Below are 72,089 nucleotides of genomic sequence, written 5' to 3' on the forward strand. Positions count from 1 at the left end.
TGTTATATCTACAGGGACATATGTTTGTTGTGTATATATCTATTATTGTATCATGTGTGTATAGATATATATATATGCACATATATACATATGTCCATATATGTCTGTACATTCCTCATTTCATAATTAGCTTTGGTTTAAGTCTGTGGATATATGTGTATACACAGATATATATATATATATCCATATCATACCTTTCAACTGTACAGATTTATGCTGACTGTACAGCTGTTTGCCTCTTATCTTTGGTCCATTTTTCATAACCTTGTGCCTATCTGGCAATTTGGTGGCATATCATTAAAGACTGACATTGGACAATAATGACAATCATTTCAGGTTACGACTTCATACCCTTCAGAGAATCCATGCTAGTAACACGCCTGTTATTCTATCCACTTTCTATGTTTGTTAGGGCAATATCTGGGGATTGTCCCTATTTGTACCAGTTGTTTTCATGGCTTTGTCCAGTTTCGTACTTTACGGGGTTAACAGGTATGAGCCATGTATATATAACGTGGAGAAAACAGCATTCATTTGTTATGCTGTGAGCGGATTACACATGCACAGGTGCACTTGCATATCCTTATTGTGGGTTATGTATGTTTAATAGATATTTATGCTTACGTGGCCTTTCATAATTCTGACTGTAACAGTTACATATCTGTATTCCGGTTTACGGACTGATGCGAAACACACGTTCACCTTTACATATTTAAATGTGTGTACAGCACGAACGCATTCATTACACTTTAAAGTTATATGTGCAGTGGTCGTAGGTCAACCAGGACTGCATTCACAATGGCCGGATGACGGAACCACTATTCTATTGGTGTTCTGCCTCATTGATATGCATACCCATAGGACTTAGCTACATCAACATACGCCTCACCGCTTCACTTACAACACAGGCATCCATTCTCCTGCTGGGAAAAATGCGGTACTACATATTACACATTCCCTATTGCCTACTGCTGTGGACCCCAGCTGCATTGTTAATCACTCCAAGGATATGCAGAACACCAAGGCATATAGTCCTGGCACATACCGGTCTTTAATTGTCGGGGTGTTCATGTAGTGATCTGGGTTTAGGCTTGTCTGCCTGGTGAACGGAACTTCCCTGGCCGAGTTCAAATGTCAGACGAAGCATATGGATGGGGAGTTTCTCCCTATTATGAATTTTTACCTGTGTTTATAGATACAGATGTTTGGGCACCTGTCAGCAGCTTATTCTGTTGGCAATACATATTATGGGTGGGGTTGTTACAGTCCATACTCCATGTTGAGGGGTGTTCTCATTCACATTTGACTATTACCTGTATTCAGTCATACGGGTATTATCGGTTTGGACATGAAGTGACTACAGGTATGCAGTTGTACATTGCACAAATGTGAAGGGTTGTTACTGTAAATATGTACGGACCATACCTCTCAACCTCTTAGAGCAACAAATCTGCACAAAACCTATCTAATGGGGGGACAAATAGGGACACATTTTAACTATTGCTCTTACAAGTGTAGAACGTTGTTAGAATACTAGGTTTTGCATTAGCATGACTTTTCTGAAGGATGAGTAGTCTTAAACTCAAAATATTTCTCATTATTTAGTGATGTCAATCCTCAGCTATTTACCAGACAGGTGCAGATTGTCGGAGGCACACAACAACAATATGAGGCAAAACTCTGGTCATTCTGCGAATATCTGGACAGTTGAGTGGTATGGTATGGACCTCTGTAATACGCTGTTGTGTTCTGGCACAGCAGTAGCTCATCATTAAAGACTGAAGTTGGAACGTGCTGACAGACAGTTGGGTTTCAGACTTCATACTCCGGACATTAATGCCAATGTGAAAACTGTTATTCTATCATATGTCTATGTTTCTAAGAGCTATCTTTACAAACTGTCCCTGCTTTTGGACCTTTGTCACACTTGTATTCACGTCTCTGTCCAGATATCTTGCTCACACAGGTTGACAGGTATGGTCGGTCATGCCTGCACACAGTAAGTGTCCCTCACACTTGATCAGGGTTATCCTGTTTACATCAGTGTCTTCCTCACCCTTATGCCATTTCTCACTATGCGAATGTGTGCAATATATTCTCCCGCCTATTTGTGTCGGGACACGTGCGTCATGGGAAGGTGTTTTATCCTGGGTAGTAGGTTATACATGACCACTTAAGGCTGGACAGTGTCATGGACCTCTACTGCACATTCTGACTTCTGTCCAGATATCTACAGGATTGGACATCATGTCGTCATACCCATTCTACTATTTACACAGGTTAGTTATCCCATGAGGGATATCCCAAAAATTGGTCATGATCAAAACAAGGCAGATACCGAAGATTTTTGTGGCTTTATGAAAATGTGCAGGGGTTTTTACATGCAGGGGATACATGGTTTGCAATCCTGACACTGCCTAGGGTGACAATACCTACTACATATGCATAGGGGTCACTATGTGTAGCTGTGTCTGCAACAAACCAGTACACCAAGTACGGCTGGATTTGGTGGATGTTCTGGTATGGGGGTGGGTTGTGTGATGTGGAGGGTATGCTGGGTAGGCCATTATGCATCCAGGTGTGTTGCATTTGTTATGGCCAGTTCCATCAGGACCAATCTGTGGGTATATGATGGTGACATATCTATACATTTGTATCGCACATTTCCATATTCATATGTTTGTGGGATTGTGTTCTACACTATGGCCTGTCTGCTTGTCTTGCAGCTGTTTCTACATGTGTTTCTACAATTCTTGCCTATATCTAAGCTTATTCTTGTAGCATTTCGGTGGCTTATTCTGTTTCTTATGACATTTATGTAATATACGTACAGAGAGTAACTGTTTAATGCAACTATTACATAACGTCTAAGGTATAATTATGTCCTATAATCTCTGGACATTTGCCATTTTTACAAGTTTGTGTCAGGACACATCTGCCCACAGAGGGACTGTCACTCAAAAAATGGGACAGGTGGTAATCTTAGTCGACGGTACGGATCATACTGTTCCTTTCGGCCTACATGTGTCCTTATTGTTGTAGCTGTTTATATGCTCCTTCTGTTTCGTTTACATGCGTATTCTATTTCCTATCACATTTGGTATGTGAAATATGGATATACCTTTTGTATATGACTATTACATGCCTTGTGGGCTATGATTCGGACATACGGTCACTACATATATCTACATTTCTCCTCATGTATTTGGTTATGGACACATCAGCCCAGCTATGTACCCTCCCTCACATTATGGGTCAGCTGGTGACCCTCTCCATTGAGCTAGACATACCTACTGGTGGCGCGCTAACATATGATACATTTCACTTCCACATGGTATAGCTATCAAAACTACGTTGGACTATGGGCACACAGTTTTCATGTAATTTGTTCAAGGGTAGGGACCCGTTATTCCTTACCATGCATTTCTGTTTGCTTCTTCATTTTCTGTTCACAGGGACTATCTTGCATGCTTTGCATACGTTTCAGTATCCACGGACACTGATAGGTGCGATTACTTTTGCAGGCGGAATATAATATTCAGCAGTTTAGGTTGCTCATCGACAGCCGACATTGACACTCCTCCGTGCGCAACTTCGATACGCCCCATGCACTTGCGCATTTCCTATGCATGTGGCTGTGGCGGCTGCGCACCTTCATTAATATGCATATGGCGTGACTACTCCATCTATACGCCGCACGGCCGGTGCAAGCCTTACGCCGGCCTTACACCGAGCTTCATGAATCCCGGGTCATATCTTTACTTAATCTTTCTTATCCTGTCACTGCGGCATCTATAGGCAGGATGAGCAGGATAGATCTTAGATGTAAGATGGATGATGGAGAAAGAAGAACACTGCATTATCTTGTGGCATGGTCGTACCTCACAACCTCTTACATCAAGAAATCTGGACAAAACCATAAATAATGAGGGGACAAATGCCCAAAAATAGGGACACTTTTTAAATATTGCTCTTACAAACTTAGAAAGTTAACAAAATAACAGGTTTTGGATTAGCATGAGTTTTGTCAAGGGTATGAAGTCTGAAACTCAAATGTCTTGTCATTATTTTCTGACTTTAATGCTTACTGATTTGCCAGAAAACTACAATTTTATGAGAAATGGACCACAAATGCGAGGCAAATATCTGGACATTCTACAAAAATCTGTACAGTTGAGAGGTATGGGCATGATGACAGAGAAGGAGGGAACATCAGTTACTGACAGACAGGAAGAAAAAGGTGCTTTCTATGAATTACAGCCTGTATGAGTGGAAGCCATAGACTCTGGTCACTGTTAGGGGTGACATGACTACTAGCCATTCTACTCACTGCTTGTTCTAAGGAGATGTATGCATGGACAGTCCGTGTGTTTTGAGTGGGAAACAATAATACGCATCTCTGTGAGATTATGGGGAGCTAGGTTCACATCTCAAGGGGCTGGGGCCACTAATCACTGCTAGGGCTGATAAGACTGATGACCACATTTCTGTGGAGGTCAGAGTATAAGGGTCCATGTGTTGGGTGTAGTTGCTTTGAGAGTAATGTTGGCACATCATTGTTTGTGCTGTCTCCTCAAAGCATTCAGGATTATGATGTACACAATTTTACCTCCTCATACTCTTATAAATAATTTATAAATCTTTAGTATAATGGCAAAGGCATTATATAGCAGCTATGGCAAGGAGTGTCAGTAAAGCACAGGCCTTGCTGAGACCCTTACAATAGGTATAAGGTAGTGGAAAAATATCTCAGATTCTACAGTGAAGGACAAGGAAATAGACTTTAAGGAATGAGTAAGAGATGGATGTAGCCCTCCCTTGGAAACTGCCTTTGTAGACTGGCTTCTTATCACATTTTCAGTGAACTTTTGTTACTTTTTTTTTTCAACTGATGTCTGTTATGCCCACCTTTTATTAATACTACTACCAGGGTGTTTCTCAATCGTAAGTGATGAATTACTCAAGTACCATTTTTGAAAGGTCACATTATTTACATTTTATCTTTCACATAAGCTAATGCTGCCTCATAGATAATCATATTATGAAAGGTAGTCAAGGACCTGTATAGGGAATGTTGGGGTCTTCTTATTTTTTTCTTTATAGAAGTGTCCTGTTAGCAAGACAAGTCTTGATAAAATTTACCATATCCTTTCTGAGCTGTTTCTCTCTCTTTTATGTAACTACAATCCTGTTTTCATCAATGATTTTCTCTTTCTAAAAATCCACTCTTTCTCTTTCTCACTCTTTCCAAACTCATGCATACTTTTTCCTCTGCTTCTTCTTAGAATTAGTTCAATCCTAGTCTTGCATAGATTCAGACATTATCTGTTTTAGTGCATCTTCTGATAACCTGTCCACATACTGTATCTGCACACTGTCTCAGGTTGTTTATACATTTCTATGCACTCCAGTGCTACTGTTCACTTTCTAGCTGTCCTTAATGTCACCTATGTGCCTAATATACAATTATTGTTCCATATTTTTGAGATATTTAGTCAGCGCTACAACTCAGACTCTTAATTAAGTTGACTCCATGATGTAAAATGTTAACTTCTGGACTATGACACACATGATCTAAGTTAGATCAACAGTTTGGGCACTGGACATACCCACTGCCAATGCCAGCTTAGCAGTTCTAAGGAAGGGAGGTAGACTGACTTCCAATGTGTCTGACACCAAGTAAAAGTGGATAACTCAACATGCAGCATTGTAGACCATGAGAATCACACATGTCAGGCTGTAGTGTGTGGACATTGAGAGGATAGGGTAAAACTTCCTGGATGAAAGATCATTTTTCAGACAGCACATGATTGAACTCGCTAAATATGTGTCCCAAGTGGGTATGTCCTTAGCCTTTAGTAGCATTCTACCTTCACCCAGAATGATGCCTCAATAGAAACAGAAAATGAATGACTTTAATACTTGGCTTAGTTCCTGGTGTAATTCCAGGGAGATCCAGTACCTGAAAGCCTGGGAAGATATGATTGACAGACCATGATGGTTTGCCAGAGATGGCCTGCATTTGTCTCACTTGGGCTTCAGGCTTCTGGTAAAGGCTCTTGCTGCCCCCATAGTGACTTTTTTAGGAAAAGTGATGAAGTTAAAACTACCAACATAAAAATTTAAACAAAATGCAAATTAAAGGTCACGCTGCTAAACACTAGGAGTCCAGACATGAAGCTGCACTCATTGCAAGCATTCTTAACCCTGGAAAATGCTGACATCTGCGCAGTGACATAATCCTGGTTCTAAGCTGCAGACAGCACCCCAGACTTACCTGGTTACTCATCCTATCATACATTCAGACACCAAACTGCGGGCAGTAAAGCCAAATGAGGTGGAGTTTCAATACAGTTAAAGACACACACACCTCCAGGCTGGTCAAACAGTATGACACACAGGCGACACTACAGGTGCAGATAACCATTGACAAGACCCATATACAAATCATAGCTAGCTACTGGCCCCCAAATCTGACTCAAGATGCCCAATACGCCTATCTGGACCTCTTCGAATCTATCAAGATACAACCCTTTACCCTGATCTTGGGTGACTTTAATTATCTAAACATAGACTGGAAGAACTACTCATGCCAGACCACAAATGCTCAGGGATATCTCAATTTTGTTAATACAAATGCTTTGGAACAGCTGTTCGATACTCCCACAAAAGGTGATAATATCTTGGACTTGGTATCGACCGAGTAACCACTGCTGCTTCCCTACAGTATCATCCTCCCTGGTAAGATCCAACCATAAAGTGGTCACTTTCAAAGTCAACTTCTCCTCTGAGCCCCCTCTAGCTAGGGTCAAACAAAAAAAACTTATCCAAAGCTGATTACAGTCTCCTTAGGGATGAGATAAACAGCTTCACAGCCCCCTCCCCCTCTCTAGGAACTAGCACTAGTATCCAAAACTATACCAAAGGACTATACAAGCATTTATATAGCTGCATGAAATCAGGAATACCCAACAGGACTAAATCATCCTCTGCAAGGAAGAGCAAACCTGTCTGGTGGACATCCACAATAAATAAACTCTATAACAAAAGGAAAAAAATTGCTGTCCATGACCAAGAGGAAGCAGGTGCCCAGTTGGAAGCAATCTCTCCTTAGCCTGAACATGCAAATAAGAGCACTAGTGAAATCCTCCAAAGCAAACGTTGTGTCCAAATTGACCACATCTGCTAGAGACAATCATAAGGCCTTCTTCACATATGTTGGGTGGGTGGCCTAATCGTTAAGGTGTTTACCTTACAAACACATGGTGTAGGGCTTGAATCTCACAAGGGATAATTGGCTAGGCTTAAAATGGCTTGCAAGGGCAGTTAGCTTAGTACTAACCTAGGAGTCTAAATAAAATCAGATGAGTCTAAAATCAGATCAGATGTTCGCAATCTCAAAGGAAGCACCCAGATCTGTTGAGAACTGGTGGTCATGGACAACACATATACAAATGCCATAGATAAACCAAACTTGTTGGTTGACAGATTCAGTGAAAACTTTACCCCTCTGTCATCCCATCAGTAAATCATGACATTCTCAGTACCTGCCTCCTTCCCCTTATATCTAAGGAACAGGTCATCACTGCTCTCTCAAAGACAAAAAATACAATCTCCATGGGACCCCATAACATCTGTACATGAACTCAGGCAGGAACTTGCAGTACCATTAGGTCCCCTATTCAACCAAAGCATGAGTGCCAGCTTCATCCTAGCTGAGTGGAGGACAGCCACTCTCATCCCTTTACACAAAGGTGGAGCATCCACTGATCCAGGAAATTATAGACCCATCAGCCTAACTAGCCTGATCTGCAGGGCAGTGGAACAGATTATCATGAACCTCATTAATAAGGACATTGGCAACCTCCAAACACTCTATCCCACACAGTTTTGCTTCATAAAGGGGAGGTCATGTCTGTTAAATCTGGTTGACTTCTTTGAGACTATCACCAAAGCTATGGATGAGGGGAAGATGGCACACACTGCCTACTTTGACCTGGCCAAAGCCTTCCACACTATTCCCCATTTGGGCATAACAGATACAATCTCTCAACTAGGCATCAATCCATATGTTACCAGATGGGTAGTTAACTGGCTCATTGATAGAACCCACCTAGTCAAAATAGAGGAAACCACCACAAGCAGTAGACCCATAATGAGCAGTGTACCCCAGGGTTCGGACTTGGGGCCTCTGTTATTTGGGATACCAGTGGCCTATGGCTGACATTGTTTGCACATAACTGCAAGTTGGGTGTTGTCATCAATTCCCCTAGTGATCTGGACATCCTCCAAGAAGGTCTCACCCAAACAAATGACTGGTGCCAGAAACATGGCCTCAAGCTGAATACCAAAAAATGCATCATCATCCCCTTTGGGGAGAGTGACATCTCCACATATTATCACGTTAATAACAATGTCTGAAGCATGCAATCAATTGTGAGGGATTTGGGCACCCAGGTTGATAGCAACCTGACTTTTGACCACCATGTTGCTCCCATTATAAGGAAAGCTTTCTACATGGCCCACCTCATAAGTAAGGGTATCTCATCCAGGGACAAGGAGATCATAACACCCTGTATTCTTCCCTTATAAGGCTCATTATTGAGTACAACGTCCTTTTCGGCATGTACCTTGCAAAGCACATGCAGCAGCTGGAGAGACCACAGAGGTTCCTCACCAGGAGAATCCAGAGCCTCAAAAATCTACCATACACAGATAGGCTAAAAGCCCTATCCCTCTACTCAGTTTCATACAGAGTCCTCAGAGGTGACCTCTGTCTGGCATACAAGATTATCTCAGACCCCACCTTGATGGGACTGCTGCATATCTGCAAGTCAAGCTCCACTCGAGTAACCTGCATGCACAGCCTCAACCTGGTCTGTGACATCAATAGGACTTGTTGGCAGAGCAGATTTGTGTCTCAGAGACTCCCCATCTGTGGAATAGAATCCCTCTCCATGTCAAGAAGAGTACCTCTTTACCCATTTTTAAGTGCAACCTGGCTAACAGGATGGGAGACAGAAAATACATCCCTGGGATTTCACCTGTGTCCCTGCTGGACATAGCCTAATAACCTCCTTTGATCCTATGAACATGTTACTAATCACATAGGCTCATAGAATCATAGGATCATAGGAGGTTACTAGGCTAATGGCTCCAGGGCCCTTATAAGCCTAGCCAAGTTCAACACATGCTCCCAAGGGTGTCTGGTTCAAACAGACACAGAATCAGCACCTATTACCCCTGTGCAAGAGAGGCACAAGTGGAACCACTGGGGTGAATTTCTGGTTACCCACCCAATCATCCAATTACTCTTAAATAGGGCCAATGAGGGGCTTTGTTTAACATGAACAGGAAGCTTGTTCCAAAGGTGGGGCAACCTTTGTGAGACATATGTGTTTCTCCAGAAAGTTCTGTTAATGTCACATACCAGGTTAAGGTCCTTTGAGTGAGTGACCCATGTGCCATTTTACTTGTGAAAGTGCAGCATTTCCATTAAAGCTGGGTTAGAGATTGCTCTATATGCAAGGCATAGGTCACCTCTGAGAAATCTGTATGACACAGAATAAAGTGACAATGATTTCATTCTGTCGACAAAAGACAGATCTTGAAGACCCTGAATTTTCTTTGTAAGGAACATTTGTGGTCTCTCTAATTGCTGCAGGTGTTTGGAAAGAAATATACCAAAGGGAGCATTGTACTCTTATTGATCTGATGAGGGAAGAGTACAGGGGGGTTATAACCTCTCTTCTTCTGGATGCAATGCCCTTACTTATAAAATGAGCAATATAAAATGCCCTTCTTACAACTGTGGAGACATGGTGATCGAAGTTAAGGTTGCTGTCGACCTGTGTGCCAGATTTCTCCCCACTGACTGTGTGCTTAGAGTACTGCTATTGATGTGGTAGTTTGCAAGAACATCACCCTTGCTGAAGGGGATGATAATGCATTTTTTCACATTAAGTTTAAGACCATGACTTTATTACCAGTTATTAGTCTGTGTAAGACCTTCTTGCAGGATGTTGACATCGCTAGGGGTTTCACTGATCATTCCAAGTTTGCAGTCATCAGCAAAATTTGTCAGCCGCAGCCCTTTAGTTTTACCCTGTACTTCAGAGAAGTAGACTCTGAACAGTAGGGGTTCCAAAACTGATCCTTGTGGAACACCACAGGTTATAGGTCTGCAGGAGGAGGTGGAGTCCCTTATTTTGACCATATGAGTTCTATCAATGACCCAGTTTGCAACCCACCTGAAAATATATGGGTCGATACCCAGCTGGGTGAGTTTATTAATGGTGCTTGAGTGAGGGATTATGTCAAAGGCCTTCACTAAGTGTAGGTAGGCAGTATGCATAGATATGTCCTCATCTTGGGCTTTCTTGACTGTCTCGAAGAAGTCCACCAAGTTTAACAGGCATGATCTCCCCTTTCCAAAACCAAATTGGGTGGGGTTGAGCATTTGGAGATTTATTATATCTATGTTAATAAGGTCCATGATGATTCGTTCCATGGCCTTGCAGATAAGGCTGGTTGGGCTAATAGAGCTATAGTTCCTGGGGTCTGTGGATGCACACTTTTGTGCAAAGGGATGATAGTAGCTGTTTACCATTCCGCTGTGATGAAGCTAGTGCTTAGGCTGTGATTGAAAAGTGTTCCAAATGGTGATGCTAATTCCTGTTTTAACCCATAGAAGCTGTGTTTTTGGCCTTGGAGAGGGCATTTAAGACCTGCTCCTTGGAGATACTAGGTGGGGAATAGGTGTTAGGGATGCTTTGGGGTATATGTGGTGGGGACAGGGGAGTGAAGTTTTCACTAACCTGTCAGCTAGCAGGTTTGCTATATCCACAGGTTCTGTATATATAGTACCATTAACTACAAGTTCAGCACAAATCTGGGCCTTACCTTTGAGGTTAAGGATGTAACTAAAGAATGTCTTGTGGTTATCATTAGTTAGAGAAGCTAATTTGGATTCATAGTTAGCTTCTGAGGACTTCACTAGGAGTCTTATTTGCTTGTTTAAGTTGAGGAAGGAGTGTTTCCAGTTTGAAACTGTTCCTTCTACTCTTAGACAGCAATTTCTTTCTCCTATTGTATAGCCTATCAATGGCAGCTGTCCACCAGGTAGGTTTGTTTTTCCTTGAAGATCTTGCTTTGGTTTTATGAGGTACAGCAGAGTCAAAACAATTGTACAGATGCTCGTATAAAGCATTGGTGTATAACTCAGCATAGGTGTCTGTTCCATCAGTAGGGGAAGGGGCTCTGAAGCTATTTATGCTGTCATGTAAGAGGTTGTAATTGGCTTTGGAGAAGTTTTTTAGTGTAGTTGTTGCTAAGGGGGTGGTCTTGTGTTATAGTTATTTTAGCGAGACTGATTTGTGGTCAGATATTATCGGGGATGGTCACACACTGGGGATGGTGCAGTGGTCCCCCATATTGGTGAGCATCAGATCCAGGATGTTTGAACCCCTTGTGGGTGTGTCAATCAGCTGGTCCAGGGCATTGGAGTTAATGAAGTCCAGGAACCATTGTGCAGGTGAGTTAAAACATATATAATGTACCCAGGCAATAGATGGGTAATTAAAATCACCCAAAACTGGGGTGTTTGGTTGTATCTTGATTGACTCAAGTAGATCCAAGTAGGCTGAGTGGCTGTCCTGATTCATGGAGTGGGTCCTATAGTTGACAATGACATGAAGAGGGGTCTTACCTACAGTCAACTGCACCTGAAGTAATTCATGGGAATCATACTGTTTAACCAATCAAGTGTTTTTTTATCTTTAAAGAATATTGATACACCACCTCCTTTGTTCTCACCCCTTCAGTTTGTGGTCTGAATGTGTGGAAGGAAATGTAATCTGGTATAGCTGGAGTGCTCTCTGCAGCCTTAAACTAGGTCTCAATGACTGCACAAATGTTAAGATTTTCCAAGGTGAGGACTGCTTCCAGTGAGTGCAGTTTCTGGTTTAGACTCCTAGCATTTAGCAGAATAAATCTGAGGTTGTTTTAGAGGGTTTTTTACATTGGTAATTTTGTTCTTGTAAAATTGCATAAAAAGGCACTATGGGGGTGGCAAGAGTCTTAGCCAGTAGCTGAAATCCCAGGGGTGACAGATGAAGCTGGCAAAGCATAGAGGTCTGTTGACCATGTCATCCCAGGCTGACAGATACTGGATCCCCCTTTGAATGACACAAGAAATTAAGCCAATTATTGAAATCAATTATTTTTTCTTTGTATTCAGGTATCATCCTAGGCAAAGGTAAAATGCTGCTTAAAGCTAGGGACATATGTGTGTGAGACACATAATCAGAGAGCTCAGTCATGTCTCTATTCATATAGTCCAGTAAGGTATGGTTAAAGTCATTCACACCAACATGGACTATGACAGAGTCATAACAGTGCCTGTTGTTGAGAGACTTGAGTATGTGTGTGATGTGGTGGATCCTGGCACCTGACAGACAGCTGACCGTTACTTTCTCCTTATCCAACTTGGTGGCAGAGATAACTGTGTGTCTCACAACTGAGTCACCTGTGACTAAGATGCTTGTTTTTGTGTTATGTCTTGGGAGTTTGACTGGTTTGACATTGTGTACTATGTTCTTCATGGTTGTGTTGGTGTTTAGGAGGTCTCTGATATTTAGGTAAATATTAGGTGCAATTAGGTCGATTGGTGGTGGAAGGTGGTGATCTCCATGGGATGATATAGGGTACAGGTGGCCAGTGTAAGAGAAACAGGTCAATAACTCTCCAAAAGGGGGATGCTAATGAACTGTGGGCAACAAAAGCAAGAAGCACCAGATACTTTGCTCTCTAAATTTCTGTTAAGCTCTTTTTCAAAAGTGTATCGCTGGTCTTTTTGTAGTTGAGGCTTTACTGTTTACCTACATAGTATGGACCAGCCATCTGCTAAAAGAACATGCAGCATGCAGTCTACTGAAGTACAAATCAAATGGGTTTCAAGGAGATGCAGAGCTTAACTCTCATGTGACTGACAGTTTTCTTCAACAACATTTACTTTATCACATGAAGTAAAAAAATGGAATATTAAAATCATAAGTAAGTAGGAAAATTACTTATCCTAGACAAGACCTACAAAATTCAGAAATCATAGTCACCTCCCCGTAATATAAGCCAATTTAACTAAGTTTTAATAAAAAAACTGACAAACCTTATTCCTGAAATGAATGCTATAAGATGGACATTCCTTGCCTTTCTGTAACTTGACTAATGCTTTATATAAATTCCAAATATTCTTGCAACATAATAGTTCCTGCTTCTGACAGAATGTGTTACATAAAAACACGTAAAAGTGTGGTTATTGTAACACATAACTTGCTGACTACCAACCTACATACAAAAGAGCCCTAACACATTAAGGGATATAAGGCAATTTCAAGGACAACAATTTACCAGATCATTATATTTTTGCTAAATACAGTATATTCTTGAAGAGTATATCTCCTCTTAACTGGACAGTGTTAAATTTGGTTTCAAACAAATATGAAAGGACCAGTTATTGTACAGGGTGACATTAACACTGTATCATTACCAAGCTGATCTAATGATGGTGATCTTAGTCACAGCTTAACCAGTGCACCTGTGTACCCAAAGGACTGACAGTTAATCTGTGGTATGCAAACATTCAGATGGAGTGGATACAGGTTTAGTAAATCTCATTGAAACTTGAACAACAGAACAGTTACATCTATATTTGTTGCTCACACTCTTCAAGGCCTTTGGTTCAGCTGATCATTACCTGCTCATGATCTCCTCAGATCCTCTTAAGTCAGTAATAACGTATAATTCTGGTTATGATATCACATACTGAAGCACAATTATTACATTTAATTGAAGCCAGGTCTATAAGCTCCTCAGTTTCTCAATACTCATATCTCCCAATACTTATTACATAGACCTTTTTTTTCACTATATTTAGTAACACCATGTGGAGGTATTGTCTAATTGTTAAGGTAAGGTAATACACAAATGATTTCACACTTGTCTGCATTGTCTGCATAGCCCAGGATATCTCAGCCACTGACAATGCACTATATCTATATCTGTATCTATCTATCTATCCCTTTCTATATATCTATATAGATGTATATATATGAGGAACTGAATAAGGATGACTCCCCCTTTGGTCAACATCTGTTTAGCTGACAAAATTAAGTAGATTAGACAAGGTTCCTATTACGTGATCGAAGACACATTCTTTCGAATGTGTCTTGCTCGAACATAAAAGAACGAAAAGGCAAAATATCGAAGCTGCTTTTAAGGGAATTCTTTCCCTGGGAAAGAATTTGCTTGGCCCCTTCCATTACTTTGCCATTTTCGGCACTGTAGTGTGATCTTGGAGTTGGTATATTTAAGTATGGGGGTGTGGGGGGACACATCCCCCCACATCGGGGGGGGGTGGGGGGCAACCCCCCCACTTTATGTAATGCTTTAAAGTTTTTTTTATTTTTTTATTTTTTGGGAATCGCTGTTCTGAGGTTTCAAAATTGTAAGCTTTCACTTACATGGGGTCGATTAATTATCATTCGCTGTTCTAATCATTTGATGATGTAATATAGACCCGATTATACAGATGATAGACAGGTGTGCAAGATCGCACAGTTCTCAGGGTAGGGAAATATGTCCTTTCTCTGAGATTGTGTGATCCCAGAGTTAGTATATATAATTAGCAGGGGTGATGGGGGTGCAGTGAGGCTTGTTCCCCTGCAAAAAATGATGTTTTACTCTTTTTTTAAAACTTTATTTGACATGTACCAAGATTTTTGCTCAGTGCATGTGTAGTACCAAGTCGATGTTTACAAAGTCAAATGTCTGTGGTCAGTCTTATAAACGAAGACGTTTGGGTCAGTCACCCATAAATATATATATATGAAAAATAAAAATCCTCTAACAAAGGAAGGAAAAAGAACTAGAAAAACAAATTTCTGATTTGACCATTTGTTCTTTATCGAACATCATCAGAAATCTTTCAGTATTCAAATATGAGTGAGTGAAAATTCAAAAGTAAACAACCTAAAATACAGGAGAGAGAAAGCCTCACCCACAATGTGGATGTCATGAACTATCTATTCCATTTGAGTAAACATTTTATGTTTTAATTACCATTCAGTCCAGGGGGTGTGTTTTAGGTTGTTTTACTTTTGCACATACACGTACACGTTAGCTATGCTATTCAAGCCTAGTAGGACAACCACTCTCAAATGCTTTACATTTAATATCTTAGATGCTGCTGAAAACTAGTACAAAACTTGTTTACAACTCTTCAAATACTTTATTCCGGAGGGGGAATGGAGGAGAATAGCTGCCATGTCAAGTATAACAGAAAAAAGTGTATCTATAGTTTTTAAAACCTGTTTTTGTTGTTGTTTTGCTCGACAACATGAATTGTCATCTTACTACAGTAATTCACCCTCTACAAATAATGGGGTTGTGTTTGTTATACAGTTATTCAATGCACATTAGATATTATATTGCCTCCTCAGCTGTTAATTTGCATGTTTCTTTTTATCATTTACTGTTTGTCATCATTGTTGTATAGCATACAATTAAGTACTTAAGCTCAGATCCCAGTCTGAATTGTATTATTTGTTTCTTTATATTACTTTAATGTGGGATTGTTTAAATTATATTGTGTTTATCATTATTGTCTACATCACCGGGGTGAGGTGGGGTGGGGGGGAGGGTCATGGTTGAAAAAGGTCCCAAGACCTGTACACTTACCCGATCAAACTAGCAGTATACTAATGTATTACCTTTGAAATACTGTCCTCAGATCTGGGAAAAAGTTAAGAAGAGGTATTTTTTCTGTAACAGAGGGTAAAGGATCCCTAATCAATGTAGAACCTCAATCCAGGACAGAAAACAACAGGCAAACGGTAAGGAGATTATTGAAAGATATATGAAAGGCACACTGCAAATGGTCAGGCAGGAGATTAAGCCTGTGTCTGACTTCTGAATCATTATAAAAGCAGCTTGAGTCATCTGGGAATGATTCTAGTGCATTACTCCAAGAGCAATATAATGCACTAATGTCATTCCAAGTCCATGGTGCTATGCTGCAGATTAGAAGGCAAGCTGGTTGATTAGATAAAGCAGAACAGAGAAATGTGCTTTTGTGTGGGATTTTAGAGGGAGAAAAGAAAAGAAAAAAACACTAGATTGCAATAGACTGGCTTTTTCAAGGGACTATAACTATTGAAAAGGCCTATCAATGTCTAATGGCTGACAGGCTTTATGGTAAACTGAAAGGTTTGTTTGTGACTTAGTATGGGAAGGAAAAGATGTTGTCACAGATATGACAACCTTGTAAGAAGATAATAGTCGATGGACGACCTTTGTTTGTGGTTCAACATTTTGCAGAGACTACATGTGTTAATGGCATAAAAAAAAACAAACAGACAATGTATGATTTCTAGTGATTCTGTGAATTCTTTTTTTATTTTTTTTCCAGCAGGAATTCATTGTTTACCTTTATTAATTTGGCAATGCAGAGACAGCAATGTTTCCTGTTTTCATTTGATTATGTGAATGAACCTGCGGTGCTGGACAGGACAAAAGGGAGAGTATTGTAAAGGAAGAAGAGAGGCAGTAACAGCTAAAACAATAGGAAGAAAGGCTGTTGTTACATGTCATTTTCTGAAATATGCAATGAGAAGACCCATGGCTCTTGGTTACTTGAATGGACTTTGTACTGTTGGGAACTAATGTTTTTTGGTAGCCAAATGTAAAGCAACAAAGGGGACGGCTGCTCAATGGGCACTATGTATTGAAATGCTTTCTGACTATGGCTTTGCTAACTGAATGTCCAGTTTGCCAATAATTAAGCTTGGGGTGTGTAGTATAAAGAGCTTTAATAGTTGATTAATAGTACTCAAACAGCAAATGTATGTGATTTGTCTAATAGAGCACTAAATCACTGTTTTAGATACATTTTCTATAATTGTTGAAAATGATGTATGATTTCAGTGTAATATTTCTGTACAATCTGCTGGAGATTAACAAGTCAAAGCTACTTTGAAATGGCTTGTTATTTGCAATGTCAGGAATGTATGAAGAGTCTGTAAAGGGGGTCAACATGATATTTGATTAGTGACACATTCAGACTGAGTGTTGTTTTAAGTCTGCACTTGATAACTCTAATCAAAATGAATGTAAAGCTGCAATTGCCCTTAACAAGGACTGAAGTCTTTAAGTACAAGTGCATCACAGAATGCATATAAACTGAATATTCGGACTGAGCATGGTATTTATGTGTACCATATTGTGACTGCATTTTTCACTATATTCATAAATCAATGTTTTTCATGGAATTCTTCTATAACTGTAACTGTTCTTACAGGATAAGTGCTTCAAATGTTACATTAATGTTTGCACTTTTAGGGATCAACAGACCATATGTGATTCATAACTGGTTGTCTTTAATGCAGACTTGTATATGTGAAGCGTGTTTGATGGGAACAAAATGGTATCTCAATGAATGGTGGAAGAGGAATCAGTGCTGCTTTGAATTTGCACCTGTTAATTGAACTTGAACTTTTTTGAATTCAAGAGGATTACAATGTTTGGCAGTATACAGAGCTCTGCAATTATGCTGTAAAATTGGAGAAAAACAGGTTTGTTAAGTATCTTTCTTTATGAGCACAAGCCCAGATTTTTAGCTAGAGGAGTTTGTTTACATTTTAGTACAGTGTAAGTCACATGTTCTCCCAGAGGCAAGGTTTTCAAAGAGCCTTGTTAGCATACCACAGGTGCGATTAAACAAACTCTCAGTGGAGGTGGGTTGTTCTATGAAGTGCTAAGAGCATACAGTTGAAGTTTGTCCTTTTGTATTTTTCTTCCTTTACCAATGGGCAATTAGATTTAATGAATGACTGAATTTTACTCAGCTAGAGATGATGGGCCGGATTCACGAAGGCTTGCACGGAGTCTAAGAGTAGAGTAAGACTCCATGCAGCCAACATGTCTTCTGAGCGATCCAGGAACAGCTGGCAGGGGTGTGTAAGAGAGCTCCTAAAACTCCTCTTACATGGACAGGGCTAGGATATGCAAATTACCTCATTTGCTGCTGAAAGGCATGCAAATGAGGTAAAATTGCGAATCAGGAAACCCTAACCTGTCCGAGTAAGAGTAGTGTTATTTGCAGAAATGTACTCCGTTGACAACTGAGTACAGTTCTGCAAATAGCAAAACAGAGCTGTGACAGCTCGAAAAAAAGGATGCATCCAGTCGAGGAAGCATACCAATGGCCAAAAATATGGCCATTGCCAATGTCCACTGATGCAAATTTAAAATAAAATAAATAATTTTTTTCCCGATCGCCGATATTTAAGCGTAGCGCAGTGCAAACGCGGTGAGCTCTAAAAACCAGAAAACCAATAATTAAAATGCATACATGTGGATTTTACAGTAATCCCTAATATACAATGCAAGAGAATGGCAGTCCAAAGACAACATGGCTACCGAGTAGAGGTTGCTAAGGGTGGAAGCTCAGTCTAAGAGATGTAACCAAGCATTATGGCAGTCCAAAGCCTTCACCAAGAATGATGCCACAATACAGAGATAAGATGATCAGCTTTAACAATTGGCTTAAACTCTGTTTCAAGGGGAAGGGGGATCAATGTCTGTCTGCCTGGGATGACATGCTGGACAAGCCACTCTGCTTCAAGTGACTTGCGGCTTGCACCTGTCACCCCTGGATTTTGGCAAAGGCTCTTGCCACCCTTTTACCCCATAGTTTTTTTTTAAAGGCTAAATAAACCACCCAAAAAGGAAAAAAAAAAAAAAAAAAACTAAAAAAAATGCAGTCAAATGCAATGCTCTCAATGCAAGTCTAAAATACAAATGCTTCTCATGGTAGTAAACATGGATGTCTGTGCTGTGACAGTCTGTGCAGGAGACTCACTCTGTTCACCCACCCAGCACTATCAGGTTTTACTATCAGGTTTTACCTCTTATCAAAATCCGGACCCAAAATCTGGAGAAAGGAGTATCCATACACATCAAGGACACCCACACACCAACACCTCCATGCTGGTGGCACCATCCGCATGACCCAGATCAGGCAATTAACCATGTTGTAGCAAGACTAGCTCTGGCCATTGTAGCATGTTACAGGCTCACCTCACTCACTCAGGAAACTCTAGAGGCCTTCCCTGAAAAACATAGAACCATAAACACCATCATAAACACCATCACTTCAATAGACCACTATACCTAAATAACACTACAGAACACTAAACAAACTCAAACAAAAACCCAAACCCAAATGCCATTCAACAACTCAAATGCCACAAAACAACAGGAGAACAAGATCACACCATACAAATCATACACATTCTCATCATCAACATCACAATCGCATCACATGTTCAACATCACAGTATACCCCCTCACTGGGTGAGATCAGATCACAAACTCTAATCTAAGGTCCTCATCCCCCCCCCACCTGAAAAAAAACAAGAAAAGAAAAATAAAGAACTTCTTTCGAAAACTTCACACTTTAACAAGGCAGTGACAAGAGCGCCCCCTAGAAAGCTCAAGCCGGAAAAAGCAGCTGAGGATGCCTTTCACCTACAAAAGCACCCAGCACCTGCAGGAGCACTCATAAGGCAAAATCAAAGCAAACAAAAACAAAAAGCAAAGCAAGCAACAAATCAGTCTCCAGCCAAGTCTGGCCAACAAAACAACAAACAAAAAGCTACAAAAGGAGGAAGCAAACTACAGATAAAGCAAAAATCTTAAAAGGAGTAAAATCATAAGAATCAAATAAAAAAAAAAAAAAAGCTAAAATAAAAAATCCAAAAAAAAAATTGAGAAAAAAAAAAATAGAAGAAAAGAGAAAGACAATCATAAGGCCTTCTAGATGTAACCTGATCCAAAGAAAACTTGCCTGATGACTGGAAACAGTTCAAAATGAAAGAAGATTACTGATCCCACAGACCACAGCAACATACTGGCTGGACAGGTTCAGAGCAACCAAACCCCTCCCCTCCCCCCCCCAACTCTGCTACAAAAGCTGCAGCCCCCCAAAACATCCCAATGCCCAAGTGAGAACTGCTCTCTCCAAAGCAAAACACAGCATCCATCACAGACCTGACAGTGTGTTAGCTGTGTGCTCCTGTTCTCAATGAGTAGTACCTCTGACAGCTAGGGAGCCTGTTTAATCATAGTCTTACCTCTGGATCTACTTACAGGGGCTGGCACTGCATGTGGCCTAGCAGGTCAGGCGGGCGCCCCTTATCCCGACCCTGGACCTCATATTGCCCATTAAGCCTCTACAATGATCTTACCAAGCCTGCTAAGAGGAGACAAATGGAGGACCTAATAAATAAATACTTTTGAAATTGTTGACTTTGAATCATCCCAGTAGTCTTTGGTTGCAGATTTGGCTCCAAGGAACAAAACAGGACACAGTCACTGAAGCCCGAAGCAAGCCCATTGGAAAGGAAAGCGATTAGTAGGCAATCCTATGCAAATGAGGGTAAGGATAGTGAATCACAATTTTACATACAAAAGAGCACAGTCAGTGTAGTGTAGGAGTAGGATAAGGGGTGTAACAGAGTAGAAGATAGGTGACATCATAAGGGGGTATGTCTGAGAAAAGTGAAGCTCATTGGAGTAGAGTGGCATGTGTCTGCTGTCAGATGCTAATCACTGGAAGAGGTGTGTCAATAGGTACCCTAGCTAAAGGCAAGAAATTGAAGGTGTATGCCGTGAACCACACCAAAGTTTCTTGTGGAAATGCCTGCTATGTGTATGCGCGCGTGTGCATGCCTGTAAAGCCGAGTAAGCTTGTGTGCACGTGTGTACGCGTGTTTAAGCCGGAGTAAGCAAGTGTAAGGATGTTGAAACCCGTGTAAGCGCATTTGCGCCTGTGTGCATGCGTGTTAGCAAGAATAAGCAAGTTGTAGCCCATGTAAGCATGTGTGCGCATGTGTGAGCTGGTGTGCGTGTGTTTGCACTTGTGTGCGTGGCACTGCCCCCCTGAGGAAACAGAAAGGGAAAAGGAAGCACAACAAATAGTAAGAAGTTAACCAGGGAGTACTAGTAGAGCTAGCAGGTGAAAGCAATCAGAGTCAGGCAATTATACAGGCAGTACACTAGCCCAGCCCAGCCCAGCACTTAAAACTCAGCAAACAACTTTCCAGTATGTTTTTCTCAGAGACACTGCAACACTGCAGTAAGCTAATTGAAGTGAAAACTTGAAAAAGCTTTACTGAGACAAAAAAATGTCAGCGGCTGCCATTGCTGTTATAAGGCAACATATGCAACATGCTGAGGGTGGTGACAATGCGAATGCTGCTGAGCAACCCACAGTGAGGAGACGGAGAAGAGTGTACAGGCCTAGGGTAACCTACCAGGGGCTACATGAGCTGGAGATAGTGGAGCACTATAGAGTGGACAGAGACCTCATGCAGCAAATTGTTGAGCTGTGCAGGCCACGCCTCAAACACAGAACCAACAGAGGGGAACCCATCCCAGTGGAAACCAAGGTATGTGTTGGCCTAAGAATACTAGCAACAGGTACCTTCCAGAGACCAACTGGCGATATGATGGGGATTTCACAGGCATCAGCATCCAGGGCACTGCACCAGTTCCTGAATGCCATGTTAGCACATGTAGGTGATCATGTATATTTCCCCAATTCCCGTGAGGTATTGGCCAGCAATATGCATCTCTTCCAGCAAACAGCAGAAAACCCTGAGGTAGTGGGTGCAATAGACTGCATGCACATTTGCATCAAAATACCAGCTGGTGAGCGGGATAGGGTCTACTATAACCGCAAGGGTTACCCCTCCATCAACTGCCAGGTTGTGTGTGATGCCCAGGGCATAATAATGAATGTGTGTTCTGGCTGCCCTGGAAGCTACCATGACTCCCATGTCTGGCATCTGACACAGCTGTACCAGACATTTGCCAATGGGGACATCCCTCATGGTCACCTAGTGGGGGATGCTGGATATGCACTTGAGCCGTGGCTGATGACACCCATCAGAAATGCACACACACCTGAACAGGAACGCCATAATGAGGCACATGCACAAACACAAAATGTAATCAAGCATGTGTTTGGGCTGCTCAAGTCACGGTTCCGGTGCCTGGACACATCTGGTGGAGCCTTGCAGTACTCACCAACTACATGTACCCAAATAGTCATGGTATGTGCTATGCTACACAATATAATCCTGTGAAAACAGCTGCAGCAGGAGCAGCACAGGGCCAGGCACAACAGCCCCCCACCATTGCCAAGGCCATCACAGGCAGAGTGTGACTCGGAGGAGGAACAACCTGAGCCTGCCCCAGTAGGTAGAAGGAGGCGTGCCCAGTATGCTTTGGCCTTGGCAAAGAGGCAACACATAGCATATACACTAGCTCAGTAGGAACCATGGAAATGATACCTCTCTCCAACTCACACATTTAGTAAAAGGGATGCCTAACTTGACACTACCTGTTAACAAACATGTATAGGGAGTGTAAAATGTGCATCCGACATAGGCAGCCCTGTAGCACCACCTGAGTCATGATTGCTATGTGTTAAGCAATATAAAGCAGTGCTAAACAGCTCTCACCACTATTTAGTATATGCAAACAAAATTGCACACAATAAGTAGCACAACTACAGGCAATGTTGAGCAATATTGGGCACTGATCAGCAATGTTGTTCAACATTGATCAATGTTGTGAAAGTCTGGTCAAATCTGGGCATAGTTCAGCAAAAGCAGGTAAACATGTTCATATTTGCTTCACTTTTCTTGAAGCAGTCTGTTCTGCCATGTATGAAAATATGAAGCAGCGACAGTCCTTGAACCCAGGATACGGTGCACTATAGTCATAGTACAGAACCACTAAACCATGACAGTATGTCAATGGTCAGCTTGTATGAAAAAATGTTGATAAGTCTATGCAAAGTATCTCATGGAAACCTTGCAAGCATAGCATAATCCCTGTCGAGTTAAGACACAAAGGTGAGGCCTGCAGTAAGAATAGAACCTGATATTCAACCCACATATAGTATAAATGTTAATATTGGTAATGTTCAGACACATCAACAAATGTAGTGGACCTCAGACAGCAACATACTGCAAGGTCACACTGGGCATGCTCACACACTTGAATATATGAGACAAATGTCAGGCAACAAAACACTGAAAGTCTGAACTGGGCATGCTCACACACTTAGGGCATGTCTGAGTACAGCAGTGGGCCACACATATCCATCAATTGCATATGTCAACCCAGGAACCTCACACTATTCACCAATCTGCCATGTGCACACAGTTATATGACAACAGACACACATATAATATAGTGAAACCCTGTCATAATCAAATATGTTATGCAGATACTTAGGTTGTTCATAGAAAGTGGGAATGCAAAGAAGAAGCAAAACCGGCAATCAGTACCATAACTGAACAATGTGCATCATGAACATTATCATAGGTTCAGAGGTTGACACTAGGCTATCTGCCCTAGGGCATGTATAAGCCTAGCCACAGTGTGTTTGGCTTTTGCAACCCTGCTAGATTAGTAGACTGTGGCTGTGAATAGTAGGTCACACAAGATATCCCACATATGTTCATGTTATTCTGCCTCTGTCTAGCAGGGACCCAGAACATATTCCAGGGCTAAACATACAATCACCCATCCACCTGTCAAGATGTCACCTGTAGGTGGTCAGTGTGGGTCTCTGCGTATGTGGGACTGGGATCTCATTCCCGAGTGAGTGGAGCCTCTGGGATGGGAATCTGCCCCTCCAGCATGTCCTATTAACATCAGTGCTGACGTTTCCATCCCTGGAGTGTGTAGCTGTAAGGGACTTTGATATCCTGAGGTGGAGCCTGTCCATCAATGCCGTGATGGACATGGCTTCAACCAACAGGCACAGATTGCATCCAAGTAGGCAGTAAGCAACTGAGGAGAGCTGGGGTCACCATAGCCAAACTGCGCATACCATCTGTGTGAGTCCCTAGATCCACTTGGTTTGGCACATTTGTGGACATTACAGTTGCTACAGGTGTTGGGTAAGGTACATCCAAAATGGGCCATTGTATTCAAGCATGGGCCTGATGAGTATAGGGGCACAATGACCCCACCTGATCTAGATGTAAAACCCTATGGGATAAGGTGGGCTATATAGAAGGTGTGTCCAACAACATTGGCAACGTGAATGTCAAAGGCGAGAGTACTAAGTATTCATGTCCCCAAATCACAAATCACATACCATACGTGATGTATCACCACCTATGTGGTAATGTGTGGGCACGTTGTTACTACCAAAAGTGATGACTATGCATCTAATGGAAGGTATCTGTAGGCCATGGCTCTGGCACCAGTTATCCATCTCTGAGAGACCCTTTTTGAGGATGCTTGTGCCAGCTGTGGAGTCAATTATGGCACACAGTTTGCAGTCATCTGCGAACATGGTCAGCCATATTCCTCCTGTGTTAGCCAGTACATCTGAGAAATATATAGGGAACAAGAGAGGTCCCAGGACTGAGCCCTGTGGGATGCCACATGTAACTGGTATATAGTCAGACATGGCACCTGCAATACTGACCATGTGGGTGCTATCCATGATCCTGTTAGCAATCCATCTTGTGACATATGTGTAGATATTGAAGCTGGTGAGCTTATGTATAATGGCCAAGTGGGGTATTGTGTTGAACTGTTGTGCGAGCTCCAGGTAGGCTGTGTGGACAACCCTCTGTACGTCTATGGACCTGTTAACTGTTTAAAGACATCAAACAGGTGCAAGAGGCAAGATCTGCCCACAACAAAGCCAAATTGTATAGGATCCATTGTCTGTAGGTTCACAATGTCTATGTGTATGTGTTCCATGATGATACGCTCCATAGTTTTGCAGACCAGGATAGTTAGGCATATAGTGCAATATTGTCCAGGGTCCCTTGTGGCACCACCATTGTGGAGCGGGAACACTGTTGCTGTACTCCATTTCTTGGGTACATATCCTGTAGTAACTCTGATATTGAACAATGACATAATGTGAGTGTGAATTTCGTCATGAATCTCATGTAAGCCGCAGGCCGGGACATTGTCTGGTCCCATTGATGCTGTGTTGTCTGCTATGGAGAGGGCAGCACTCACCTGTTAATCTGTGATGTCAGGGAGGCTACACCCTGTTGTCATGGACATGTGCACTGCAGGGGGGATGGTGGGGAAACATTTCCACTGAATCTGTTTGCCAGGATGTTTGCAATGTCAGTGGGTTCACTGTATGTTTTGTCATCATGCAGTATCTCACAGCATATCTGTGAGTTCCCACCCAGGTCCCTAACATAACTAAAGAAGGCCTTGTGATTGTCCATAGTGTCTATTGCAAGTGTCCGTTAGAAGTGGCCCATAGATGAATCAACAAGTGATCGTAGCTATTCCATAGTACTGATCAGAGATGCCTTCCTCATTGGGATTGTGCTCTATCATGTAGTAGCCTCCTCCTGTCCTTGTATAGCTCATTAATGGCCGTGGTCCACCAGACAGGTCCCCTGCCTTTGGAGGAGTGAGTCTTGTAGTTATCTGAGATAGCACGATCCATGCATTCCAGTAGTTGTCCATAGAATGTGTTTGTAAAGGATTAAGTTGTCTGAGCCATAATTAACACTGTTTTCCAGGGTCTTTGATGGATACCACCTCGGTTTGTATAAGTGTGACGTTTGCTTATGAGAAGTACTTCACTGAGATCACCTAGGATGTGTGTATGTATGGGATATGTATGCCCAGTGAGATGAATGTATGTTCTGACCTTAACAATGAGGGTATACCTCTGGTGTGGAACATAGAGTCCCCATGTTGGTGATGATCAGGTCCGACATGTTTTAACCCCCTGTGGTTGTGGTGACCAGTTCTGCCATAGCATTTGAGTCTATAAATCCTAGCAACTGTTGTGCGAGGGTGTCGGTGCTTGAGTAGTATTCCCAGTCAATGTTTGTGTATTTGAAGTCACACAATATAATGGTGTTTGGAGAGACCTTCACATTCCCCAGTGTTCCCAGGAATACCGAGTGTTGTTCCCGAGTTTGGGAGTGTGGTCTGTAGCAGTCTACAAACTGAAATGCAGTTTGTCCCACTGTCAGTTGCACATGTACATTCTCCAATGCTTTGTGCAGTGCTACCAACCCGGAGGTGTGTGTATGTATGATGTATATGGACACCCCCCCTATTGTTGTTGGCCGGTCTGAGTCTTGTGTCCGAAAAGCATATTATGAAGTAAAACCAGGTAGTGCTGGTGTGCTTTTGGGAGCCTGAACCAGGTGTCTGTTACTGCACATACATCGACAGTCTCCATACTGATGTGAGTCCTGAGTCCATGCATTCTGAGGGTTAGACATCTGTGGTTGAGCAGCGTTACTCTCTGTTTCCTTTACCCTGTAACATCTATGGAGGTGGTTTTGTCTTCTGAGCCTTGCTTCAAACTGCCACTGTGGGTGTGGTAAGAGCCTTAGCCAGTCTGTGAAACCCTAGAGGTGACAGGTGCATGGCATCCATAGCGAATCTACGTGGCATGTCGAGCATGTAATCCCAGGCTGACAGACACTGGATCCCCTTTGAATGACACTAATATGTTAGCCAACTGTTAAAAGTGATCAGTTTGTCTGTATACTGTGACATAATTCTTGGTGAGGGTAAGATGCTACACAAGGTCAGGGTCATACTGGCCTGGGCTACAGGATCAGAGAGCTCCTGTATGCCTGCTGTCATGTATTCCAGGGAGGAATGTCTAAGGGTTTACACACCAGCATGGTCAATGATGGAGCCATATTTGTACTTGCAGTGGACTGACAAGAGTGCATGTGTCATGTGGCAGATCCTGGCACCCGACAGACAGCACAAAGTAACCTTCTCCTTGTTCAGCCTGGTGAGTGGGATGTCAGTGTGACCGACAATTACAGTCACCTATTACAAGTGTATTAGGTGTATTGTGCAGCCCTAAGGGCATGTGATATGTGTGTATAGTTGTGGGTTAGCATTTTTTTGGGTGTCTGCTTTGGATGTCTCTGCTGCTTAGGCAGAGTGTATTTAGAGGCTCTGAGTATGTGTTTGTGTGGTAATGTATTTGGTTTGCTGTCGTTATAGGTCCATGTGAGACTGGATTTGTGGTGTGTGCGGTTACCTTCACCACCTGATAGACTGGGCTAGTCATGGCTTGGGAGAGCTTAGCCTCCTGTCTGTCTATACAGTTGCATCTCTCACATATATCTAAGTTTGTTGGTAGGAGGACAGTGTTCTCTGTGTACATAAGGCAGTTGCAACAATGTGTTAAAATTCCAATATGCACCAGCTGGACTGGAGAGTACACATGAAACCGACCTTTGGACATGCCAGGATATAATGATGACATACACTGTTGACTGATCACAAAGGATCAGTAGTGTGTTAAGTGTGTAAAAGAGTATAACAGGGGTTTAGTGTTCAGGTTTGTCATTGCTTTGGAAAGATTATCTGTGAAGGAGTACAGACAGAACCATTACACCTCCTTCAGCTATGTCAGAAATAGCAATGTACAGTCATATATGTCCTGAGTCAGGGTCAACTGTACCTGACTGACAATGTCGACATCCTGTCAGACAGGCCCATACATACATATCCACCTCCCTGTGACAAAAGGCCCTATTATCATACCAGGAGATATCACATGTAGAATGTGTAAACTGCTCCTCCCAAAGCCAAATTAATCCCATCACGTGGATAACATTGTTTCCCCATATGTGTCATAAGTGAACAACAGAGCAAACAGACCATGCACCTGAACAGTCTGTTGAGCCTCACACTCTCTACAGTATCTTACACTGTTGAATGTGTTACAGCAACATGTGGCACACCCCACAAGTGTTGGTGCACAACAGACCATGGGAACTATAGTCCTATAAGCCTATGAAGTCTGAAGTGCTAGGCCATGGAGTCCATCATGATTGCAGTCAGGAACACAGCTGTTGTAATCCCACAAACACACAACCCAAATGTCTGTGGTATGTTAATGAGCAGATCATGTTCCCCAAACCTGCTAGATTGTTTTCAAGGCAGCCACCCAGGACATACATCACTGAAAGGAGCAACACACATCCCACATAGACTTTGAATAGCCCTTTATCAACATCACAAACACATGTTGTATCCACAAAACCAACAATCTGTGCATAAATATGTATTGTCATATGAAGGAATGGCAATTTGTCCACAGATAGATCACACAAGCTATGAATTGCGGATTCCTGTTCAAGGTGTTCACACCTGCTGACCCACAAGGTTCATTCCTGGGATTGCATAAAACTAAGTGCACATACATTACCATGTCCAGTCTGATGATGTCAGCATCCTACAAATATAGCAGGAAAATAGAAACCACACAATAAAGCATATAGTGCATTGTGTTAATGCATAGCTCTCTAGTATCATAACATAGTTAGGTAGGAGTTTGAATCCTGCAATTGCTGTGGGGGTGTATGTGTGTGTGTGTGTGATTCCCTTTAGGAGGAGTGGCCTTTTTGTAGACTTTCACAACACATTAAAAGAGGTGAACACCTCTTTGCCAAGTCTGATGATGTCAGTATCCCAGAAATACAGCAGTGGAGATTACAGCGCCCAGTAAAGCATATAGAGCATCATATTAATGCATATCTCACTAGTGTCATAACATAGTTAGGTAGGGGTTTGAATCCTGCAATTGCTGAATGTGTGTGTGATTCCCATTGAGAGGAGTGGCCTTTTTGGAGACTGTGAAAACACATTAGAAGAGGTGAATTCCTCTTTGCCAAGTCTGATGATGTCAGTATCCCACAAATACAGCTTTGGAAATGAATACTCCCAGTAAAGCATATAGCGCATCATGTTAATGCATATCTCCTTAGTGTCATAACATAGTTAGGTAGGGGTTTAAATCCTGCAAGTGCTGAGTGTGAATGTGTGTGTGTGTGTGTGTGTGTGTGTGTGTGTGTGTGTGTGTGTGTGTGTGTGTGTGAGAGAGATTCCCTTTGAGAGGAGTGGCCTCTTTGGAGATTGTGAAAACACATTAGAAGAGGTGAATTCCTCTTTGCCAAGTGTGATGATGTCAGTATCCTACAAATACAGCTTTGGAAATGAATACTCCCAGTAAAGCATATAGCGCGTCGTGTTAATGCGTATCTCTCTAGTATCATAACATAGTTAGGTAGGTATTTGAATCCTACAAATGCTGAGTGTGAATGTGTGTGTGTGAGATTCCCTTTGAGAGGAGTGGCCTTTTTGGAGACTGTGAAAACACATTTAAAGAGGTGAATTCCCCTTTTGCCGGTTTGATGATGTCATTATCCGACAAATACAGCAGTGGAAATGAAAACTCCCAGTAAAGCATATGGCGCATTGTAGTAATGCATATCTGTCTAGTATCATGACATAGGTAGGTAGGTAGGGGTCTGAATCCTGCAATTGCTGAGTATGTGTAACACTGTTGAGCAATGTGTTGTGGGTTTTGCTTTTACAACTGTATGACATATCAGTAAAACAACAGTATGCGCATTGCACACTACAGGTATCTGTGTGGCAAATACACATATGTACATGTGCCCTACATTGGTAACTGTGTGGCCAAGACATATATGTACATGTGACCTCATTCACTTCATAGGTGTGAAGCCTGCTGTCAACACGACTACATCTGTTACCATTGACAGTTGTTGCTGGCTGCAGCTTCTTGGACCATAGTTCACATATGTGTTTATGTGACAAGTCCAGCCACTGTAGTGAGCTGTGCCCTAGGTCATCTGTGTCACACACACACATGACAGTTGTTATAGAATAGTGTGAGTGTGGGTGTATGCCTGTGGCATATGACAGACATGTTCAAACACAACACATTCTGTCAATAATGGCCAATCATTGTAGGTATACAACAACTCTGTGGATATGCATACAGACCCCTTATTGCTTATGTGATACACTGAGGGACATCAGCATAGCTTTGTGAATGTGGATATCAAAGGACAGATGAAATCACATGTGGCTGTTTGTACACATCGGTCCCCCTGCTACATGTTGTGTGCTACTATGTGCAGTAAATGTGGATGTCTATGCTATTGCTGGCTCATAGCTTCACAACATGGGTTTGTCAACAGGTATCTGTCTGTATGATACCCTTGTGGAGGATAAGTATCTAATCCGGGGAATGCTTTGTAGGCCACTGTATGCATCACCAGATGTGGACATACATATCCCTAGTGTGTCGGCTTGTACCTAGGATGGACACATGCCAAACAGGAGTGGTCACGGGAATGTGTGGTGGTCATTACCACTGGTAACTGGTATAGTACAATACCGGAAAGATTCTAATGCTACTGTGTATCCTACAGCTGTGTGTCAGTTGTCAAGACATCGTCTAACAATTGGTTGAAATCAGGTTGTTGAGGTTATGTACACTACCAGAATGCTAACCAATGACCGATATCAACAGTATCATCCACAGCATAGTGTCATACCATGTCATACACACATGTGTACCCAAGTAAGTTGTGACATATCTGTAGTGACATGCATATTGGACACCAATAGGAAATATGAAGTATTAACACTGTGTAATACAGGGCATGTCACCCTTCCCATGTGCCCACCATGCACATACATGCAAACAGTGCACCTCCACCATGTTCACAAATGTACACCTTGAAATCTGTACTGCACACATCACACATGTAACATCCATTCACCAACACATGCTGCCAGTACCACACACATCCATGCCAGTACCAGACAATCCATGTTTGGAATTAACACTGGTGTAAACAATACTAAATTGATAATCAGTGCTGTGATGCATCATGCCTGCTCAGATACACCTACAAGGATATCATTACACTTTACTGTTCACAACATTTTAACATTGCTACACTGCTAGTAGCTCACCCTGTGCATCAGCACCATGTTATCCTGTTCCTGCATCAATGTCACAGATGACAGGAGGTGGCACAGTTTCATCATATGCACAGGGTGTGTAATTGTTTTTCCAGAGCCAGACAATGACCCATCCAATCAACATGTGTGTGTGTGTGTGTGTGTGTGTGTGTGTGTGTGTGTGTGTGTGTGTGTGTGTGTGTGTGTGTGTGTGTGTGAGGGACAACAGTACAGTATGGGTCAGTGTTGATGTGATTTGTGTGTGTATGTGTTAGCCCTATGTGTTGGTAGTATGTGTGTGTGTCTGCATGCACACGGTAACCCCTTGTTGCTGCCAAATACGGGAGTTTGTAGGACAGCCACAGACTATACCTGTCAGGCTGTACAGACACAGTCTCCAGACACAGACACAGTACCTGTGCCTGGCAGGGGTGATACGGACAGTATCAGGTACTAAGCCAGACTGTGTACTATCGTCAGAGGCAGAGGGATGTTGACTGGACCCATGTCCCTGCTGGGAATGGCCAGAGCCATGTGCACGTGGTCATCTCGGACCATCTACCGACAGCCCAGCCACATCATTGCTGGGGCTGGTACTGGCACTACGGGAGAGGCTGGCACTTGGGTGTCATCTATGATGACTGCCACCTGATGATGTTGCTGGCATACATCCATGTCAATGGCCCAGCCGTCCTGCACTGTCCAGGCACATGGACATAACATTGTGTGGACATCTAGTCTCCCCCCAACGTCTATCATGACATCGGTGTAATTGTGGATGGCACTGGCAAGGTCACGGATACTGTCATTGATCGCGGTGTTAGCCCTCTGCACCCTTAGTCCCTGCCTGGTGTACAGTTCCATATGTGCCTGTGCTTGCATCACAGCCCGGAATATACCTGAGGTTGTGAGACCTGTGCAGGCACGCCTGCCAGGGGCATTATGACCAGTGATGCTCCCACGAGAACCCCTGATCATATGCCTATGTGGTACCATTCGGGGTGTCTGGGCATGGCTGCTGTGTGGGGTTGCATGTGCCATAGATACCACACTTTCCTGGTCAATGCCTACCGTATGCTGTTCCTCACCTAAGGCCATTGGTGTTGAGGGATGTAATGGCAGTACGTATGTGCGCATAGATGGGGTGGAAAGCTGTGTACTGTCGATTAGTGGACCACCGACAGACCTTGTCAAACATGCTTGTGCCACTACACATGTATCATCATGGTCACTATTTGTGGCAGTGACCTCAGGTTCCCTGCTGCACCCATCCAACAATACCTCAGCACCTGTGAGAGGGAGACAGGAAGCACACTTTACCATCTGTACAGGATGTTCGCACACATGCACACATGAACACATGCACACATGCACACATGTACACATGAACACATGCACACATGCACACATGAACACATGAACACATGCACACATGCACACATGCACACATGAACACATGCACACATGAACACATGCACACATGCACACATGAACACATGAACACATGCACACATGCACACATGCACACATGAACACATGAACACATGCACACATGCACGCATGCACACATGCACACATGCACACATGCACACTAATACACTGCACATTCAAGTTGACACACACACACCAACTGCAATATGGAACATAGTCGTTAGTGGTTGATGGTGGAGTACAGTAACACAAGCCAAAGAGTCCTATCACATGTGTCAGCATGGAGGATGTGTGTTGCTCAACAGCATGCGAGTGTAGAGAGTCCTTGTTGATAACAGTATACATGTCAATGATGCATGTGTGTTGTTCAATGATTGGCCTCACCCTGGTACAAAATGTGTACATGGACACAACATTGCACTGCAAGTCTGAGACACTTTCCAATGTCCTGTGCACCATCATTCATAGATATACAAAACATGGCCGGATGAACACAAATGTCAGGTGTATAACAATGAATGCTATGTGTAGTACTGCAGGTACTGACCCTGGATGTAGTGTAGTACCATGAGCCATCATCAGGCAGCATCATGTGGTCACTCAAGGCCACTGATGCATGTCACACTGGCAACTATCTTGCTGTACCTGACCTGCACCACATAGGCTACATTTAACAGTTCACAGACAGTTGTTACATGAGCATGTCAGGTGTTCAATATGGAACATTGCCTAACATATCTGTGTTGTGTGTTGACGCGTGTCACACTGCCCCATGATAGGCCTCTACCCCCAGGTATAGTATGTGTGCTGTGTTGATGACATGGGCTACTGGAGTATGACCTTACAGCAGGTGTCTACATATGCCATGTGTATCATATTAACACATAGTGCATATGACAAAGTGGTGTATGTTGTGTGCATGTGTATTGACTCTGCCTATACAATGTCCACTACAGTGTACCCCACTTGTTTGTGATGCTCTGTGTGTTGCATGTGTATGAGTCAGCTACTCATGTCACTGGGAAGTGCATAGTCACACAGAGAACATGCAGAGCATGCACTATGTGTAGGTGTTTAACATGTGTATATGGCCTACAACTCTCCTATGACATGCACATGTTATATGCTATATTGACTGTAGCCCACTCACCAGCATGGGTCTGCTGTCTTGCTATCACACCAGAGGGACCTGCAAGGATGTGAGACAGATTGTCAGTGTCAACAACTATGGCATTGCTGCTGTGAGTCTGCAATTATACAGGAGTACATGTGGTGACAGTCACAGGCATACAGATAATGTCCCAAATTATCAGTATTGCATGACACCAGGCTCCACATATTCTGCATACACAGTACACATCTGATTAATGCATATTATAACACTTGGGATAACAGTGGTCTGCGGATATGCCATGTTACCTGCACGCTCATTATCGCTGTGCTGGGTGACTCCGGCCTCCATGATGACACAGGTGTGTTGTACTGGTTGGCCAGGAACCACCATGCTGAGGAGCAGCTCTTTCACTCTGGTGGGGGGGGGATGTGTAGCAGCACCACCATCTGTGGCAAGCTGTTGTCTGTGGACATCGGAGGCATGCTGCCGGACATGTCTGATTAAATCACTGCAGTGATGGCATACCTGCTCATAAGTCCGGCTTTGCATGCCTACATCATTCACCCAATGGACAACATCCTGCCACAGCGCAGTGCAACCATGCTGGTCTTGGCAGGATCTTGAGAACAGAAGGTTATAATGTTGGATGAGTGCATCTGAGATAACTTCCTCCTCCTCAGGGGAATAGGCTGGCTTTCTGTTGTGTGACATAACCTTGGAAGACAATTAAACAGTAATTGTGAGCAAGACATGTGGCACACTCAACATTATAATGTACAGACATCAATGAAATGCCACATATAGCAACCTATTGGCTGTCAGTAGATACACACTTTTAATACCACATATGACTGCTAAGCCCACAACTGCCTGACAGTGCCTGGCACATACTGTATACCAAACCATGTTCTGCACAGCCACAAAGTGAAACCAGTATGTAAGACTATACAACAGTACATGGCACACTGTATGTGACACAATGCAACACCTAGCCACAGGAGGTGTATATGAAGCTAATGCATGCAGACATTTGTCATACTTTGAAATGTATGTAAACTACAGTTACAGTACTACTAGTACACCACGCTACTTGTTGATAGCAAACACCTCAGTAACATATGTGTGCATTCCTCACTATTGGTGGCATACTGCTGTACTACACTATACATGTTGCTACATATGCACTTATATCCTGTGACACACATACCACAAAATCCATGTTACAGGCATACCCACACACACACATCAGACATACCTACAAGACACAAAGGTATTGCAACCCAGATTACTTTTACCTGTGTACCATACAGTACTGTGTGTCAGCACCAACAAAACCTCATGCCTGGGGTATGTAATGTGTGAGGACTACAGGTAACAAACAAAACAGTGTTTCCAAGCAATGTGGATATAAACCATACTGTGCTGTTTAGGCCTACAGCTTCAGGTAGTACTACAGTTCATATGGGAGTTGTATTCACTAGTGTCAACTATCAATGAGCATACATGTACTGCTGTAGCCTACAATGGCACACTCCAGTCAACACCATGGGACTACGTCACACCGTATGCCATACTGGTTTTCCTGCCTAGCAATAGCATACGTATCTTTTGCTGGGATAAGAAGTACAACACTACATAACATGATATACACAGTTTCCCACTAGGCTATCACACATATACACATGTTTGGCACATTCACCTACACATTCTCCATCACACCCAGTCAACCTCATATAGCAAGTAATGCAACAAGTACATGCATGTGTGTATCGGGTCCTAGGTAGCTGATAGGCTATTATCCGTAGGGCCTATGGAAGCCTAGACATATGGTACCCTGCACTTCCACACCCATGTAATGTAGGTTCATGTGGCCCTATCATGCAGAGCCATAGGGGTGATTCCCGGGTTAGGTTTCCTATCTCACATCCAATCATCATGATCATTCATGGCAACTGCTAATGAGGACCTTCGTTTGCTACTGATAGATAGTTAGTTCCAGAGTATGGTATGTGTCTGAGATGATAATGTACCACTCCAGCATGTTCTGCTTTTTGACATTACTAGGTTTAGATCAGTACAGTGTGTAGCTTGTATGGAGTTTCATCTGTTTATATGGAGCATGTCCAACACCTGTGGGTTTGGCATAGCTTTGTATGTTAGGCAAAGGTAGCCTCTGTGTAGACGGTATGTGACACAGTGTAGCTGTGGTTTTGTAAGACAGTCTGCATAGGGCATCTGTTTGAGTCTGGTAATACTCTTTGTGAGGTATGTGTCTGGTGTCTACAGTTGCTGTGGATGTCTTCTGAGGTACACACCATCAGGGCCATTGTACTCTATGATGGGTGTTATGACTGATGAGTAGAGTGGAACACTGCCCTCTTTTTCCATGGATGACACACCTTTTCTGATGACATGTGGACCGTACTCATTTTACATGACTAGTGTGGCACTGTGATTATCAATACGGACACTACTGTCCACCTGTGCCCCCTAGTCTCTTATCACACTTTTGGTTTTGAGTACACTACCACATCTGTGGTAATTCATGGGTACAGGGTTTCTAACAAAAGGGATGGCAATACGTGTACAACATTGAGCTTGACCGTACATATGAACATTCATTGGTGTACATATAGATATACATGTAGGAACATATACAGTCCAGCATTCATGGTGCCAATATCAATTATGCAAAGGTTGAGAGGGATACAGTTATGTAATGATATTGCACAGTCTTGTGCAAAATGCATGGAAGGTATTCTCAGCCCATGTATCTTTAGCAGGAGACCCTATCTGGAAGACTACTAACCTAACAAATCATACCCACAGCGTTTAAACACCACATTTCATATGCCAGCACTGTATGCTGTCTTGTTTGACACACACTACAACCTACATTTAAATATGCACATTACAACCTGCACCAACATATAAATGTCCACCCTTCACAAACACTTGCAGTATGTGCCTTGCTCCATGCACATGTTCAGATGCTAATATATCAGACACATATATATCTCTCCATATGTGTGTGCCATACACACACAGGGTCCACACTGTTGTAAGTCCGTACACCTCACGGATGACCTGTTGGGCCTTGCTGAAACATGGACAGTTGTCACATGTGTGCATACAGTAATAGTACAGGCAGTATATATATAGCTGCAAATGCTACATTACTATACTAGCCTGGTACAGCAGTTGCCAATGCTAAGCTACACATTATGTGACTATCATGCATGTCTTACTCTGTCACATCCAATTTTATATGGGTGTTTGCAATACTCCCCAAAACTGCCATTATACGCAGTACTGTACAGACCATAGATAACATGTTCAGATGTTTGACATATAATGCTGAGCTACATATGTCACAGTTATGTCCCACTGCACACAGCTACACACTAAATTCTCCATGGCAGTAGTTATGCATGGCATCAGTGCATACATACCTACTGCTGCCACATATGCATGTTTCAGAGTATGTACAGTACTATTCATAAACATCTACTGCTTGCCGGTAACTACAAATCTGTTACATACCTGTTTGTCCCTTTCAGGTCTGTCTGTGTATGCTTTGACTACTTTATTTTTTTCTTATTAAGTAAAGTTTTTTACTTTATTTATTTATTTTTTTGGTTAGTTCTAAAGTTCATGAATCGTGCAATGTAATGATTGCATGTGGGTATGGCAAGAACAATCTGCTTTTATAGGTATCTGCGCATGTGATGCCCTCTGCACCAATTGGTGCCCAGCATTTGGTAAATGCATACAGCCTGCTGTGTGGTAATTGCAGTACTCACTGTCATAGCAACCCAATGCTATACATTGCTTAGGTATGTAGGCCTAGCCCTTTCAGATTTCCAGGGTGGGGCCCATGCTTGTTTGCTTTGGACACTGTTGTGTAAGTCCGAAGGTTGGTATACATCTTATTAATGAAGACAGAGGTGTAGACAGTGATGTACATGTTGTACTCAGACCTGACTGTTGCCACTTCCAGTACAGAGCTATCAGTGTAGAGTTTAACTCACCCCTACAAATGCTTACACAGCATTTATGTGACTATGTAGTTTCTTTTGTATTCATATAATTAACTGCTATACAAATGTAGTTATTGAGAATTATTCTTTTGGCACATGAACTGTTTGTGAACTGCTATACTGTGAAAATTAATGTACTCACTTCGGCAGAGTTTGTGTTTTTTATTGTTGACATTAGCACAGGGTTATCAGGACAACTGGACAATTCCAGTACTGAGTATGCCTGCCTACACCCTTTGTAGACCCTAAACACACAAGTATATTTTAATTGTGGGGGGGATGCTTACATACAGAGAGCATTATGTATTATTGTGTGACTATTATCTTACTGGACTTAAAGGATTGGTATGTACCTGTTAGTTTATCAAGGCAGGTGCTCTGTCTACAAAGTTCACAGCTGTGAACCTGTCCAGATGGTAGCCAGAAGTTACACTGTTATTCTTTGTCTGTGCAACTCACAGGTGTTTTCAGGACTGTTACAATGACATTGTTACAGGCAGTTGCTACTAGTACATGGCTACATCCTTTGGTATTTCTGTGTTGTACTCCTACATAAGGGTATGCTTGTGGTGGTCCTACCAAAGCTACTTGCAGAGTGTGTAACAGCAGAATAGTGTATATGCCTGTGTGTGTGTGCCTCTGCCAGGCCTATTAAACACTCAGATACATCTTTGCATGGAGTCAGGGATAGGTAGTTAAAAGTGAGGCACATCTTACACATAATAGGGACAGTAAGTTTAGACTTGAGTGAAGCAGTGCATATGAATTAGTACTCCTTTTATGAAGTACGGGCAGTGTCTACTGTTATTATTGTCAGTATTCATTGTGTAATACCTCAACTTTCTGACTGATGTCAGTACTTTTCAGAGGGATTCAGTGGGACACAGCTAAAATATGTTTCACAATCAGGGACATCCCTGAAAAGTAGTCACAGTTACTAGGTATGGCCTCTGCCCTAATCAGATATGCCACTGTTTGTCCTGCTTTGATACTGTGTGGGGGTTGTAAAGTGCCTCTGTAACATTATTTGCTGCTTGCATGGCTGCTTCTCACATCACAGTCATGTAATGCAATTCCACAACTATTGCTGTTAAAGATCCACAGAACAAGCTTTGTGTTATGGCCTTCCTATTTTTCCTTTACATTCACTCATTGTAATGCATGATATATTTATTTCAGCACCAGGTTATTGTATATCTGCTGTGGCTTAGTGGTACTTCATGAAATCTAGTGTGTCCAAGGTCTGTGGTTCGAGACTGACAGAGTTGTTTTATTTTGCTGATGAGCAGAACAAGGGCCCTGACATAGAGTGACTAAGGCACTTTTAAGCAGTTGTAAGCAGGTTTGCGTGGGTTTGTGCAATGCTTATCAATGCTAAGCTTAGCGCACACGTGCGCACACTCGCTTAAACCCGCTTATTACTGCTTAAAAGTGCTTACTCCCACTAATCCCCGAGCTAATTTCTTTGAAAGAAAAGAAAATGGGGAAATAGGAAAGTGGTGAAAAAGGGGGCACAAAGAGGGAAAGACAGTAGGAAAACAGGTTTGGGATGTGCAGGACAGGTGTAGGGAAGGTCCATAGCTGCCCATTTCTATAACAGCAACAGCTGTGCATATGCAATGCATTTTGAAGTAATTTTGAATCCTTCCACCCCTGGGAGAGGGGTGACGACAACAAAGTATGTTGTACTGCCAATTATAATTATCAGTTTACATGTCCAGTGGACATGTTTGCGAAATGGGCTGCTATGTATGGGGTGTAATTTTTTTGTGGGTACAGATTGCCCTTTTTTTTTCAGGTGAGAGTGGAAAGTGAGGAAGAGGAAGTAGGTATTTTTAGGGATGTAGGTTGGGGAGTTAAACAGACAAGACAAACAAGATGCATACAGGGGTGGAGTATGACACATGGGATGGGTGAACACAATTGACAGGGACGGATGTTTGGAAATCACAAGCCCATGAGCCCACAGATGGTAACAGTGGGACTGAGATCCCCACCCATAGGCAGTCACCACTGAACCTTCACAGACCCAAGTGTGGCTGTGCTGGGGGCTGCGTAGGAGTGGCAGGCTCACCCATGAGTTGAGCCACTCTCACCTCAAGCTGGCATAGTGGATCAGTGACTAAACGCTGGATATCCCTACGCACCACAACCCAGACCCTTCGGAGGGTGACAGGTGGCTCTTCTCCACCCATGCTTTCAGGGGAGGTGAGCCCCATCCCCTGCAGCACTTCCACCCGAAGGTGGCACAGGACCAATGGAGGAGGGTAGCCCGGGCTGGGCAAAGGACATGCTGATGCCAGGTGCAATCGCCAGCTGAGGAGGGACAGGTGGGTCCGCTGGGACTGGCCTTCCCATACGTTCTGTGATTAGGTGTGTTTAATTACAACATAGACAACAGCATTCAAAATTAGTTGTAACAGCATGCAGTAATATTCCCATTAACCCAACGCACCAGGGTTACAACAGTTGAACAGCAAGCATAACACATGCATATATTGAACAACAGTGGACATTACAACAGCATGCAGGGATGACTGGTGGCAACAGGCCACCAAGATTGTGGTGTTTGAACAGGGCACATGCATCAAAGAAAAAACAGATTTTTATTGAACAATTGGAAATATGTTCCAACAAATGTTATGAGATTACACATCTCATTGAAGTGTGGAATTGCATTGTTTATGCACATGGAGTAGGGGGTAAAAAGAAACATCCATTAACATATTATTAGTACTTTTACTCTACACTACATTCCTATTGACTGCAGGTGTATATCCCCTACATGTATTATTACACTAGACAACATGCATTACATTGTGTAATGGGTTTGGCTAGTTCATTATGTACCTGACATATATCTGACATAGTAACTGTCCAAGCTGCAGATGTTACTGCTACATACTTGTATTTTATTTGCATATTGATGTATCTACACATCTGGATGTGCTCACGTGACATTTTCACTTAATTTTATACAGAACCCTACATTTCATGTAGCACACTCACATTTCTGGTGAACACCTTGACAAGCTACTCATGTGCCAGATTTACCTATGCATGACAGCCATTTAACAACTGTTGAGGACTGTTATATGCTTCACAGCTACTGGCACTTCTTTCATCCACTTTATATGAGACTGCAGAACTGTGGGTTGACAGCACTTAATACAACAGTACTATTTATTGAATGCAAGGGTGCAACAACATTTCTAAGTAACTGACACAGACACACTCCAAGTATTAGACCTTTATTATTCACATTAAACACTCTTTTTTACAGGCTCTCTCCTTAATTTGATATTACAGTGCATGCAGAAGACATATTCAGGACATATTATACCTTTATTGATAGGTTCCAACACTCTTTTTCAGGTTCGCTCACTTATTTTATATGACAGTACATGAAGAGATAGTATTCCAGACTTATTTTACCTTTATTAATGGGTTACTACACTCTATTCCTGGCTCTCTGTCTTTTGTTATATAACAGTACATGCAGAGAATTTATTCAGGGAATTAATGTTATATGCTTCACAGCTACTGGCAATTCATTCATCCACTTCATATGGGACTGCACAACTGTGGGTTGACAGCACCTAATACAACAGTACTATTTATTTAATGCAAGGGTACAACAACATTTCAAAGTAAGTGACACAGACACACTCCAAGTATTATACCTTTATTAATTACACTGAACACTATTTTCTACAGGTTCTCTCTGTTATTTGATATTACAGTGCATACGGGAGACCTATTCAGGACATATACCTTTATTGACAGGTTACAACACCCTCTTTCAGGCTTGCTTATATTATATGACAGTACATTCAGAGATAGTATTCCACACTTATTTTACCTTGATGGCTGGGTTAGTACACTCTATTTCTGGCTCACTGACGTTTGTTATATAACAGTACATGCAGAGGATTTATTCAGGGCATTTGATAGCTGTATTATTGGGATACGATACTTTTGTCATGCTCTCTCACATATATTATATAACAATACATGCAGAATATGTACTAACCTGCCTGGTGGCGCAGCCTTAGCAGCCTATCTGCATAGGCTTGCTGATTCATAGCATGAACACCTGCAGCTGTGGAGTAAATAAAGGGATATTGAGACATACCTATCCATTATTTTGACTATATTAGCTTGTCTTACATACTACATTCCATGGCTACCTACTTAGTAGTGGGGCATCATGCATATGATGGGCCTCCTGGATCCACTGGTTCAGAAGGTTCTGCTTCCATCTCTTCAGGTCTGCATGGTGGTGACAGCCCTGCTCACCAGTCCAAGGGATGCCTGTGGCACTGGTGAGTTCATGAGCCAACCGGTTCCAAGCCTCTGCCTTATACTCCATTCCTTGGAACTTGCCCTGCAGGAGTCGAGTCTCATGCCGATGGACTAGGAGCCAAACCATGTATCTTGACTCGTCGATACCCCAGCGTTGAGCTCTAAAGTGTGTACCCTCTCCAGCACCAGATATTCTTACTGTAGATGGGAGCTACTATCAGTTATGGCGAGTATTCCTGCCTATGCAGCTTAAATATGCCGCATTTCCCACACTTTTCTGTGATTGGCCTTTTTTGAATATTCTCGGCTGACTGCAGACCTGCTTAGCAATGGTTACTCTAACATTTATTACTATATATATGTTAACAGTGGATGTTTAGCCTATGCTGGCGTGGCTTAGTGGTTCAGTACTTTGATTATGGTGCACAGTGTCCTGGGTTCAAACCTTATCATTGCTTTTTATTTTACTACTGTCCAGACAAGTTAGGGGGCATGGCTGTGTTTAAGCAACTTTGCTCTACGTTGCTCTGCGTTGCCCGACGGTGCGTGGGTTGGCGCAACGCGCACCTCCGTGCAAACCGATTGCTCTGGGTAAAGCGCTATTTAGCTATGGGCAACTAAATTTTAGCTATGGGCAACTACATTGCACTGGGTAAAGTGCGATTTAGCTATGGGCAACTAAATTGTGCTGAGTAAAGCGCAATTTAGCTATGGGCAACTACATTGCGCTGGGTAAAGCGTGATTTAGCTATGGGCATCTACATTGTGCTAGGTTAACTGCGGACAATTATATGTCAGGTTCCTTTATAACTTTACATTTTGTTCACTGATACATAGGCCATTTCAATGCTTTTTAGTAAAGTTTTATCATATCTGTCAGGACTTATTTCATATACTCATTTTGAACATAAATTAGGAAGGGGAGTGGTGGGACTTGAACCGTGAATGCCTCCTCTTTGTGCGAATGCTGTACCACTATGCTATTACTATTTGGCGCAATTTGCATACACATTCCTTATTATGCTCTTCCATGTTGAGATTGCTAACTGCAGCTAAGCAATGGGCATATTTGCACACACGCACAAATGCGGGCAGCTATATCAGGAATTAGAAAATAAAAAATTAATGTTTTACTTTTTATAACTGTGCTGGTGGTTTAAAATGTCAGGGAGTGTGGTGTTGGGTACATGGACATTTGAGCGGACTTGGTCTTGTGTGTTGACATTTTGCATTTCACACACTTGCAGGGGCATGGACCTTTACACTGCTTGGCAGTCGGACACACCCCCTGCTTGCCTGCATGGTCCATGTTAGACTTGGGGGTGAGTCAGCGTGCCCTTATGAATATTCATGGCACGCTGACATCATACCATTCAACTGCAGCCTCCGAGTAAGACTTATTTAGTCTTACATGGAGGATTTGTAAATCCGGGTGGATATCTTGTCACACACAGACCTGGAGCCTCTTTAGCAATAAAATTATAACTACTTTACTATGTACTTGTTTTTGCAAAACTGTGTCTAATTATTATTATGCAGACCTAGGCAGTAGTATTTTTGCTTCATGCTTGTTACTACAAATCTTTTTCCCTCCACTTATAATTATTTTTCATATGGTCTGTTATTACTGTTGCTTGTTCTTATATTAGTACTAAGCTAACTGTCTCTGTGGGACATTTTAAGCCTAGCCACTTACCCCATGTAAGAATCAAACCTTGCATCTTGTGTTTGCAAGGTAAACACCTTAACCATTATATCTACCCTCAACCCTTAGGGTGTCTGCGTTCATGTAGGTACACTTTTATAACTATACAGATTTTACCTCACTTTACAGCACAGCATTGCTTTGGACAGTTGTGGCTTGCAAAGAAACCTGTTGAGTAGCAAATCTTCTAATCTAAAATAATAAACTATTACATCTTTTCTCTAAAAATGTCAGGTAGCTTTGGAAGTGAACCTAATCATTTTTATAAAACTGTTTTCTCAGCTGATGTTGTATGTTGTCCTTCAGAAAACATACCATAACTATTTGTATAATATTGATTCTAGCCTACCAAATTTCTTTTCTCACTTTTTTCTGCCATTCATTGTGGTAAAATGTTTTGAGCTTTCACACCTTTCCTGAATGTTTGACTGAAGTACAGTTAGTTTACATTGATTGCATTTGCTTCAACTTTCAAATGCTAGTCTATACATTTCCCATATACTTTCAGTACCATTCCTAGTGTATTAGAGTAGGTAATTACAGGGGTACTTTTTTACTAAGGCACTAAAAATTAAGTACTGCAACCAAAATCTCATGCCATCAGTGACCCTATTTTGACAAGTTTATAACAGCTATTTTTCTATGCATGTGCATTTGTAAGTATGCAACACATGATCTATGTTTATATTCATGTGGACTGAAAGCAACAGTCTCTATATGTTTTAGTGAAAGACTTGCAATTCAAGGCATTCTTTTTTTTTTATGAAACTTCTTATTACATTTTAACAATTAAACTATTCAAGGCATTCTTGAATATCTATAAATTCTGTATTTGCTACATATCTGATAATGCAGGTCTTTTATTGAAATTATGTATGCAGTACACATGACTGTTGTTGAAGTACACTTCAAGGTTACTACTGTAATTCTCTTCAGTTTTTCTAAGGGTTCCCTATTATGCCTGAGATGCATTGCTGACCAGACTACTTACCCAGTTACCAATAGCAAATGTGTGTCTCAGTGTGTGTGTGTGTGTGTGTGTGTGTGTGTGTGAGTGTGTGAGTGTGTGTGTGCACTTATATATATATATATATATATATATATATATATATATATATATATATATATATATATATATATATATAAATATATATATATATAAATATATGGCACTGGATATCACCATACATTCTGACGTAATCAAGTCTATTAGTTGACAGGCATGGTATCTTCAAAAAGAGAATTCACCTGTGGTATCCCCTAGTGATCAATTCCATGACCACTTGTCTTAGGTTGAGCATTGGAGAAGTAAATACCAAACTTCAAGGGCTTGTAGCTGACCAAGTTTGGAGTTGTCACTACCTCACTGTCTAATTTCCAACTCCAGTCCACTGTCACCCATTGCACATCTGTAAAACTAGTAACATCCTAAACACCGTTTCAAGAGAATATATCTTCTTTCAGAACATAAATAGGACCTGCTGGTAGGATAGCTATATATCCCAGATAATCCCCCATTAACAGAACAGACTTCCTTTGGATATAAAGTAAAGTAGCTCACAGACCGTTTTAGCATAACCTGGATGCATGGATGGGCAAGTGTAAATACAGCCCAGGTCTAGCCTCTGAAGCCGTCATTGAAAGGGGTCTAAAATCAGGTATACATTAGTCATGCCAATAGGTACTTACAATATGGGATATTGTGGCTATGCTGCTAATGTTTCTTGGATCAATGGCCTACTGTTAACCCATGAATCTATGACCCCAAATGTGCACACTTCTGTCATTTTTGAATCACCACATGTTAGCAAACCAGTATCCTTGACCAGGTCCATGAATTGTATTCACAAACCTATTAACTTCTGTACATCTCAGGAACCAAACCAATAATGAAAAACACAGCAGACACCTTCTTCCATGAGCCAAACTTTATTATTTACAATAAGCAGTAGTTAAGCACTTTCATCCCAAATGGGACTTCCTCAGAACTGCCATTCAATTAATCCCATTAGTTTAAATACAATTCTAATGTCACATGACCCTAATAAAAAGCCTGATTTCAATTTGTTGTTAATATTAAAATAGCAGAACACCTAAAACATTAAGTACACACTAAAAAAAATTCAGTTGAGGAGATTTTTAGAGGAACAAGCCAAAATTGTTTATAGAAAAATATAAGTGTTTTAAAGAAATAATTGAGACGAATTTTGATTGGGTTAAGTATGTGAGAATGGCATGTTCAAATGTGATAATTGTAGACAGTATAATTTTGTTTTGGTTCGAGAGTCATTTAATATTAAGGGGCAGACATATAAAGTCCATGGATATTTTAATTGTGAATCCAGTTGGATTGCCTATGCAGCTTGTTGTGAATCTTGTCCTGCCTTTTATATAGGTAAAACGTCCAGAAAATTGAAAGAAAGAATTTATGAGCAAGAGCTAGAAGTTAAAAAGGCAAGAAATACTAATGCTTTGTATAGACATATACAAGGCCACCCTAATGATAAATTTAAGTTTGTGGTGATTGAACATATTAAAAGAGATAAGAGGAGCTACATTATTGAAGAGCATCTGTTAAGAGAATAGTTTGGCAACTAAGATTAAACGCCACAATAGCCCCTGGTTTGAATGAGGCTTGTTATCTATCATTCCACTACTTAAGCTTAAAAGTTTATATGTTTAATTGGGTGGGGTGGTGAAGTTATATCCAATCATTATTTTACATTTGTCAAATATTTACACTATTTAATTATTATTCACATTATTTTTGGTTTTAATAGAATCGTTGATTAAAAAACTTTTTATTGTGCACTTAATGTTTTAGGTCTTCTGTTTTAATATTAACAACAAATTAAAATCAGGCTTTTTAGTAGGGTCATGTGACATTATAATTGTATTGAAACTAATGAGATTAATTAAATGGCAGTCCTGAGGAAGTCCCATTCAGGATGAAAGTGCTTAACAAGTACTAAAGTTTGGCTCGTGGAAGAAGGTACCTGCTGTGTTTTTTGCTATCTGTTTGGTTTCTGGTCTGTATTTGTCCTTTTCCAGTTATTTTATTGAACTTCTGTACATCTGCTAAGAGAAGTGATAAAACCTAAAAATATACCAAGGCATAGTACTACCAGGCTGGAAGACTTAGCATGACATGAATGAGGCAATAACATTTACATAAAGCCTGACAGTGTACCTCTGGATGACCCAAATCATACAAGCACATCCAAACCCCTGAATGAGAATTAGTCTACATACACAAAATGCATTTTCTAGACAACTAGGCTTCAGATCTCATGCCAGTGACACAACAGTGTTCTCACTCAGTATGTCACCTCTGGTGATTGCTCACATTGCTATGCATTGATTATAAGCCCTACAGTGCTATACCCCATACTTGAATACATCAAATGAAAACAAGGATGTGTTGTCTCAGTCCTTATATAGAACTGCCATCACCTTGTCAAATGTTCACAACACTGTACACAAGGTATGACCAGTGAGATGATGTCACATCTCCTTTCTGACTATCATCTTCCTCCCTACTTTTATACTTTCACTTCCACCCCCAAACTACTTCAATACCCACCCTCTAATCCCCTTACCCTCTTTCAACAATGTAATACCTTGTCATTATCACCTCACTCCTTCTTTTGCTAACCACTCTAACCTCATATCACTTTCACCTTCCTTCTCCACTGCTTCACTCTCCTACCTCCTATACCTTTGATACTCATTCTACACCATCCTTCTTTGATATCTCCCCAGCCCTATTTAACCTCCCTGACCAATGTCTTCATAATCTATCTAAATTGCAAATACTCCCTCCTAACTACAAATCTAAACTCAAACTATACAAACTACATCTACACTCCACCCAACTCTCTCTACTCACTAATAACTTACTTGTATCTGGCGACATCCACCCTAACTCTGGCCCCTTTCCCTCTCCTCCTAAGCACCAACCTCCACTATTCTCTACTCCCCCCCCATCTTCTCCCACTGCCTCTCTCCTTCCTCAATCTTTTACACTAAGCTCAACTATATCTAAACACCTAGCCATATACTCAATAAATATTCAAAGCCTAACCAATAAAATAACTGAATTCCATGCTTGGATAGCCCATACAACCCCTCACATCCTTTGTTTATCAGAAACTTGGCTTAAGCCACATATCTCTAACAATGAACTTCTCCCACCAGGCTATAATATCTACCACTCGGACAGATTACAAAAAATATGGTGGTGTAGCCATCCTTCACTCTAATACCCTCAACATCTCCCCCCCTCCCCACACCCATCCCTGACTTTCACCCAGCTGAACTCATCATTGTCAACTGCCACTTAAACCCACACAAAAAACTAACTGTTGCCTCCATCTATATCCCTCCTGGGAACAACCTTCCCACCTTAGAGAAAATACTATCCTGGTTCTCCCATAGTATACCCTATGAAACCTTCATCTTAGGAGATGTCAACCTAGACTGGTCCCAACTCAAAAATGAGTCCCCTCAAATTAGTATAAATCTGCATGGTTACCATCAACTAATAATGTCCGCAACTCGACTCCACAAAAACTTAACTTCTGGCTCTGTAATTGACTGGATACTAACCAACTCCCCTAACCTTTATCATAACCCTACTACTCTACCAGAACAACTTAGTGACCACCTACCCATCTCTGTCCTTAGATACCACCTCCCAACCTGCCAAACCTACCCTCATAGAGACTGTCACACATTTTCAAACTTCAATACAACCCGATTCAGTACTATTCTATCTTCCACTGACTGCTCTTTAGTTAAACACATCTCTTTAAATGATGCAGTAAATAGTTTCAATAGCATTTTCCTGAATACCTTGAACTCCCTTGCACCCTCCAGAAAGATTAGAATAAAACAAAATGATGCTCCCTGGCTGAGAAACTAAATCCCTTATACTTCAAAGAGATAAAGTTTGGACATCCTGGATCAAAACTAAGGAACTACCCTCACTTCATAACTATGGACGTCTCAGAAATCTTACTAAGAAACAAATTAATGCTGATAAAAAGTCCTTCTTTACCACTGCCCAACTAAATAACAAATCCAACCCCCATAAGTTCTGGTCTACCATCAATAAAATAATTTCTCCAGGCTGCCCCTCAGATCCCTACCCCTACCCAAATACAACCCCTCTGGAAACAGCTACCCTACTTAATAAACAGTTTATTAACACTATTCAAGCACTCTTACCATCCAATGGCAACACTACTCCTCTGACTACCCCTACCAACCCATCAAAGGCTAATACTTTCTCCTTACACCCTGTTCCTACTTCCTACACACAATCCCTTCTTCTGAAACTCAAGTCCTGCTCTCCTTCCCTGATAATCTACCTACTACCTTTCTCAAACTGTCAGCTGATTCAATAGCTTACCCAGTGTCTATACTAATCAATAAGTTCATTCAGGAATCCGCTGTACCTACTCTTTGGAAATCCTTTATCACTATACCTCTACACAATGGTGGTAACTCCACACACCCATCTATTGTCCCATATCTATCCTATCCCCCTTCTCTAAAATTCTCGAAAAATGCATCCACTCACAACTTCTAAAATACTTCCTCCACCATAATTTTCTCACACCCACCCAGCATGGTTTTTGTCCCAACCATAGTACCACTACTGCCCTCCTATCCTTTACCCACACCATTGCTGAGGCCCTGGATAACAACAAACTCACCTCTTGTCTCTTCCTAGACCTTTCCAAAGCATTTAACACTGTCTCCCATCCCCTATTATTATCTAAACTCGCAAGCCTCAATCTCTCTTCCTCCTCCCTAGCCTGGTTCTCCAGGTACTTATCCAGCAGACAGCAGTCTGTTAAATGTATCTCTTCCTCTTCGCCATTCTTACCTATCCCAACTGGAGTTCCCCAAGGCTCTATCCTTGGCCCCCTCCTGTTCAGTATTTTCACCTATGACCTCCACACATCTTGTAAACAATTCTCTCTCATCCAATATGCTGACGATTCCACTTTCATCTCCATTTCAGACATCTCTGAACTCCATGTACTCACTCAACATACCTTTTTAGCTACTGAACAGTGGCTAACCAGTAACCAGACCAAACTATTGCTATTTCTTCCCCGCTCTCTTTCTCACCACAAATCCTCCTTTTTTATCACTTCCTCTATTAACACATCTATTAAACCTGAAGCTCGCACAAAACATCTTGGAGTCATCATTGATGATGAACTAAAATTTAATATGCAGCTTCTCCAAAGTGTAAAAAAGACAAACCAGAAATTAGGTCTACTTTATCATAACAAAAAATTTCTAACTTCAAATGCTAGACTCTCCCTTGCACATGCTCTCTTCCTTCCCTCCCTTCTTTATGCTGCCCCTGTGTTCACCAGCATTCAAACAGCAACCTTTAACAAACTCCAACAAACTTACCACAAGATAGCCAGATTCATCACAAACTCTACTTACAATACACATCACTGCCTAGCCCTTTTATCCCTCCACTGGCTTGAATTCCCCAATGTATTGTTGCTATCACAACTTCAAATGCTACACTTCATTCTCTACAAACCTTCATCTTGCTCTGCTCTCTCTTCTTTCAAATCTATCTACACACCTTCTCACACTCTCCGTGCTTCCAATCAACAACTACTACACACCTACCAACCTAAAAAAGCAGTAGGCAAACTGTTATATAAACACTCCATCGCCCAAACTTGGAACAAACTTCCTAGAGACATATGTTCCACCACTCACCCATCTCACTTTAAAGAAAAACTCAAACATCATCTTCTTAATACCAAAATCTGTCCTTGTCAAGCCCCAACCTGACTTCTTCTGCTTGGGAACCATGTCTGTAACCCCGGTCTCAGCAATATATTCCATCTATCAGCAGATAATTCTCTACTTTACTCTCATTTTAATTGACCAAGCTCTTTTTGTAAATATGTAAATAAATCTCTAGCCTGTAAATGTAGGATAGATATAACTACAAGTGTGCATTTTGCTGGTTGAATTTCTATTATTATTGTATTACCAAGTTCTTAACATACAATGAATATATATAGTGTCATTTTTCTGTAAACTGTATTGTTTCTTGGAGAGTTTCTCCTTGGGTCTCCTCTGAAAATGGGTCACATGCCCAGCTGGACTAACCCGGTTAACAAATGTCAATAAATAAATAAATGGGTCTGTGCAAATGTCTGACATAATGCTAAGGAGCAGTTAAAGGTTAAAAGGTAACGTAGCCATAATGACTTATTATGGAATACAATAATATTATGCCAGACAGTACAACATTCATACACTGCACACACAGTTTTCTGTTGATTCACTTTCCCAATTACACAAATAGTTCTGCTGTTACCCTACAATGTGGAATCATACTTTTAGTACATCTGGGTGCTGACTAGCCTGCACCATGTTACTATATGTTCCCTGTCTTCCACTCTGTTATCCACACCCATATTTGTGTAACTCTAAACTTAATAACTTGTTCTGAGCATATATATATATATATATATATATATATATATATATATATATATATATAAATGTGTATGCACACACACACACACACACACACACACACACACACACACACACACACACACACACACACACACACACACACACACACACACGCACACATACACACACGCACAAGTATACAATGAATAACCATCAATTAATTTATTAGAAACACAAAACATTGAACAACCTCATTTGTGATTATCATAATGACCACCTAAACCATCTAAAAAAAGTAATGGCAAATGTAAAACATAACTTGTGACTCCTTTGCACATGCATAGTTACATACATATCAATATATAATTAGATACACATACATGTTTATGTATACATGCACATGCATGTATATATGCATATCCTTACCATTTTTTTGCCTGAGTAGTGTACATGCATAGGCCTATATGTATGCATGTACAAATGTAGTTTATTTACTTATGTATACATCTTATAATTAACAGACATGGTTGACACTAACATCCATATTCACCCATACCAAAATAAAATATATTCAAGTTCACCCACAAGTATGGTACTTATGAAAGTATATACTAATGATCACACAAATTTTCATACTGCCATGATTGTGCTACACATATCTCTGAATTGCATATGCCCTGCATAACACTTACTGTAAAGTTTAGCCATACACAGTGTGCTATTTTCTCTTTCTGAATGCCCGTCTATTATGTTTTATGTCCTGTAAGAGTATCAACAATGTACACAGATTCCACGGTACCTGTAAACAAACATTTAATTGAGTATTTTAATAAAAAAATTAAAACAATATAGGATCATAGGATCATAAGAAGTTACTATGTTAATGGCCCTGTGATCCTTACAAGCCTAGCCAAGTTAACCCTTGTTCCCAAAAGTGTCTGTTATGGTTATTCACTAAATCAGCACCTATTACCCATATCTAAGATGGATATAGGTGGAACCTCTGGGGCAAATTTACAGTTTCCCATCCAATTTCCCGAATTATACTTAAATATGGTCAATGAGGGGTTTTGCTTAACATGGATTGGAAGTCTGTTCCAGAGATGAGGTAACCTCTGGGAGATAAATCTGCCCCTCCAGCAGGTTCTCTTGATGTCACAGATCAGGTTAAGGTCCCTTGAGTGTGTGACATGTATGACATTTGACTTGCAAATATGAGAGTTTTGTCCTTATGACGTTGCCTCAAAAAGGCATAATGGGGTGGCAAGAGCCTTAGCCAATCCCAGAGGTGACAGATGAAGACTATCTCTGGCAAAGCATCAAGGTCTGTTGATCATGTCATCTCAGGCTGACAGGTACTGGATCCCCTTATAGTGACATGAGAAGCTAAGCCAATTTTTGAAGTCAATTATTTTTTTTGTTTGGTTTTGTGTTTTGTCTTAAGGGGTTTGTCTGATGAGACACTGGTGTGTGAGCTATTATGTATACTGTGTTTCACAGATAATGTATTATATGAAGCATGCTTGTGTTTGGGTGGTCTCTACTGTTTAGGTAGGTTTCTGATCAGGACATTTGCAAATGTAGGTATATGTGTTATTGGTTTGGGCGGTGAACCAACCTGCTCAATGTCAGCTGTACTAACTGGTGTGGGAGCGCATGTATTCTAGGTTCTTGGTATAAATGCATCTCTCATATATTGAATTTGTGTGAACCTGGTAGCTTCCACAACTTCCCCAGATAAATCTATGCAGACTACACCCAATGTAGCCCTTAAATAACCAAACCACACTATCGAAACAGAATAATTCCCAACAACAAAGTCAGTAGATTTTTCCTTTTATTAAAACACACCAAAACCTCTCTAGCACCTTGGCTTAACAGCCTTCCAGGCTTTGTTGTTTGGAATTAGCCCTTAAATAACCTCTGTTGAAGCCACAATGCTTCCTCTTCTCCAGATTTAAAGAGACAGTGTTCAAAAACATTACATATTATAACTTTAGCTCTTAAACTCTAACACACATAAAATTACCTTTTAATTACTTAAAAAGGTAAGTAGTACAGCTACTTGCCAGGATGAAAGTGCTAGTATCTCACTTTATTTAATTATACTGTTTTATTGTTTTTAAGTTTGGGTTTGTTAATAAACCTTCTAAAGGAACTTTTATCTGTGCTGGACTTGCTGCTGCTGCTTTTTCTGCTGGATGTTCACCATTTTCTTGGATTACTGGTTTGTCTTTTGTGTCTCTGGTTGGTTTTGAAACTGTGGGGAATTGTCTGTCCATAATGTAATGTAAATTAATGTGGTCAGAACAGGAAACGGGCAGGAAGGACCAGGTAAGGTAGATGGACAGGAGAAAACGTCTAAATAAGGAGGACCTAGTGGGTGGAACTTGTGATGGTACTGCAGACGCTGCGCCTAGTATTCCACATGACAGTGGAGCAGGACCACAAGAAACCTGCGAAGGAGCACTAACACTGTGTTAAGGGAAATTTAACAAGCACGAGGTTTGCATCTATAACCACCAATGGTACTCACCCCTACAAAGTGGTACACAAGACACAAACAAGTGAAAAGCAGCTAATTAAAGAAAACTGATGAAAAAGCTCAAACTGAGCCCAGAACCAATGAAAAAGCTGAAACGGAGCCCTGAAACAATGAAAAAGCTCAAACTAAGCCCTGACTCAGTAAACCTTTAATTAGACAGACCTACCATGCTTCTCCTGCCATGAGGGTACAGGGGGGAGGGTTCAAGAAAAGATGTCCTGATTTTTAGTGCTCAATCACAAACAGAAATGGATTCAGCCAGTTTGATTCCAATCTTTAATACAGGCGATGGAAGTGCAATGGAACACAGAATAAAAAAGCAGAAATACTTTTTTCCTTAAATTAAATAAGCAATAGTGTAAAAAGCAGCACAGCAGAACAAATATTTTACTTAAATTAGATAAAAGCAGGAGTTGGTATGAAATACAGTCAAAGTGCACAAATGCAGTAGCAAAAAATGAACTTAGCGTTCATCGTACTCTCGACTGGTTGGTATGAAGAGAGGAGCAGAGGCTGTTTGCCTAACTCTCTGGTGCCCTTCTAAGACCCTTGCAAATGCAGATCTTAAAACATGAGATCAAAGTAGCTAATGCAAGGAAACAAATGAAAAAACTCAAACTGAGCCTTGAACCAATGAAAAACCTCAGACAGAGCCCTGACCCAATGAAAAATCTCAAACTAAGCCCTGAACCAGTAAACCTTTAATTCGATAGTCCTTCCACACTTCTGCCACAAGGGTACAGGGGGGTTTCTCCAAGAAAAGATATCCTGATTTTTAGTGCTCAATCCCAAACAGAACTGGACTCAACTGGTCTGAATCCAATCTATACTATGGCCAACAGAAGTACAACAGAATAAAAAAGCAGAATAGCAAATAGATTTGTGCTGTACTCTCTATGGTACTATGAACTAAACTTAATCTCTGTATGAAATTATTTAATTTGTTCACATTATTCAAATATTTGTTTATCTGTTTGTTTACATATTAATTTCATTTTGGTAACCATGTAGGTGGACTGCCAGACAGACCCTTTTCAGTCACAACCTGACCTCCACTGTACAAGACACAAACAGAAAATGGTAACTACAATAAAAAATTATACCACTTTCTGAAGGAATGTCAAAGAGTCTGGCAAAATGCAGAAGTGTAATTCAAGCAAAATGATAGATACAAATATAAGAAATGGAAGTGAAAGCAAACTAAAACCATACCTCTCAACCTGGAATCATAAAAAGTCTGGACAAAGGCCCATGAAAAAAGGTACAACTGGCCAAAAATCTGTACACTGATTAACATTCAATTTGCACATACAATTATGTAACCCCACCCACTCCAGTGGAGTTGTGGGATAACAACTTTTAAAGGCAGAGTCTTTTCTTTATTTCAGCTTCTGAATTCTGTAAATTTCTCAGCTCACCTGAATAGCTATTTAAAAGGACAAAATAATGGAAAATAAAAGTGTTATATTGTATATTCCCCAGTAGCTCACTATCATGGTCTATTACATTATACAGATTTAAATAAAGTAATAATTGCTACAAACAAAAATAAATTACAACCATTTTTAAGTGAAGAATATGAGAATATAAGCAACTCAACTCACTGTAATAATTTTCCCTATAAAATGCAAAATACAAATACATGATATTTTACTGCAAGCGCAAGTGCAACCCCTATCCTGTTTTTATTATGGAAGTTAAGCATTCTTAGTGTAAATCTCTAACATGTTATTCTTTACAAATAACATTCTGTTAAGTCTTTGCTTACTTGACAATCCACCTTTCAAGTGATAGGTTTACTTTGATGTTTACTTTTTATTATAAGCCAATAATGTAATATATATGGATGAAAACATTGTAAGGGTAAGTGGGGATCAGATTGGACATCGTCTCTGTTAATAGTGACGTTACCCAAACTTTTGGGCTCTTCAGACTGCAATACAAATTCCATTTCAGTTGCATATGCTGTAAATACAAACCATGATCATAAGTGGCAGCCAAAAAAGAATTACATACACATTTAACAGTTACCATTATAGGTGGGAATGCACAAAAAAAAAAACAAAAAAAAAAAAAAGAAGCCAAGCCAATGCTTTAAACAGTATTACACAAACACCTGACTACAGGAGAATAAATTTAGTTAATGTTTTTCTCGTGGAAGCACTAAGTTACATGTTAAATTTTACACACATATGCAATATAAATAAAAATACACACAAACACACACATACGCACAAACATATATACATACCCAAACCTGAAGCAGTACAGTAAATGAATGCTTTACACTGCAGTACATATTTACATTGCTAAACATAACTGAAATATGCAGTTATGGCATTAAGTATGGCTTGAAATTAACTGGATAGATTCTGAGAAGATCGGTAGAGTGAAAGTAGCATAACAGAGACTGTGACATCGCTCTCAAATTCATTGTTCAAAAATTGAGGTCAAAAGAACAATCAAGGAATTTAAATATTACTCTAATTCATTTAGAAAGATATACTGACTGCCAGTAATTCTCCAATATTTAACAAAAAAATCTAAAAATTTCATAACAGATAAGGCAAGCACATGAGGTAAAATCAGGGGCAGTACAGGAGTATGAGATGGGGAAGTTTGGAGATAATTATACTAACTAGGCAGGGCATGAGTTGAAGATTAACAGAAAGGAAAGAAATGCTTATATAAAGCACTTTTAGAGAAAGAAGCTACCAAGGCATTTCAGAAATGGCTGTGACTACAAATGCTTCTAATGCCTAGGAGACTTTTAGACACCATTTTTCTTCCATTTCCAAAGAATAAAACCAAGAAACCAAGAGAGGATGAGAGCCACCAATTAAATATAGTATAACATCTTTGTACCTACTACTCCTACAAAATAAAAATGCCCAATAGTGCCCTGGCTGGGTCATCTAGTACCCAGTGCTGGTCCCTGTTGAAGTGCCATACCCCTCACTGCTCTTCAAGAGTGAAGAATAAAAAAGGGGCATTTTACTGTATCAAGCCCATGGCTATATTGCCCAGAATTATTTGATAAAAAGTGAGGCAGAAACAATGAAACATAGCCAAAGATGACAGCTTTGAGTGTAATAACATAATTTGGAAATAAGGTACAGATTAAACAAGCAATAAAACAGTAAGATCAGGTGGGCTCCTCATTTTACAGAGTAGAAGACAAAACGGGCATAGTGGTGGGGCAATTACACTGGTTGATCACCTGATATAAACTGCCGTTGTTAGATTAAAATGTCATTGTTAGATTAAAAAATACATACATAAATGGCTCTCCTTCTGTACATCAGCTATGCAGTTACACAGCTCAATAGCAAAGAGTGCTATAAATCAGAAACAGCGTAATCACTGCAAATGCTCATTACCCATTTTCTCAGGTAAATAACTTTTGTTACAAAACACAAAACAGTACTATATAGCAGTACCACAGAACTTATATGCAGTTTAGTAAGTATTTTAATAATTCACAATGCTCTTCACAAATGCTGGTTACTTGTTTACAGAATAAAAATGAACTGTGCACTGATGACTCTCAGATGCTGGGCACCACGGACCGGTCTGACTCTGCAGCTTGACTCTTTTTTTTTTTTTTTTTAAAACAAAAAAACAGCTGGAGAGTTGTCCTCCACCTCTCTGTTTGCTGACTGCTGCTGCTTATTAAATCCAGACAGGCAAATCACAATTTTGATTCTAATTTCCACACAATAATCCACACAATAATCCAACAAATCCATATCCACTGTTGCAACTTGCAAGTGCAACCACGAGGATGTTAGAGCCAGCCATCTTAGGTAAACAGAGATTGTGCACACCCCTTCAAGCCCACAGCTTAATTCAAACATGCTGGCATCTGCCTCAAGAAGCTGATGTCATCGAGCATGCCCCTGCACATGATGACACCAACAACAACTTCACCAAAAAAAAAAAAAAAACGAAAAAAAAAACTGAAATTCAGAAATTAAAGGGGCCACTCAGGAATTCATGGCACCCCATTATTTTGCCCTCAAAACCAAGTAAATACAGAAGATTGTGGTACAGTCGAGACATATGACTATAAGTATAACTTTGAAGACCAAAATAATAAAACTAGACAGACAAATTAAACATAGCATGAGACAAGATCTGTGAAGATATGGGTGAAGGTTGCCAGCCTAGCCAGATAGAATTTTATAGATAATTCTATCATTTGTAAATATTAATGTGAACCACAGGCTTGTTGTCTTAAATGGGAAAACTGCTGTAAGGAAGCTAAGTCAAGCATTTTATGACTGTCTTTGATCTTTAAAGTTGGCTCCAGCCCGTCTAGGTGAAGACATTCTTTCTATTGTTTTAACCAAGAGTTAAATTGCTAGATTTAAACATGCAAATGTATTTTTATTGCTTGCTTCCTGACCAGCTGCAATATAACACAAGGAGATGTTAAGAATGTAAATGCAGTTTCTGTTAGCCTGGGAACTCAGGGAAGTGTGAAGGATGATGTAATGGGAACCAGGAATGTGATTTTAAAAACAGAGAGCATCAGAGATTATTAAGCATTTCTATCTTGACCATCCAACTCATCAGCACTGCCTGCGTTCTGTATGTAAATTATCTTAGATTTGTGTTTTCTCTTAGAAATAGCTAGAAACTAGAAAGATTAGACTAAGTGTTTTTCTGTGATGTCAGAACTGTACTACTGGATTATTTTTAGTATTTCTCTGTGATCTCTGAACTCTTGACTAGCACTGTTTAGTTAGAAGTATTGTCTTGTGTTTTTAGTATTTATTGTTAAATATTTTAAAACCTTTCAGCACTGGCTGTTTTGTGTAGAGATAAGTTAAGTTCTAAGAATTCATTGCATGTATATAAGGATCCTGTACCAAGTCATTTTAATAAGCCTTGACTGTTTAGTCATACTACCAATTGGATAATAATATTGTACAGTAATAACTGGACACCCTTTTAAGGGCTTTTGTGTAGCTGATAATTATTAGTGGGTGGTGGCAGGGTACTACCATATAGTCTTGGAAAAGGAGGCAGAGCTGGAGAACCCATGCCAGCCTTCCCCAGGAGTGTCTGTGTGGTTGTATAAACTCTTATCTCAAAGTGAGTGTGTGTGTGTGTGTGTGTGTGTGTGTGTGTGTGTGTGTGTGTGTGTGTGTGTGTGTGTGTGTGTGTGTGTGTGTGTGTGTGTGTGTGTGTGTGTGTGTGTGTGTGTGTGTGTGTGTGTGTGTGTCAGCTACTTGGTCAGGGACACGAAGCACTGGTTGGACCAGAGAGGGTGCTGGAGGTTTTAGCTTGCCCACTAGGCTGAAATCTGGACCCTATAGCTGTGCCAGTGGGGAGTCTTACTGGGGACCTGGAGAGCAATGGAGCAACCAGTCCCAGACTGACTGTGATCTCTGTGTGCTGTTAAGGGAAATTGCACTTTACTGTGTGTATTTGTTATCCTTTCCTCCTATATGAGATGCCCCTCGCTGGTCTTAGTGGTGAGGACTGAGGCTCCTTGATTGCTGGGCCAGGGCACGGGCATCGCATATTAATTGTTTGGCAGTGGGGGGGATGTCCATACCATATATTAATTGGTTGGCAAATACTAATTGGCTTGTAGTGTTGTGGTAGAGTGAATTCCTGTAGCTTGTGTACAGTGAGCCTTGAAGGTGTTTTCTACTCTAAATCAGCCACGCAGTGAATACTCAGAGTTCAGATCACAATTGTTTATTTATTTTGTTAGCTTAGTCAGTCAGAGCGAGCAGGCAGCATGTCACCAGAGGAGTATGGAAAGCTGACAAGGAGCCAGCTGGTGGAGATGTGCCAGGCTAGGGGACTGGTGCATGGAAACCTGACTAAGGCAGACCTGATTGCAGCCTTGGTTACAGCTGCATCAGAAAACAGCAACCAGGAGGACAATCAGACTGGCAGTGGAGATATAATACCCTCAAAGAATGATCAGCTCAACCTTTTTGCAGAGGACTTAAAAATCCATCTGGAGCTAAAGAGACTTGAGTTTGGAGGCCAGGCATGTGGAAATAGAAGCAACTGAGAGACTGAGATATCTTGAGAGTGAGGACAATGAGAAACTGCGATGTTTGCAGGCTGAGGAGAATGAGAAACTGCTACGCCTGGAAGCTGAGGAAAAGAAGAGGCAGAGACAGCATGACAAGGATATGCTGACTCTTTGACAGAGTCATGGAGGTAATGGGGAAGGGAGTAACTGGACCCCAGAAGCACAAGTCAGCAAATTTCTTCTGCAGTTTAGAGGGGGGATAATTTTGAAAGTTTCATTCATATGTTTGAGAGGGTCTGCAAACAATATGGGGTTGACCAAAGGCTCTGGGTACAGTTCCTGAACCCCTTACTCCATGGTAAAGGTGTAACTGTATTGTCAAAAATGTCTGACATTGCATGTTTTGATTATACTGCTGTTAAAAAGCATTTGTTAGAATTGTTTAAGCTAACACCTGAAATGTATAGGTAAAAGTTTTGTGAGCATAGACGCAAGGTAGATGAAAGTGTGTATGAATATGTTGCTGAACTGAGCACTTATTTCCATAGGTGGGTGAGTGGATGTCAGGTCACCACTTTTGAAGGGCTGGCAGACCTTTTGGTGAGGGAACAAGCCCTTAGCACTTTGCCTGAGGACATGAGGATCTGGTTAGCTGATAGACAATTTGCTACTTCAGATGAGTTGAGGAAGAAGGGAGACCTATACCTGCAGACAGGGCAGCCCTGTACTGGAAAGGGACTCCCAGTACTGCTCATGGGTCTAAAGGAACCCATGGTGGGCAGCACAGACTGCCCCAACAGAATCTGCCATTAGCAGAGGAAGCCACTAGTCCAGGTATATGTCCAAGAGCTAGGGTTAAATATTTTGAATGCAACTAGTGGGGCCAGATGGCATGCAGATACCCACAGAGGCAAGGTAGGGAACAAAAGGTGAGGGAGCCAGTAAGTGGGAAAGACAAAATGCCAATAGTACGCTGTCTTGAAAATACAGGGGTACCAAACTAACATCCTGCAGATGTCTTTATAGGGAAGGATTTGGATGAGGCAGTACCATGTGCTTATGCAGTTACACACAGTTAGGCTAGGAGAAAGGCATGTGGATCTGTAGCCTGTGAGAGACCCAGACAAATGGTATACTTGCAGCCAGGACTGGTGACGTGGTTACTTCGGGGGGGGGGCTACTCTGTAGCAGTGAGACTGAATGTGAGCCACAGCTGCTTGTGGGTACTGATGTTCTCTTGGACAGAGTGACTGCAAAGGTAGAGGTGAGTAGTAGTACCCAGGCTGACAGTGAGGCACCACTGTCAGAGGATGCCAGACTTCATGTGGAAGCGGAGCTGGAAAGGGTTATAAAGAGAGAGCTGAGTCAGGCTCAGCTCTCAGACCCTACATTGCAAGGCCTGAGGCAGGTAGCTAGGGAGGCACCTGATTCTCAAGGAAAGAGGGAATCTGTATACTGGGACAAAGGGTTACTGTACAGAGAGTGGCCCACTGAGGGAGAGCTAGAAGGTGAGAGAGTACAGCAGTTGGTAGTGCCTAGAGCTACCGAATGGCACTTCTAGCTATAGCCCATGATATTCCCTTTGCAGGTCATATGAACATAAAACATACAAAGAGGTGTATTATGCAGAACTTCTATTGGCCTGGAATTCCCAGAGATGTAACAGGGTACTGCAGAACATATGAGCAGTGCCAAAAGGTAGGCAAGGCAGGAGACAAGGTGAGAGCTCCTTTGATGCCTTTGCCAATGATTGAGGAGCCATTTCAGAGGGTAGCTATGGATATTGTGGGTCCTATGAGTACCTCAAGTTCTACAGGGAAAAAGTATATCCTAGTGGTAGTAGATTATGCTACACGATACCCTGAGGCAGTGGCTTTGTCCTCCACTGAGGCAGGGAAAGTGGCAAATGCTTTGTTAGAGATTTTTAGCAGGGTAGGTTTCCCAAAAGAAATACTGACTGACAGAGGTGCCAATTTCATGTCAGACCTGCTGGCTTGTCTGTTGAAGTCCTGTAGGGTGAAGTACATGAAGACCACCCCCTACCATCCCCAGACTAATGGTCTTGTTGAGAGGTTAACTCTACAATCAAGTCCATACTATTGGCATTTGCAGGTCAGTTTAAGAGGGAGTGTGAAAAATATTTGCCCCTTCTGTTGATTGCTTACAGAGAGGTTCCCCAGGAATCCACAGATTTTTCACCCTTTGCATTGCTGTTTGGGCATAGGGTGAGGGAACCTCTAGATTTAATTCGAGATGAGTGGGAAGGTGAGTGCAAGTCTCACAAGGAGTCTGTTGTGGCATATGTCCTAAACCTCAGGCAAGGCTCAGGGAACTCATGGGCTTGGTCCAGGAGAACCTGGCAGAAGCCCAACAACAGAAAAAGGTGTGGTATGACAGGAATGCTCGAGATAGAGAGTATGCTGTGGGGCAGCAGGTAATGGGTCTCATTCTTGATAGACACAACAAGCTGCAAGCAGCTTGGGGGACCCTACAAGGTGGTAAGAAAGGTAAGTGATGTTAATTACATTGTATAACTACTAAGCAGAAGGCAGGGGCACAAATTATACCATGTTAACATGAAGAAACCTTACCATTATAGGTGCTGAGCATTTTCAGTGGATTCCAGGAGGAGTCTGAGGGAGATCTGGGGACTGATCTCCTCAGTGAGGCTTGGGCTGACACCTCAGTGGAAGGGGTACCAATGTCCCAGCAGCTATCTCCTACACAGGTTCGAGAAATCCAAGCAGTGTTGCAGGAATTTGGGGACATGTTCACTGGGAAACCAGGGTGCACCCACCTGGGGCAGCACCAGGTGGATACAGGACCCCAAAGGCCTATTAGGAAGGCCCCTTATAGAGTGTTTGAGAGAGTCAAACAGACTCTGAGGGAAGAGGTACAGGCAATGTTGGAACTAGGGGTGATTCAAGTGTCCAACAGTCCCTGTGCCTCCCCAGTGGTGCTGGTGCCAAAGGAGGATGGCAGCACCAGGTTCTGTGTGGACTACAGGAAATTAAATAGTCACACAGAGTCAGATGCTTACCCCATGTCTAGGACAGATGAGGCCCTGGAGTAGCTGGGTGTGGCTAAGTATCTTGCAACCATTGATCTTACCAAAGGTTACTGGCAGGTGCCCTTGACTCCCAGTGCTAGAGAGAAGTCAGCCTTTGTGATTCCTTTTGGCTTGCATGAGTTTGGAAAGATGCCCTTTGGGATGAAGTATGCCCCAGTGACTTTCCAGAGGCTGGTAGATAATATCCTAGTAGGAGCAGGAGGGTTTGCCCTTGCTTATCTAGATGATATTGCCATCTACAGCCATTCCTGGCCAAAATACCTTCAGCATGTCAGGGAGGTGCTAGGCAGACTGCAGAGGGCAAGGTTGACCATTAAGCCAAGCAAATGTCAGGTGAGTATGGCAGAGGTCTCCTACCTAGGACATAGAGTGAGGAATGGTAAGATAAGGCCAGAATCTGCCAAAGTGGAAGCCATTCAGGCATGGCCTGCACCTGTTATTAAAAAGCAGGTGAGGGCATTTTTAGGGACAGCAGGGCACTACAGAAAGTTCATCCCCATTTATAGTACCATAGCTGCCCCCTCACAGACCTGACAAGGAAGAACAGACCAGATAAGGTAGAGTGAACCCCAGCATGTGAGCAGGCATTCCAGAAACTTAAATAAACTTTGGGAGGATCCCCTGTGTTAGCTAGTCCAGAATACAGCAATGGATTTGTTGTGCAGATGGATGCTTCAAACCATGGGATGGGGGCTGTACTTAACCAGATTTCTTCAAAGGGAGAAGAGCACCCAGTAGTTTCTCAGTCATAGGCTCCAACCCAGGGAGGAATGCTATCTTCTTCTTCTTTCGGCTGCTCCTGTTAGGGTTCGCCACAGCAGATCAACTGTTTCCATTTCTTCCTGTTCTCTGCATCTTGCTCTGTCACACCAACCACCTGCATGTCCTCTGTCACCACATCCATAAACCTTATCTTAGGCCTTCCTCTTTTCCTGTTACCTGGCAGCTTCATCCTTAGCATCTTTTTCCCAATATACTCTGCATCCCTCCTCAGCACATGTCTAAACCAACATAATCTTGCCTCTCTGGCTTTGTCTCCAAACCTTCCAACCTGGGATGACCCTCTAATATACTCATTCCTAATCCTGTCAATCCTCGTCTCTCCCAGTGCAAATCTTAACATCTTCAACTCTGCCACGTCAAGCTCTGACTCCTGCCTTTTTGTCAATGCCACTGTCTCCAAACTGTATAACATAGCTGGTCTCCCTACCCTCTTGTAGACCTTCCCTTTCACTCTTACTGGTACTCGTCTGTCACGAATCACTCCTGACACTTTTCTCCACCCACTCCATCATGCCTGTACTCTCTTCTTCACCTCTCTTCCACACTCACCATTACTCTGAACTGTTGATCCCAAGTACTTAAACTCATCCACCTTCGCCACCTCTACTCCCTGCATCCATACCATTCCTCTGTCCTCCCATTCTCATTCACACACATATATTCTGTCTTAGTCCTGCTGCCCTTCACTCCTCTTCTCCCTAGTGCATATCCCCACCTCTCCAGGTTCTCCTCCACCTGTTCCCTACTCTCACTACAGATCACAATGTCATCTGCAAACATCATAGTCCACGGGGACTCCTGTCTGATCTCGTCTGTCAACCTGTCCATCACCATTGCAACTAAGAAAGGGCTCAGAGCTGATCCTTGATGTAATCCCACCTCCACCTTAATCGCATCCGTCACTCCCACCGCAGACCTCACCGCTGTCACATTATCCTCGTACATATCCTGTACCACTCTTACATACTTCTCTGACACTCCCAACTTCCTCATACAATATCACAACTCCTCTCTAGGCACCATATCATATGCTTTGTCTAAATCCACAAAGACACAATGCAACTCCTTCTGACCTTCTCTGTACTTCTCCATCAACACTCTCAGAGCAAACATTGCATCTGTAGTGCTCTTTCCTGGCATGAAACTATACTGCTGATCACCAATCATCACCTCCTTCTTAACCTAGCTTCCACTACTCTTTCCCATAACTTCATGCTGTGACTGATCAGTTTAATCTCTCTGCAGTTACTACAGCTCTGCACATCACCCTTATTCTTAAACATCGGTACCAAAACACTTTTTTTCCATTCCACAGGCATCCTCTCACTTTCCAAGATTTCCTTAAACAATCTAGTTAAAAACTCCACTGCCATTTTACCTAAACATCTCCATGCTTCCACAGGTATGTCATCTGGACCAACAGCCTTTCTGTTCTTCATCCTCTTCATAGCTATCCTTACTTCCTCCTTGCTAATCCACTGCACTTCATGAGTCACTATCCGCCCATCATCCAACCTTCTCTCCCTCTCATTCTCTTCATTCATCAACCCCCTGAAAGTACTCTTTCCATCTGCTCAACACACTCTCCTTGTGAGTAAGTTTCCCTCATTATCCTTTATCACCCTTACCTGCTGCACATCTTTACTAGCTCGGTCCCTCTGTCTAGCCAATCGGTACAGGTCCTTTTCTCCCTCCTTAGTGTCCAACCTTTTATACAACTCTTCATATGCCTTATCCTTAGCCTTCGCCACCTCCCACTTTGCCATGCACCTCATCTCCTTATACTCTTGTCTACTTTCTTCATCTCTTTGACAATCCCACTTCTTCTTTGCCAACCTCTTTCTCTATATACTCTCCTGTACTTCTTCATTCCTCCACCAGGTCTCCTTGTCCTCCTTCCTCTTTCCAGATGTCACACCAAGCACCCTTCTAGCCATCTCTCTTACTAGCTCTGCTGTAGTTACCCAGCTATTCAGTAACTCTTCACTGCCACCCAGTGCCTGTCTTAACTCTTCCCTGAGCATCATCTCACAATTACCCTTTTTCAGTTTCCACCATTTGATCCTTGGTGGTTGCCCTCACACTCATCCTCCTCTTCTTGATCACCAATGTCATCCTACAAACCACCTATGCACCTGTAAAAAAGGAATGTCTAACCATAGTGTGGGCATTGCAGAAACTTCAGCCTTATCTGTATGGAAGGAAATTCACTGTTATGACAGAACACAATCCCCTAACATGGTTAAACAGAGCCAGCCAGCAAAAGGGCAAGTTGCTAAGATGGAGCCTAGGGTTGCAAGAATATGATATGTCAGTGCAGCACCGCAGTGGGATTAGCAATGCCAGTGCAGATGAGCTCTCAAGACAGGGAATGGGGTAAGGGGATACTCAGATAAACCTAACTCTCTCAAACAGCATTTCTCAAAAGTCACTTGAAAAAATAGCTTGAGTTCTCAATGGGGGGTATATGAACATATGGGTGAAGGCTGCCAGCCTAGCCAGATAGAATTTTATAGATAATTCTATCATTTGTAAATATTAATGTGAACCACTGGCTTGTTGTCTTAAATGGGAAAACTGCTCTAAGGAAGCTAAGTCAAGCATTTTATGACTGTCTTTGATCTTTAAATTTGGCTCCAGCCCATCTAGGTGAAGACATTCTTTCTATTGTTTTAACCAAGAGTTAAATTGCTAGATTTAAACATGCAAATGTATTTTTATTGTTCTGCTTCCTGACCAGCTGCAAGATAACACAAGGAGATTTTAAGAATGTAAATGCAGTTTCTGTTAGCCTGGAAACCCAGGGAAGTGCAAAGAATGATGTAATGGGAACCAGGAAAGTGATTTTAAAAACGGAGAGAATCAGAGATTATTAAGCATTTTTGTCTTGACCATCCAACTCATCAGCACTGCCTGTGTTCTATTTGTAAGTTATCTTAGATTTGTGTTTTCTCTTAGAAATAGCTAGAAACTAGAAAGATTAGAATAAGTGTTTTTCTGTGATGTCAGAACTGCACTACTGAATTATTTTTAGTATTTATCTGTGATCTCTGAACTCTTGACTAGCACTGTGTAATAAGAAGTATTGTCTTGTGTTTTTATTATTTATTATTAAATATTTTAAAACCTTTCAACTGTGGCTGTCTTGTATAGAGATAAGTTAAGCTCTAAGAGTACATTGCATGTATATAAGGATCCTGTACCAAGTCACTCTAATAAGCCTTGACTATTTAGTCATACTACCAATTGGATAATAATATTGCACAGTAATAATTGGACACCCTTTTAAGGTCCTTTGAGTAGCTGATAATTATTAGTGGGTGGTGGCAGGGTACTACCATATAGTTTAGGAAAAGGGGGCACAGCTGGAGAACCTGTGCCAACCTTCCCCAAGAGTGTCTGTGTGGTTGTATAAACTCATCTCAAAGTGTGTTTGTCTGTGTGTGGGTGTGTGTGTGTGTGTGTGTGTGTGTGTGTGTGTGTGTGTGTGTGTGTGTGTGTGTGTGTGTGTGTGTGTCAGCTACTTGGGCAGGAACACAAAGCACTGGTTGGACAGAGAGGGTGCTGGAGGTTTTAGCTTGCCCACTTGGCTGAGATCTGGACCCTATAGCTGTACCAGTGGGGAGTCTTATTGGGGATCTGGAAAGCAAGGGAGTGACCAGCCCCAGACCGACTGTGATCTCTGTGTGCTCTTAAGGGAAATTGCACTTCACTGTGTGTATTTGTTATCCTTTCCTCCTATATGAGACGCCCCTCACTGGTGTTAGTGGTGAGGATTGAGGCTCCTTGATTGCTGGGCCAGGGCACGGACGTCATAAGGTCAAAAACTTTTTGAAAAAAAAAATGATGTTATGCATAATAGAAGATCGTTTTATAAATGTACAGGATGGGGTAGGACTGAAAACATACAAACTGACAAACTGTGTAGATTGCATTTTATTCAAAACAGTTTTGGCTGCACAAAGGTCTTAAAATTGTGATAATAACATCCCTTTTACTTCAGATACTGAAATTAAATTAGATTATATGGAAAAATAAATATGCACATTGGACACAAAGTATAGGGATGAAATAGCATTAGTAACAATGACTTGAGAACACTTCAGCATGAACTTACAGTATCAATGCACTTGTTATTCACTAGGTCATTAAAGTATGAAGAGATTCCTGAAGATTGGAGATGTGCATGTGTTCAATCCATATTTAAGGAATAGGGGAACAGGACAAATCCAGAGTTACAGAGACCCATAACTTAAGACTGGAGACATGCACTTGTTTGATCCATATTTAAGGGATAGGGGAACATGACAAACCCAGAGTCACCGAGACCCATAACGTTACTTTTAGAGAAGGTTATTTTGCATAATGTATCTTGTAGGTTTGGAACTCTATATAAGCATTCATATGCAGAAAATAGATCTATAGCTACCTGCAACATGATGTTCTGTAATAATAAGATAACAGTTATAAATGACAAATTGTGCTGTGGTGTATAGACTTCACATCAGCCTTTGATAAGATCTTACACAAAACAATGATAAATTCATTACAACTATTTATTGATTCAACTCTGATAAGGTGGATAGCTGTATGGCTTACAAATGGGACATGACAAATACACATTATTTGGACAGTTGCATTTCTAGGTTACAGTCAGGGTGTCCTATAGAGCTTTGATTTGGAGCCCATGCATCTTTATGATATATGTTTCAGATCTATTTTTTTTTCATTTGTGGTGCTCTATTGTCTGCATGCAGGAAACCTTAAATAGGTAAGCAGGTTACATCTCTCACAGATGGGACAAATTAACTTGGCTGATTTAAAACATTTGGGCATAGGAGAATAATATATTGATACATTTATCAAAAGCAAACCATATGAGATTTGACAGACATAGATTGGAGGGTGAGTATTTAATACAGCACACAGTAATTTAAAATGTGCATTCATTTAAGAACCTGGGTATATATGTAGATTCAGCTTTGAGCTTTATTTATTTATTTATTTATTTTTTTGATCATCTCAAAAAAAATGGTTAATGATAATTTTTTTTAAAAGTATAGACTGCAAAAAAAAAAAAGAAAAGAAAAAGATTTATGAAGTCTAGGAAACCAGAACTGATGAAATGATAGATGATAAATTACACTAAACCCAACTTAATGTATGAATAATAATTTAGAAATCTTACTAAAAAAATTAGCATGAGTAAACTGGAAAGAGTACAGTGAAAATATACTAAGGGCATTCATGGATATGAAAGTTTAAGTTATTACAAAAGATTAAAATATTTGAACTTTTTACATTGTCTCATATTGATATTTAAGTGGAGGCCTTAAGTGGGGAGTAATTAGAGACAACTATCTCCAGGAATGTTTGGACTTATCAAAGAGTAGTAGAGAACCATCAGACAATCTGTGTAGGAGATAATTTGGGAATGAGAGATGTAAAAACTTGTTCTCTGTAGGAGTAGCTGATACATGGAATAAAATTTCTAATTATATTAAGGCAGGCAGTACTTTAGAATATTTTAAGAACATCTTCTTCACTTACATGGAAATGACTATTCTGGTACATTTGCAAGCTAGAAGGGCATTATTGCTCATGCCTGAAATATTTACATGTATGTACACGTATATAAAATATATAAACATAAACAAGCTATTGAGTGGCTATGTTACGTATAGAAGGATGCCACCATTTTTATTTATTTTGTTCAATTTAAAGAATATTGTTGCGACTAAAAGTAATGAATGTGTATTACAGATGTCTTGCATTGTCATCACTGATCAGCAAATTGTCTGTGTGCAACAAAATATCACATTTCCTTTCAGTTGCAATTTACACTGTTTCACTGTAAAACTGTTACATTATATGAAAATTAGCTATGCATGCCTAGATATACCATTAGTTGTGAAATAGTCAAATAAATAAAACCATGATTTTACATGTAACCCGTGTGTCTACTTGCTTATTTATTTATTTTGCAAAATAAATGAAACCACAATTTCACATCAAATGTGTGTGTGCCTGCTTACTTATTTATGTATGAATGTCAGTTAAAATTGTACTGGCTAGTTCTAATTAAAAAAAAAGGCTGCCTAGTCAATATGAATACACACGCAAAAAAATTAATTTCTTGTGATTTCATGACATTTCAGTTATAACTGAAGGCATACCTCTCAACCTTTAAGTATAGAGAGAAAAGTCTTGATAGAAATATTTAATTGGCTAACGTAGTTACCAAAGTCCAGTGAACAGTACCTTTACTCAAAATTGTTAACAAGAACAATAAGGTACAAGCAGAAAACAGAATCCATATGGCTTTGAGATGACTGGTTACTCCTCAGGAAACACCTTCTACCATTTCTCTTCCAGCTATCACTAAAGAACAGGTTCTCATCGCAATCTCCACATCTAAAAACACTAGATCAGTGGGCCCTGATAATATCCATGGATACCTCCTAAATAGCTTGAAACATGTCCTATTAGGCCCACTAGAATCTCTATTCAACCACAGCCTCCAGACAGGCATCATCCTTAAGGAATGGAGGACTGCAGCTGTCATCTTTCTACTCAAAGCTGGACCATCAACTGACCCAAGGAACTACAGACCCATAAGTGTGTCAAGTCTTACATGCAATGTCATATAAAGGATTATCATAGACCTGATAAACAAAGACATAGGAAATCTTAAAAAAACTAGACCCATCCCAGTTTGGTTTCATGAAGGGCAGGTAACACCTACTAAACCTGGTTAACTTCTTCAAGAAGGTCACTAGAGCCATGGGCATGGGCAAAAATAGTGCATACTGCTTACCTCAACTTGGTACAGGCATTTGACACAATACCTCACTTGGGCACTTTAGACAAACTGACTAATTTAGGAACAAATCCCTGTGCCACCGGATGGATAGCCAAGTGGCTCACAGATAGGACACATTATGTTAAGGTTGTGGAATCCACTTCTATCAATAGCCTTGTTATGAGTGATGTCCCACAGGGCTCATACTGGGACCTCTCCTGTTTGGAATATACCATATTTCTCCATAAATAAGACCTAACCAGAGAAAAAAGCCTAGCATGGTTTTCCAGGGTAGTCATGATATAAGCCCTACCCCAAAAATAAACCCCAGTTAAGATCATCAACAACACACAACAGACATGTTGAATTATAAAATAATAATATTATTGACACATGTTGACTGAGGTTATCGTACTCTGCTCGCCATTTTCTGACCATTTGGACATGCAACTTCTTCTCTTTGTAGATAGTCATAAGATTCTTTCCCCGGGAGTCCTTCACAATTTTTACTGCAACCCTAATCATCACTCACACTTGACAGTTAAGATCCTTGGCCCATAAACACTGGCAAGTGTACTTTGTTCAAAGTAAAGACAACACATGTAAAACATGAGCACTTGATAATGAACCGGTGTGGCTGTGTCTTCTTAACTGTCACCATTTTGTGTTGCCACTCCTGTCTCGTAAGTCTTCAATTAACCCCCCCCCCAGCAAAAAGAAAGAGCGATTCCGTCGAGTATAAGAAAGGAATCGTGGAGGACTCCTGGGGGAAGAATCTGATGGCTTTCTGCAAAGAGAAGAAGTTGGATCTCCGAATGGTCTGAAAATGGTGAGCAGCATATGATAACCTCAGTCAACAGGTGGAAGAGGGAAATGCTATGAAGTGCAAGTGTGGATCAGGTCGGCAACCATTATTTCCTGAGCTGGAAGACATCTTCTGTGAATGGATTCCTAACAGGAGAGCAAAGGCTTTGATTGTGTGCATGGCTGATATTCAAGCATTTGCCCTTGCAATGGCATCACAGTGAGAAATATCCCCAGAAGAATTCAAAGCATCACAACATTGGCTGGATGGCTTCCTTCAGCAACATCAACTGTCTCAAAGAAGTTCAACAACACTGTTCAAGCTGGAAGATACTGAAGTTATTAAATGTGCACTTGCATTCAAGTTGTTTGTTGATGGCATCGACTTTTCTAAATACCAACTCTCCAACATGATTGCTATGGATGAAACTGCAGTGTTTATGGGCCAAGGATCTCAAACAACAATTGATCAGAGGCATGCCTCATCAATCTACATTCCCTCCACTGGTTACAAAAGTCACGTGTTACCTGTATTTTGGCAATTCATCTAGATGGAAAGAAAACCCCACATCTAATCATTAGTAAGGGCAAGAAAGATAGGATTGAACATATTTCAGGCATTTACATTCTTGAAACCAAAAAAGCCTGGTTCACACAAGCAGTTATAAGGAAGTGGGTCAATATAATACTGCCACCTGTTTTGCGAGGTGGCAAAAGAGGTCTGCTAGTCTGGGTTTCAGCCAGCACTCACTGCACTAAAGACATAAAGAACTTCCTTGCACAGAGAAGAATAGATCAAATAATGATTCCCACAAAAATGATTGCCTATCTCCATACTCTTGATATTGCAATAAACAAGCCATTCAAGGACAATTTGTGTATGGAACTTAATGACTACATTGAAAATAGAATGTAGAGAAATCAGCGTAGAAACTTTGTGAAGACTAGCCTACAAGAGTTTGTGACTTGGGTGAAGAATTCATGGGATAAAATCACTGACAGTGTTGCCAATGCACTATGACCAGGCTACATGGGCAAGCAGTGCTCATTTAAGGAGACCTCTATTGCTAGGCATGACAGATTGGGGCCAATGGTTCTACAGGAAATGGAGTCGCAAGAAATTTA

This window comes from Protopterus annectens, chromosome 10.part0 (assembly GCF_019279795.1).
Source record: "Protopterus annectens isolate FY-2018-M chromosome 10.part0, PAN1.0, whole genome shotgun sequence".
In the NCBI taxonomy this organism is placed as follows: domain Eukaryota; kingdom Metazoa; phylum Chordata; order Ceratodontiformes; family Protopteridae; genus Protopterus; species Protopterus annectens.